Source organism: Wolffia australiana, chromosome 5 (assembly GCF_029677425.1).
Source record: "Wolffia australiana isolate 7733 chromosome 5, ASM2967742v1".
Taxonomy (NCBI): Eukaryota; Viridiplantae; Streptophyta; class Magnoliopsida; order Alismatales; family Araceae; genus Wolffia; species Wolffia australiana.
In genome coordinates, this window is record NC_135839.1 from 16,382,839 (window position 1) to 16,454,927 (window position 72,089).

Sequence of the window (72,089 nt, forward strand, 5' to 3'; positions counted from 1 at the left end):
GGAAGAACGCCCAAGTAAGAGTAATTAGGACCCCCTAATAGAAGCGTGAAACCCACTTACACGTCCACACATGGGCTCACACACACGCAACCATGTAGGTCCATACATCGGTCCAAACACGTGCGAACAAACAAGAACAAACACATACGCGACCGACATACATGGCCTATTAAACGAGGAAAATGCACGGAAAGATATGTCAAGCCTTTGTGGCCCGTTGACGAGGCTAGGTACTCCGAAGGCTGGGTATTGTGTGTGAGACCTTGCTTGACAAACAGTTTTGACGGGGTCTTTGAAGCTGGATTGTCCCCCATCATTCTCCCAGCGTGGGGAAAACTTGATAGTGTTGAGCTTGAGACCAACTGCATCGTGTTGAGGGAATAGCTCACAGAGGATGGGTCATTATAGCTCGTCTTCTGTATCCTTGAGTGCTGCATCAGAGGGGGGGGGGAGATCCTTCCATCAAATAAGGAACATATTTCTCATTTTTCCTTTCCCTGCAATGGTAATTATCTCCCCCAATACCTCCTCTACGATCTCATGTCTAAGTGATAAGCTCAAATTATGGGTAATTTTACTGGTTATTGTCTGGTTAATAGTGTGAGGATTGAGCTTATGCAACGACTTTTTACCTCACAGCCTTAGGGCAAGTAGGGTGTCGATCCATAGGGAGCAGATAAATCAATAGCAACTTCTTTCGATTCAATTTATATTATTAGATCTCTGTATTCAGATCGAACAATCAGTTAAAGTACTTTCAGCAAGATTTCTTAAGTTTCCTAAGAAGAAATGTGTATAATAATGTCAAGGTAGGAGTAATGAATTTCCTCTCAAGTTAGTTTGCAGGCACCAACATTTCACTATTGTTTTTCTTTTTACAGGTCTTCACCTATGTTTTTAGGCAAAAGAACAAGCACCTGGTGCGTGCCTGTGCGCGGTGTGGCTTGCGCACAGCAACTACTGTGCACGGTGATGGCTGGGTGCAGGCAGTGCCTGCGCGCGGGCAATGCCGTGCGCGGGCGTTGCCTGCGCGCAGCACTTGCTGCACGCGGGTTTTGCCTACGCGCGGCTACTCAGCTGTGCAGTGCCGCTGCCCGCAGCACCCTGTGCAGTTTGCACCGCACGTATGGGCGTGCCTCACGTGCGACTCTTGCTGCGCGCGTCACACCAGTATGAAGGCGTGCCTGCGTGCGGCGAGGGTTGCACACGGGCGCGGCTTGCGTGCGACATCTGCTGCACGCGTGTTGGCCTACGTGCGGCGAGGGTTGCACGCAGTTGAGCTGCGCGCGGTTGGGCTGCTCGCGACTTTGGCTGCGTGCGGCTGTGCTGCGCGCAGTCTTGCTGTGTGCAGTTGGGGCTGAAGGTTGAAGTGCGAATTGGACAGCTAGATCGATGGCGATTCAAGAGGAAAACAAAAGGAAATCGATTGAAAAATAAACAAACTCGAATTTGACAATGAACAATCTAGTTGGGAATAATGGAAACTCTGCTGAATACCCTTCTAGTTCCAACTGTAATTGTCTTATAAGGGAGAAGAAGACCACAATTGAAACTAGAACAATCACCCCACCTTGTGTCACACCATCGGCTAGATGGCGATCGTCTTACTCTAGCTATGCTTCAGCTTGCTTCTCTCCCTGCTCCAATGGTCATCAGCTCTTGGAGGGTGCAGAACTCTTCTCCTCCAAGCCCTAGCTTGTTCAGGTTGAAATTCTGGACCCCTAAAATGCACTCTCAAGAGGCTATTTATAGGTTTCACTCATTTATGCTTCTTGGAGATTTTTTAGGGCTTTTTCTTCCTTATAATTTTTCGTCAGCTCCTCTTGATCAAATGCAGTCCTCTTGATGCTTGATCCATATCTGAACTCATAAATCCCATAAGTGAGATCTAATCCACTTGATTCAGAGAATCAAGTGGGGTTAGTAAGTGGGAAAAATAATGTGCATGAAATATGACTATTTTGGATTAAATGTATGCAAATGTCACTTTGATGCTCAGAGATTCCTTAATTATTTATGACATATTGAGAGTCATCACTAAGTGGGGTGCAAACTAGGGAAGGTGCAAACTCACAAATGAATGTAGACTACTAGGGCCAGAAGGGAACGACTTTTTGGTGGAGAAAAGAGGCGACATTAGTTTGTATATCTCAAGGTTGTATTTCTTCCCAACATCCGGACTATCAAGAAAGGCTCAGCACTACGAGTGTGGAGCATCATAACGACCCTTGGAGAGTATCTCTTAGGCCTCAAACTATCCATAACCGAGTTGCCCTCACAGTAACTAACTAGGCGTCGAGTTCATACTTCTCATGTTTGAATGCAATGCATGCATGAATGTTATGACATGACTCTCTCACATGATGCGCAAATGCATCTCCATAATCTAAGAGCCTAAAATGCATGACTAAGAAGGTGAAGTCAGGAGGCTTACGTGGTATCTAGTCGTACATGGTATGGAACATAATCAACTTCATGACATAAATTGCTAGTTACAAGGTAGCGAACTCTGCCCAAGGAATAACCCATTCCCACAACATGAAATCTCTCGTATCACAAGAACATATTGAGTAATGTATGGGAGAGAAGTCTGCCTCAATCGATCTATCCATGGCAGGTGGGTAATCATAATAAGACCAACTCGTGTACCTCGGAGAAGCCACATCGACTTCTAAAAGTACCTCACGAATAAAACATCGCGATCGGAAAGGAAATACGAAGGTGCATCAAACCTCCTCTCATGAATGTGATTTGCATCCCTGGGGACTCGATGTTTATGCCTTAGCCCGAAAAGCAGGGCTATCATCATCTCAGCATGGGGTCAATAACGCGCAGAAACTTCTATAAGGATAGTGAATCGTCCAAAAACTCTCTCAGGATATAAACAGGAAGCATCGCCAAAAGTGGGCCTAAGTCTAGATTGGTACAAAGTCTAAGCTGCAACATCGCTAAGGGTAGAGGCTCTTCTGGAGGCTCTGTCGAGAATCGATCACTCAAGGTAACTAACTATTCAACTAGCTCTAGGACTACGGGAACCGTATACTATAGCGTCTATAGTGGCAAAGGCTCTTCCGGCTGCTCGTCCGGGAATCCATTACTAGACTTAGCAATGAGTTCAGCTAGCTCAAGCATATCGGGAGAGGTAAACTGAAGTTTTCCAAGTAGAGGAAACTCTTACGGACGGTCTTCCGGGAGATTGTAACATCTCGTAGCATTGAACTCTATTAGCTCCAAATCAATGAGTCAACTACTCTGAATGGTCTATTGTGGCAGAGTCTCTATGAGAATCTCTACTGGGAGGGCATCACTAGGTGTGGCATTGACCGCATCTATGTTTAGTTCGGTCATGAAACTAAACTGTAGCCTCCATAGTGGAGGAGGCCCTTCTGGTGGGTCTACCACGGAAGTAACACTATGGACAGTCTTGAGCTCATCTAGCTCAAGCACGAAAAGGACACGAGCAACTGGTGGGGACTCAATAGAAGTCGTGAACGTACGTGCATCTGGTGCATTACGAGTATTTCTCCTAGTCCTCTTAGTGGTACTGGCAAGGCGAGGTCCACAATGAGGCTCTGAAACATCATCGTAATACTTGTCGTGGGACAGTTGCTGATAGGAATCATCATACTTTGGACCGTAGTAGTCCTCATAGTTACGCGGGGGCTCATCATACTGAATGTCATACTCTGAAGTAGTATGAGAAGGCTGGTATGTGGTGGGGGGCGTATAAGTTGCTTGAAGTACATGTTGTGCTAGTGGAGCATATTATTCAAAGGGTGTCTACGGATCAAATGACACATATGGCACGGGCGCTGTAGATGGTGGTGAGGGTGCCAAGCTCTGGTAATACCCGCTGGTGGTGTAGAGTGTGCAGTCAATGCATAAGGCGCGGACAGCGCTAGTGGATCATTGTGCCCATAAGGAGCAGGCATCCCATGCGATGCATATGGAGTAGGCGCGGCCAGTGGATAGACATATAGCAACAGCATGTCAAGCGCAACGTAGGGTGTTGGCAGAGCATAGGGCATGATAAGCACGAAAGACGTATGTTGGGCAAAGGGCGAGAGTGGGGCACCATAGGTGTGCATCGCAGGAGATGCCTGTGGAGAGTAAGACATTGGAGGTGCATGGGGTTGTCCTTGCCCATGCGGATCAGGGGCAACATATGCGCTCGGTGGTGGGTATGGTCCACATGAAGTTGAGTACTAGACAAGAATCAACTTGCGATGTAGTCCCTCATGGTCGTAGGGTGGTCGTCTTGTCTGGTGTATGTCCTGTTGTTGACGACGGTCTTCTTGTGCTCGGGAAGGATGATCTGGATATCCATAGTAATCATCATGTGGGTGTTAGGGATCGGTCCATGTGGCGATCGTCAAGGTAGTGTATCATCCTGATGTCGACAGTGGTCATCATATTATGTAGGACAGTCGTCCTATGGACGATAGCAGTCATTTTGCTGTTAATAATAATCATCCTGAGGGAGATAATCCTAGAGGCGATCATCTTGCAGTAACAATCGTTTCGCGGTTGATAGTGATCGTCATAATGGTGATCATCTGCTTGGCGATCATCCTGATAGCGATCTTCCCAATAGCGATCATTCTGCTATCGATAGTGATCATCTTGATGCCAATCACCCTTGTAGCAATTGTCAGATGGTGATCATTACCGCCCTGATGGCTGATAAGCCAAAAATAGGGGTAAATTTTATGCAATTTTAAACCCTTGTCGTTTTCAATTTTAGCTTTTACAATAAAACTTATAAAACCTCACTTAAGATGCACAAAGATGAGTAGAGGTATCGTCCAAGGGAGGCTAGTAAGGAGTTCAATTCGATGATTTTTCGGTAATTAGGATTAATTTGATCTTCAATGAAGATCAAATCAACCTAATTAGACAAGGAATTTAGAGAGGGAGGTAGAAGAGATGAGAAGAGTAGAAGAAATAAGGGAGCTCTAAGTTGAATTAATTGATCCAAATTAAAGGATCAAGGAATTCAATTAGAGGGATTAAGAAGAGAAGTTTGATTTGGTTGGTTAGTTTTTGTAGGTTTGATAGTTCAGAACTAACTACACGATTAGATAATAATGAAAACAAAATAAATTTTAATACCCTAGAATTTAAAGTTTTTTAGTGTTTTCTTTTGAAATGAACTTGAATACCTAGTTAAATCTCTCAATTTCTCCTCTCAATCCTAACCAGGGCTTGTACATGCCGCTCAAGCCAAGCAATTTAGAGGCTCAGAACAGAATCAAGAAGAACAATCAAGAAATTGAACTAATTTCATCCAAAATGCACCAAAAATTCAAATACAATAAAGGGAAAGGTACCAAACAGGTTGATCCAGGCTAGGGCTCCTCTCTGTCTTACAGCTGTGATAGAGAACCATCAAGAATGAGCTCCCCCTCTCAAAATTTAGCTTTTATACTTAGGTTACATAGTGAAAATCACCATTTTACCCCCGTTCAGTAATTAATTTTTAACTATCAATGTAGCCTTGATCTGAATGATCCAACCATATAATAGAAAGAGGGGATTAAGATGAGCAAATCCATAAAAAAATGATCTCAATCGGACTTCAGGATCAAAAGTTATTAATAAATAAATTTAAACCAATTTTAACCATTGGATTTAAATCCATTTATTTTATTATTTTCTTTTGAGACACGCAATGACATGTCGATTGTTCCTTGGCAGACGACGCTTGGACTTCAAATGGTGGGTGGAATCTGCGCGTGCCACGTAACCCCCCTGTCGAAAATAAAATCAAAAAAAATATTTAGGAAAGTCAAGGTGGTACAAATAACCATGCACCTTCACATGCGTTTCTTGCAGCGCGGACGAATCCGCAAGCGCCACGTCACCGCACGTGCGTGCGCATTGTACGCGCCACGCGGGCGGTGAACTTACCTCCCGGAGCTGACCCTCATCAAGCGTCGTCGGATGCTAATCCGATAACAGTGATGAAGCCACGTCAGTCGCCCAAAAATTTCTCTAGCACTTTTGTAATAAAGCCCTCTTTATAAATTGGAGTTGCCCCCTGACCCCGCCCACAAGTAATCGTGTATATGTCCTCAGCGCACTCTCTCTCCTCTGGTTTCTCCTAAAAACATTAAAACAAATGTTAAATAATTGCAATAAAACCCTGGAACATTTTAAATGGCATCTTTACGCCTGGAACCACGACCGAGAGCTGTTTTGAGGGTATCATTGTAACAAAAATTTACGAAAGGCCCTTTGAAGTTCGAAAATTATCTTAGGACTCATTTCTTCCTTATAAATATATCTTATTTTCTTAATAAAAATGTATTTCTTCCTCAAATAAATCTCAGAAAAATCCAATAACATCCTTAAAAATTCTAGAAAATTCTAGAAAATTCACTAATTAATCCCCGTACTAATAAATCTGGAAATTAATTATTAAACTTTCCATCTTCATTAAAAAATAATTATTTTGAGCTCAAATAAATCCCTTAAATTTCATAGAAACCACAGGAAATTATGGAATAATCAGAAATCACTTGAAAACAGTATTTTTATGTAAATACATGATAAAAACCCCATTTTAAGCTCTTTAAATGCATAAAATTCTGCTAATAGCATGAAATAAAGACCAAATTTAGGGTGTTATCAATGGCCTTTGTCCTGGTAACGGTCATCCTAGAAGCGATCATGATTATCCTAATGGCGATCGTCCTGGTAATGATCATCTTGGTCGTGGTTGTAATCGTCCTGATGGCGATCGTCATGATAAGGATCATCTTGCTGATGATAAAAATCATCTCGATGTCAATAACGGTTGTCTTTGTGTCGTGGCAGGTATCTGGACTGAGGGAACGGAAAGATCGACGCACCTATCAGACTCGCTCCATTAACACGAACAATAATCGGCTTAGGAGAGTGTTACTAATGGGATGGACGCCAACAAGCCAACTCGATCTTTGACGTGTGGTAGAATTGCAAAAGCACGATTCCCTATCCTCCGGATAGGTGTACGGGTAGTTTTCGTCCAAATAAGAGCGCGAAAGATGAATGTAAAATTGATCTTCTATTGGGAGATCTTAAGTAATGGGTTCATTCTCCCATCCATGATCGATCATGTAGTCTCCTCGAACGAGGTTACAATTCCGACCCATTGTCTTAGCCAGATACTACGTATATGGTAGGGTTCCTATGATGACAAGATGATGAGTATGTGCATGAATGCATGTGCTATGAATTTTGAAAATATGAATGTGTGCAAAATGTGCAAAGATGAGATAGTTTTTTTTGTGGACCAATAGTGCTAAGCACAAATGTTAGCATAACCTAGCTCTGATACCAATTTGATGTAAGACGGCGGACGCTTGGATCAAACAGCTCGTGTTACACCACAGGGAGAGCGATGACAGTAATGTCATGCAGTGGAGACAACTAGTGTGGACGTAATGTGAGTGATGATGATGCAACGATGAAATCACTGAGAAGTACATATCTGGCGTCGAGGGACACCAATGACCATTAGGCTACGATAAGTGCCACCTGGGAATGCCACTAGGCTCTCTATGATCCAAACGCCGGGTTGAAGGCCGACAGTGCGAGCTCAACTACTGCCGCTTTTGTGCACGCCTTTGACGGTCTCAACCAAGGACGTACCAAATGAAGTCTTAATCCTTAGAACCTAAATCCTTTCTATCCCTAATTTAACTAGTGGCGAAGAAAATGTTTGGAGGCACTGAAAGAATTAATATAACACCGAGAGGGAATTGATGAGCGTACCAGGAACGGTAGGCCCGGGAGCAACAGTGGAAGGTGAGCAACACATAGGCACATCGGCTCATGTACATGTGGCTACGCAAGTAGGCACGGCGGCACAAGTAGGTGCGGCGGCTCAAGTAAGCATGACGGCGCAAGTAGGCGTGGCAGTGCAAGTAGCCGTAGTGGCGCAGGTAGGCGTAACAATGCAAGTAGGAGGCTATGCACAGAGAGAGGCGTGGCGACGATGAGTTTGGTGGTAATGGCCATGGCTATCATAGATGAAGATGGCCAAGCAATTTGCAGCCCGATTGTCTACTAGCCGCTGCGACGGACCGCTATAACGGTAGCTAGGGTTAGTACAGCCGTGGCGGGCTATGGCGACCACTAGGACTACTCAGGAGGCTGCAGTAGGCTGCTAGGGCTGCTAGGGTTGCAAAAATTGTGGGCTGTTGCGGTAATTGTGGGCAACTGCGGCGATCGGAGGTTGTTGCAAAGGCTGCGGCTGCGAGGACTTTGGCGGCTCTAGCGATCATAGGCTGCTGCGATGACTCCGACAGCCACGGGCTGCTGCGGTGGTTGTGGGCATCTATGGCGATCAGTTGTTGCTACGTCAGCTCCGGACAGCTTCATCTGCTACTGCTGCTGCGGCGATCACGAGCGATTGTGCCATATGCTAGTTTTCTATGGCTATTGCGGCGGTCGTTGGTTGTCATGACGACTATGGGGGGCATTGTTTGTCGCAGTGACCGTAGGGTGTTGTGGCCGCTGCAGCTGTCGCGGTGATTGCAAGCTACTATGCTGGCAGCTTGCGGCCACATGTTGTAGCTTGCGCTCGCGGGCTGTAGCTTGCGGCCGCGGGGCGGCGGCTGCGCCCGCTGTTGTGGCTGTGGCCGTGGCTGCTGGGCAGAAGGCCGGGGTGGCAGCGCAGCTAATATCGGGGGTGGCACGGCCGACCCCGAGGATGAGGATCGCGGAGGGATGGCCGTAGGAGATGGCATCCAGAGCTCCCACAAATGCGACGCGGCAGCGGTTTCTGCCGAATACGACATCATTGTCCAGCGAACTCTAGGGTTTTTTTCTTCCGCCTAACTTTGTAGTGGCATTTTCATAAATATGAAGAAAACAAAAAAAAACTAAAAAATAGTAAAACTCCTTTAAAATCACATTTTTTTCAATATTTCTTCTCTCTTCTCTTTCTATGGATTGGCCCCACCTTTTATAGGGGCAGATATGGGCCTCCCCCTTAGAAATAAAGGGAAGAACGCCAAAGTAAGAGTAATCAGGGCCCCCTAATAGAAGAGAGAAACCCACTAACACACCCACACATGAGCTCACACACACGCAAACGTGTAGGTCCATACAGCAATGCAAACTTGTGCAAGCAAACAAGAACAAACTCATACGCGACCGACATACATGGCCTACTAGACAAGGAAAATGCAAGGAAATATAACGTCAAACCTTTGTGGCCCATTGACGAGGCTTGGTTCTCCGAAGGTGGGGTATTGTGTGTGAGCCCCTCGGTCGACGAACAGTTTTGAATGTGTCTTCGAAGCTGGATGGTCCCCCATCATTTGTATTGATAGTGACATTGGTGTTGATCCAAATGCATTTGATATGTGATAACACCCTAAACTCGGTATTTATTTTAAGCAATTACCACCATTTTATGCACTTAAGGAGTTTAAAATGGGGTTGTTATCATATATTATATGTTAATTAATTTTTCCAAGTGAATTCTGCCTTTTCCCTAATTTTCTGTTAATTCATGAATTTTATGGAGTTCATTTTAGCTTTGAATAATTATGTTTAAATGAAAATGGCATTTTTAAAATTTTAATTCTATCTTAATGAATGAGGGGACAAATTACTGAATTTTCTATAATTTTCAGGATTTATTGGATTTTTGGGGATTTATTCGAGGAAGAAATGATATATTTATAAGGAGAATACGAGTTTTAAAGTAATTTCTAAACTTCAAGAGGTTTTTCTTAATGTTCTGTTGCAATTATGGTCATAAAAACAACTCTCGATCATGACGGGAGGCGCAAAGATACGATTAAAACAACTCCAGTGTTTAATTACAATGCATTAGTGTTTAATTACTTTTGGGCGTTGTCACACGAAGAATTAATTTTTTTAAAAGGATTTAAATGAAAAATATCAAAGAAGATTTTTGGTTTATCCACGTGGCCGAATCTCGGTCATCGGATTCTTTGCTCGAGGAATATACCTCTAGGAGATAAGCTCACCGCCTGCGTGGCGCATACAAAGTGCATGCACGGGCGGTGACGTGGCTTTGTCTGATTGGGTAACACTATGAAAACACACAACTAAGTGTGTTTTAAATGCACAATAAATGTTTTTTATCTTTTTGTTTTTTATTTCTGCCAGGGGGTACGTCACATTCAAGGAAGAAACCCAAAAATGGAAATTCAGATATTTCCAGCTAATCGGAGATTGACACGTCATTCCGTGTGCAGAAAAGAAATGATTAAATAAATGAATTTCAATCCAATGGCTATGATTGGTCAAAATTCATTTACATATCCACCGAGTTTATCCACTTTTTCAGAAATGATAGAACGAAAGATATCTTTGTACACGACTAAAAAACTATCCCATGAGGATTACCTGAGGGCAGGGTGCAGCCGGAGAGTCTCCGTAATGGATGCATGTAGGATAACTTTGCCAAGGAAAAGTAGGTCAAGAGCCCTGCAAGCCGAAGATAACCTTGTTTCAAGGTACGAAGTAATAAGTAGGGTAGGAAACTCTCAAGTACGGTTCTAAGGAAAGGAATTGATTAACCTATTCCGACCGTGGAGAACAGGCTATTCGACAGGGTGATTCTGAACTTGTAGAGGCTTCTAACGCTAGAAGACCACAGGAAGACATCCGGGACAAGAGCATGTCGTGAAAGAAGCACACTGGTTTGCTTCAACCGTGTCTCCGGGGCACAGTTGAATGTAGATATCATGAACGAACAGGATAGCAGGCCGAGAAACCTGGGCAACCACTCCCCTAATTTGCCGATCGCTAGCGCATCCAGGGCCCCGGCACATGATCGTGAAATATGATCAAGATGATTTTTTTAAAGATTTTGTGGTCTCAACCTCCTTGTTCTGTCTTTAAGATTGGATCATTCAGATCAAGCCTACATTGATGGATAAAAGTTAATTACTAAATGAGGGTAAAATGATAATTTTTACAATGTAACTATGTATAGAAGCCAAATTTTTAGAGGAGTCATTCTGGAGGTGGTTCTTTCACAGCTGCAAGACAGAGAGGAGCGTCATCCTAGATCAACCCTGTTTGGTACATTTTTCTTCATCGTATTTGAATTTTTAGTGTAATTTGGATTAATTGTTAGTAAATTTCTTCGTTGTTCTTGTCAATATTGGTTTGAACTTCTAAATTTCTAAGCTTGAGCAGAATGTACAAGCCCTTATTGGGATTGAGAAGAGATATTGTGAGATTTATCTAGCTATTCCAATTGCACCATAAAAAAGTACAAGGCCTTATTGGGATTGAGAAGAGAGATTGTGAGATTTATCTAGCTATTCCAATTGCACCATAAAAAATCAAAGTAAAGGGTTTTAATTTTTAGAAGATTAAATTGTCTTGTATGATCTAATAGTTAGTAAATTTTGAATTGCCAAATTCCCAAAACAAACCAACACCAAATCAAATTTCCTTCTTAATCCATCCGTTTGACTCCTTTGATCCTTTTAATTGGGTCAAATAATTTGATTTAGAGCCCCCTATTTCTTCTATTCTTCCCATCTCTTTTACCTCCCTTTATAAATTCTTCCTCTAATTAGGGTGATTTGATCTTCATTGAAGATCAAATTAACTCTAATTAAGGTCAAATTATTCTCTCAGGTCACAATTAAATTACTTTACTAGCTTCCCTTGGATGATACCTCTACTTATCACTATAGAACTTAAGTAGGGTTTTATAAAATTTATTCTATAAGCTAAAATTAACAACGACAAGGGATTAAAACATTTTGCAAAATTCACCCCTATTTTTGGCTTATCAGTATGATTCTAATTTATCTTTAATTATGTTACACATACGGATGGTAAAGTGACCTGGCTTTTAATTCAGATGTCACGGTAGCTTCAAAGCTGTAGGACGCCTGTGATGCTGCATCACATGGGATATACAATGAAGTCTGTGTTGCATTCTGCTGATGAATCTAACATTTTTCCGAACACGGAGAAACAATTTTTTTCAGAACTCTTTTCTTACTACAAATACATTGTTTGCAGCTTGTTTAACATATGATACTTTTTACTTTATATTTAAGTAGTAAACCCCATATTAACTAAGCCATATAGACCATGACAGGTGCCATGATGTCAGGTGATGAACCAACAACACAACATTGACACCTAGCACATTGGAGTATGCGACTACTCCTTCAACGCTTGGCGAAGAAACCACAAGACTCAACTGTGCATGTCATCTGTTCTAAATCTAAAGATGATGGTGATAGTAATGGAAGGCCTGGCATAAATTACTGAGATAACACTATCAATGCCCCTGAATTCTCACTGGAGAAAATTGAATTGATCGATGCCAGTTCGATATGAATCCTTGAAAGCGATCACTTCACTCCAATTGAGCCCATACTAGATCGACACATCCAAATGAGCCATGATCCATTTTCTGAGCCATGGGCTGACCACATCAATTGGACCTAGTACAATTTCACCCCAGCAATGATTAACCTTGTTGAGTTTCAGGTCGCCCATAACATCTATAAAAGGCAACATCCATCACCAAAAAGTGACGGCGGGGAAAACGGATGGCTTTTGGAATGAAAGCCTATGATGTTTGTTATGTTTAGTTGTTTGCATATCATCTTTACTTTTATAATGTACGTTTAGTTGACTTGCCCAACTTGACATCAATGTGGAACATTAATTTATCATTAATCCCATAACATAGCTTCATCAATGTACATACACTATCCATCAGTGTTCGTATTGTACGTCGGCCGTTATCAATTCTGTAATCAATTATCCGCAACAAGCAGTCTACGGTTTTCCAAAAATCATCTCAAACTCGATGATGGGGATCTTTACTTTTATAATGTACGTTTAGTTGACTTGCCCAACTTGACATCAACGTGGAACATTAATTTATCATTAATCCCATAACATAGCTTCATCAATGTACATACACTATCCATCAGTGTTCGTATTGTACGTCGGCCGTTATCAATTCTGTAATCAATTATCCGCAACAAGCAGTCTACGGCTTTCCAAAAATCATCTCAAACTCGATGATGGCTTTCATAATTCCCCATTTAGTATGATTTTCCAAAAACATTCCTCTATGATTATTTACGGTGGTCTCCTTACAAAAAAAAAAGAGTGTAAAAGTAGCAAAATATTACCAAACATTAGGAGTAAAAATAACTGAAAACAGGAAAACCACGTCAAAAATCCTCTGAAATGGCTGAAAAATATTGATGGATAACATTTTTTTCCAGATGTCCTCAATGAAAGAGGTGCACCTTGCTCTTATGGGCAACGATTGGTGAAACTTTAAACTCGAGGAAGTTATTGTGGATATTGGATGCAACATTGTAAAATGAATATCAACGAGACATATGCACCATGTTTGTAATCCGTTATTCATTTTGATATCGTAGTCAACATCGTACCGTTATCCTCTCAACGTTATCGACATCCGATATTGTTATCACTCTAACGATATCCGGAACCGTTATCCTTTCAGTAATTGATAACAATATATGTTATCGATATCTGATACCCACGTTGTTCGTGTTCTACATTTTTTTTTACGTATAGACAATGTGTTATCCAATTATGGATAATGCATATGGATATCATTAGTTACATCCTATGCGGGCCTCACCATCTTCGTTAGCAGCCATCACCGAATTGCAGGACTAAAAAAAGAACAAAAAAAGCCAAAATTTGGGCCCTTAATCTCTCTGCCTGATCTTTCTTAAGAGGTTTGGATGGTCAAGATTATGTGGTTTCACTTAAATATTGTCCCATTATGAAGTGGGATTCAGGACAGGTCAGATTGTAGCACCGTCATTTTTATATCTTATTTCCTTAAATATTGTCCCATTATGAAGTTTGGATGGTCACTACCCGTCAATTTGTGATTCATCCATGGATCTTTGCTGCCCAAACAGACTAAAACTCAAAAGCCTAATGCAGTAATTGTATCTCAAAAGATACAGCTTTATTGCTGCTAGATAAATTCCAAAACTTTAATAATTCTTATTTGAATCAAAACCTACTCCCATGTTCACAGCCTCTACATTTTGTCTCTGGTCACCAGGCCTACTATGGCCTGCTGTAGTGCTGCCTTGGCTTGCTGCTCCTTGCCCATTGTTGGGGCTCTACTTGTATTGCTGAGTTGATGATAAATTTTCAAATATAAATGAGAAATGATATAAACATAATTATGCCTAACTAGCCGTGATAGGTGTATGCTTGCATGTATCATATTGGACTGGTCTGTATGTTATCTTCAAATATATGAAATCATCTTAACCATATGATTTTATCCTAAATATCCCTTGAACATGTGGCATCTGAATATCATTTGTCTCATTAACTCTTTAAGACCATTTATCTCTGAACCTTACTTTGCTCAGAAAACACTTCCATGAGTTGTCTCATTACTTAGGGTTCCATGTTTTCACACTACACCATTAACCCATCAATTATCGAGGATAATGTGTAACATTGAACAATATCATAGGGATGATTTCCCTTCAGTGACTGTATAAAATTCCATATCAAGAAGAGTCTCATTCTCAAGAACATAAGCAAACTACTTAGACCTATTGACCATCTTAAAGCTATTGAACTTATCTTACAATTTTGTGCTCATCAAACAATATGCATCTAATAAGTCAAATGAATGACTATGTGCTATCTTTTCATGCGATAAGATCAGTAATGACATAGGGTATTCTAGGAAACATTCAATTCTTAAAATTGGCCTCCCTCCAAGGTTGGAAACCTTTATAGCCAAAAAATATATCGGAGAGGAAAATTGAAATTCTCTTGCCGTATTAGAATATTAACATCTTGTTCTATGAAATCGTGGTAGCACAATGAATCATCATACAATTGTTTAGCACCCATCTCTTGGGACTTGAAACAGACAGCAGTATCCCCATGCTCTGGGAATGTTGTGGATGCTCATCAACTCACTTCAGTTTGAGCAATACCCTCTTCACTAATGACACAATCTTTGAACACAAATTCCTCCCAAATAATAGATCCTGATTGTAGCTAAACAATGTGATTTTGATCCTAGAAGTACAACAGGAGGACTGTGTTAACGTGTGTGTATGACGATAGCCACTAGGACCATCGACAACATGTGTAAGAATTACAACCACTGTCAATGGTGATTTTCATCCCTGTTAACGAAGACTGTCATGGTTGTCATTCTCATCTCTGGTGGTTGTTTTAGTGGTTGTCAATGTTGACATCTGCTGTTGAGAGTTATTGTCCTCTCAACGAAAATTGTCCACCTCATCAACAACAGTATTTTTCCTCGTCCGCAGTTGTTGTCCTTTTCAATGGTTGTCATCGTCCTCGGCAAAATCTTGTCTTCATCAATGAAATTCTTAGTGGTTAGTCATCAAAAATGCTTTTGTTATTGTATGTCGTCGTCATAAGGCTGTTAAGTATAGAGTTCATAACTTTATATTTCAAAAAATAATATAATAAATACTCTATTTTATAAAAAAAATATCATTCAAGCTTATAATTTTTAGTTTACTCCTGGCACTTCCATCATCCAAATCGTCATCAGTCATATCATCTCTGATAGATGACTGATGATGAAGAACAAAAATGACACAGTCCAGTCTACAAAGAAGAAAATAAAAAAACAACATATTTTAATAAACAAAGTTCAACAAATTGGTCTCCCAAGGTGGAGAAAAAAGGAGAAATCACGCTCATAAAAGGGAGAGAGAGATCGAGAGAGAGGTTATCATGTATAGGTGCAGGCTTTCTTAGGGAGCTTGATTGGCGTTGACTTGCTGGGGTCAGCAGTGAAGAGACAGGAAATATGGCGATGGTGGGTCACCCTGACCAGCTTCCCCACCACGTACCCCCTTGACTGGATGTCAAAGTCAAGAAGCAGCGGCACCTTTGTGTTCGTCATGGGCAACATCAACCCAGCTCCCGCCCCGTACAGAGGCACCTTCACTCCCCGCACAACCGCATCCACCGTCCTGCGGCTCTTCCTCGGCTGGTAATACTTCTTCAGCTGCAATACACCACACCACGATTACACCACTTGACAGCTTTAACATCTTTCTTTATCATTACAGTTAATTATTTTACATTTGTTCTGTTCCAATGAAGAATCAACTTATATGCAACAAGAAATACCAACTTCAAGGAGCATATGGCTATAAATTAGAGTGTTGGACTTGCCTGGCCGGTGGCAATTGGAATCTCGGAGTAGATGATGTTAATAGGAGATGATGTGACGTGGATGCCAAATGAGGGTGCAGAGTTGTGGACGTTGATCTTCAAGGAACAGTTTAAGGTGATCATCTTGGTCGGGACTCCTGTGGCATCAGAGCCCACCCCAGCATACAAATCATCAATCGTGATGCTCTGCACCACAAAGAATAACACAGGCTAAACAATCAATAACTTATTCTTCTTTCTGAATATCTCATTTATAGCTATAACTAGGGAAGTCATAAACAAGATTACCACAAAAAAAAGGAATAGCCGCCTAATTTTGTTTCCAGATGACAAAGGAGATTAGAAAAAACTCCAACTTGACAGCTCAATGATATGAGGCTCTAGATGCCTTATGCATGCCCAAAGAACGGGGGCTGCCCATGTGAACTATTCTCGTTCCTGCTGATAGTCCTTTGCTTGTGATGGCACTGTTCTTTTTTCCTCTCTCATACTCTTCTTGTGTTAGGTTCTATCACTTTGGTATCAGAGCCAGGTGGCGCTGGACACAGTGCCACCCTCGTTTAGTTGGGAGATTAATCTGATTATGATCCACGACAAAGGTAAGGAGGTGCCAGCCAAAAAGGAACCCATGGACTGGATGCAGGTGGCTGACAAGCCCTCTAGCGGGGTTGAACTGCAGAAGGCTCACATCTCTCTGGTATCAGCAGTAGGCCTCGTGAGGCTCTGCACCTTGAAATTCCAGGGTTCTGTAAATGGATCTTGCTGGTAGATTGGGGCATGCACAATTTTATCTGTGACAACGTTTTCCAATACCTTGCATTTCTGGTGTGCCGAGCACGCCATTATACAACTAACCTGGGTGACCGGCACAGCATTTGTGGCACTCTTTTGTGAAGAAGGTGACCCTCACCACTCTCAAGGCCTGGAAATTTACTCAATACATCATGGTCATGCCGTTGAGGAGCTCATATGCCATCTTGGTGGGTGTATACTCTTGGCACACTCTCCTCAAACTATGTCAAGAGCTTGTGGCTCACACATTTAATTCTGATCTGTACCTGAAAGAGTTCATGATTCCCGACAAGAAGGCACACAGCATGCAAGATCATGATCAGAATTACGTCCTTGAACTGCACCAGGTGTTGGTGACAGATGCACCAGAGGACAACTCATAGCATCAGTGGATGGAACAGAGCTGCTCTGTCTCTTTACCTCCAAATTTGAGCCGGTCAAGGCACTACCTTCTTTACGCCAAGTCGAGCTCCAGATTCCTCTTTCTGTGTGCTCCCCACTGGTTAACACGCAGCCCTACCGTTGCTCTTACTTCCAGAAGAATGAGCTCAAGAAGCTGGTGGTTGAGCTGCTGGAAGCTGGACTCATTTGACCCTCGGATACCTCATATTCTAGACCTGCTCTGTTTTTAAAGCCAACCAGGAAGTGGCGATCAGTACAAACTAAAATGCTCTTAACTGATTGACTGTTACCAACAGTTACACGTTTCTAGTCATTGAGGCACTCTTTGAAGAATTCATCAGGATGACTGTTTGGGATATCACCAAACACATAGGATGGAAGATGACATCCCAGAAAATAGCCTTCAGAACACACAGTGGACACTATCAATGGCTCAGGCCTTTCAGCCTCATGAACATAGTAACAGTAGACCACCTTCCAGTGGCTGATGAACCAAAACTTAACTTCAAGCCCCTGCTTTACAATTCCCTGTTCGTTTTCTTCAATGATTGTCTTACCAATAGCAAATATTTCTTGATCCATGCAGGTCACCTAAAGCAGGTCTTCAGCATCTTTTGCCAGCACACCTGTGAATCAACAAAAGAATTGCCAGTTCATGCAATTGCATGCAGAATACCTGGCCCACTGGACCTCCAGGAAGGGAGGGGGATGGTCGAGGTCGACGACTCCAAGATCCACTCCATCCAGGACTGGTTGGCACCCTATAATGCACGGGATCGGCGTGCTCTCTTTGGGTTGGCAAGCAATGGCCCCATTTCATTCCCCTGCACTCAGCACAAGCATCACCCCTAACCACCCTCCTGAAGAAGGGCATGCTCCAATGGAGCAAAGCAGCCCAGCATTTGTTTGATACCCTTAAGCTAGCCTTTTCCACCACTCCTGGCCTTGTGCTACCGAACTTCATGGAACCCTTGGAAACGGAAATGATGCTATCTGCGTATGAGTTCAGCCAAACACTCAGTGGGGGGTTGGCAAACAGAAGTTGTCAACTGAAGTGTGGAGACAACCTTCTCAGATGCTTTCATGGGAAGGGGACCACAAGCCAAAGTTGTGGAGTTGAGGGCGACATTGAGTGAAGTGTTACTACTATACCTAGTATCATTCAACAATTCAAATGATGCCCTTCAGAGATGCTTACCAGAAGGATCTTTCCACCATCTAATGCGAGGATACTCCAGCATTTTGATACAATCCCTGTCGTATCTAGGTCTATTTTGTTATTCCAACCCAACAGGTGCATTTTAACCATTTTTCCCTTACGTAATTCCTTTAAAGAGGGCAGCCCTAACTTTAGGGGGACAACGAAAAAGTATCAATAGATGTGTTTGGCTCCCTGGTGCAGTCCATCCCACCACTATCTTCTCCCCGGCAATGTCCATTCCGTCGGTCTTCCTCCAAGGCGATGTCCATTCCGCCTCCCCCTCGTTGTGCTGAAGTGCACCCTGACATTCCCTGTCCCTGAGCCCACAACCATTCTGGCATCTTCTTCCTCCCTTCCTGTCCTCTCTCCAATATAAACTTGCGGGTCCATATCACATTTCCAATAGGACATGTTGACGCACTTCTGGTCGCCCAGGATGAGACACTGCAGTTGTAGAAAGAGCAACTCCAACAAGCCCAGACAGAGTGGAGGGATGTGACATTTGAAGAAGGAGATGTTGAAATTGCATCTGTAACAAATGGGATGGATGGTGGAGCGGGTGAATTAGAGGCTATGGAGAAGTGTCCCACAGGCTGGACTTATCAGCTAATCCAGTGTTCCACATCAAAATGATGCCACAAACGCACAGAGACACAGACACGGTGCAGTGGAGCCCAGCTTGCCCTGCCTATCAGAGAAGATGCCGTTGGGTGCTGGAGTTTTAAGACGTAGTCACCATCAGGCAGTCCAAGCAGGAATGGAGGTGCTGACTAAGTAGCCAGACCTTTTGGAGGCTGACAATTTGCGGGAGTGTGTGGCAGTCTGCACCAGACAGCTTCTGGAGAAGCTGCAGCAGAGCAAGGCAAAGGCAAATGAGAAAGGAATTGATACGACGCCTTATGAATGCTAGTGGGGTTTGTGGAAGTGCTTCATGCGGAAAGGAGGCCGCACGTGAGGGAGTAAGTGGCTAAAAGGAGAGTTAGAAAGTCAAGAAAGTGGCGCAGAGAGGAAGAGTTTTGGGAAGGTTTCAGCAATGAGCCAGAATGGATTTTTTGGTGGTCGTCTGTCTGGTTGGATCTTTGGTAGCATTGGCGCTCTCTTCACTTTCTCTCTCAACTAATGCTCGCCGTCCTGCAGAAAGGCTCTACCATAATATATAGCAAGGAATAAAAAAGATTAGCCCCTAATTTAATTTTCATAAAAGTCATGCCAGCCCAAAGCTCGAGAAGAAACTACTTGAAACGTTAAACTTATCATTAAGAATCAACCGACAAAAAAAAAGACAGAACTTTCAGCAAGAAACATAAGTAGAAGGGTCAATTTCTCTCAGAAGTTCATCATCTAAAGTAAAAATGAATGATCAGTACCTGAACGATGATATCAGGCTTGTACGGGCGGCTGGCGCCCCAGATGATGAGACAGAAAACGGTGAAAAGCAGGACAAAACTAAAGAAGGCGAGTACGATCTGGCAACGGCGAGAGAGGCCCTTATCGTTATCAATATCATCATAGGAGCCTTCTTCCTCGATCACGTTACACTCGGGCCAACCCTTGTCGTTCCTCTTTCTGTGGGCCTTCCGACCTGAAGAAGACCGAAAAGCACCGGAGAATCGGCTCGCCGAAGAAGCTCTGGAGTGTCGTCCGTAGGAAGGGTGAGACGGCGATTCCATCGGACTGTTGAAGACAGGGGTGGCGTGCATGGATGAAGACTTGTCTCCATCGTGAGAATCCCTGGAAGGGCTCTGCACGTAGTATGCAGGCCTTTTGGGAGACCGGGGAGGAGAAGAAGGGGCCAAGCTGGTGACATCCGAGTCCGATTTGTTATGCATTCTTCTTGTTCAAGTTATCTCGAGGGAGATCCGGCGTGAAGATGAGTCTCGAGCTTAAAAATCGCCCTACTTCGCCGCCGAAGAGTAAAATCCGGGACTAAGGACTCATCACTGACCTCCGGAATTCCAATTAATTCTTTCAGATCTGAATCTGGAGAGATCAAATAACATCTATAAGAAAATTGCGGGAGGAAACTATTTACATCATAAGTAACCGGATTGAATTCTTGCAAATCAAAACGCTGCAATTACAGAATCAGCATTCGAGGAAATCAAGAGGAATTCAACAGAATTATAGAACAAATGGCTCGGGATAATGTCTCGAAGACGAAAAACACTGAAAGAAGGATCTACCGACGGGCTTCGAGCGTCAGATCTAGATCTCCATCGCGCGAGAGAAGCCACCAGCAAGAAGAGGCAGTTCGCCGCTACCGCCAGTCCACGAAGAAGGGCAGCTAATAAGGGAAAATGAACCGCGAACTACCGCAACGATGATCTGGACTCTCCCCACCGACACCCCGCGTGTGACTCGCACGTGCCAGGGACCAATACCCTCCTCAAATCCTATTTTCCACGCCGAAAATTCAAGTAAATAACATTTCTTCTCTTTTTTTTTTCTCCCCTCGTCGAGTGAGACGTCGGACCTAAAGTAAGACTTCTCGCGCCACCCGGGCGTGAGCTGTTGCTCTGATTTTGACTGGACATGTAGGAGAGAGAGAGAGTATAAATAAGCGTAGACGGCCCAATCGAGAATTTTTTTTACGGGAGTGCAATTGGGGATGAGGACGATGGAGATGGCGCGTGGGGCCTTCAAGATCTGGCGGAGCGCGATCGTTCTAGCTGGATCGGACGCGAATCAAGAGTTGAGAGTAGACGTGGTTGTTCTGTTCTTTCTGTGCGAATTGGAGCGAATTGTGCATTCTGTTCGGATTTCTGAACAGAACAAACTCGGAAGCGAACAGAGCTTCGCACACACCCGTGTGCGGTTCGCATTGCGCGAATTGTGCGAATCTTTTGTAAAGGATTTTATAAAAATTACATTCGACTCTTCCCTCATTGCCTCTCCCATTCTCCCTCATACTCTAGTTCTCTCCATCTCTCTTGACGACGGAGCTTTCTCCGTTCTCTCTACTCTCTAGTCTCGCCTCTCTATTCTCTGCTCTCTGCTCACTCCATCACGGAGCTTCGCAACATTTTAAGGGTATCCTCGCCCTTTCTCTGTTCTCCGCAATTTCAAGGTGCCGTTCTTCCCCGACGTCGAGTGTTTTGGATTTAACTTTGCTCGGCGATTTATTTTAGCATGGGACAAGGGTAAAAGCCTCTGCTATGTTGTGCCAACGAACGTAATCGCTTCGTTTCCCTTTCTTGGTAGATTCATCTTTCAAGACTATACTTTTTTAGTATGGTTGAATTTGGAGTGCCCGATGCGTCACAATGTTGACCCAGTGCACGAAATTTATTACTCTCTTCCGTTGCATTTGTATGGTGCAGAAAAATGCGTAAAACTATAACTTTAGACATCAAAGTTAGTTTCGATGGCATGGCATCAATCTTCTTCTTCCATGCTGAAATTAACCCATTGAAGCAGGTCCCTGCAATCGTTGATGGTCGTTTCAAACTATCCGAGAGGTACATTTTGCACTATGAATCCCAGAAGCTGTCAGGTTTAGGCGTATGCGTGGATCTGACCCCTCATCCTTTTATCACCGTAGATATTTTTTTGTTCCGATAGAGCATATCAGTTCTCTTTGCCGTTCGTTGCAAAAATAAATGAATCCACAATATTTTCCACTTTAAAAACTAGACAGAATGTATTATTGCAGGCTGATAGTTTTGGAAGAATCTTGCATTTCTATCATTGTTTTCAACCTAAGTTCTCCTCCTCTTTTTCACAGTCATTCTATTCTGAGATATATTGCGTTCCCGTTCCTTGGGATTCCTGATCACCGGTGAGATGATCATTGTAACTTTTTTCCCTGCGCTTTTTGGTGTCGGACGTCGTCTCAACGGCGTCCGACCGTCACCGAGGGTAAGATCTCTGTGTCGTATCACTAACTAGTCGGTTCACGTCTGCGACGTCAACCGACAGATATGCGGAGAACAGGAATGTATATATGACGATAACGAGAATGATGGTCCTAATCTGGTACGTGCAATGCGCCGACAAGCTATGAAGTGCCAACCCGGAGCGGGGACGGAGTCGCCAAGCAGGGTCGAATCAGCCTTCCAAGTCGTCCGAGGTGGGTCGAGGGCGCGCACGCCGTCGAATGGGATAGCTCCCACTGGAGTGCTCGCACGCGTCGGGCGTCCCGACTCGTACCGAACAGGTAAGACGCTCGTCTTGTTTTCATCGTTCTCTCAACCTGTCTCACGCTCACCTATCTAACCCGAGCGCGGTGGAGGCAATACGAAAGAATACTGAAGGAAATAAATGACGTAAAGAAGCTAGGGTTGCAGGGTACCTTCGACGCGCGGCGTCGAGTGACTCAAATTGGAGAATCCACGGTAGGAGCCGGCGGTGCTGTTGTACGTCCGATCTCGAGAGCACTGGGCAGGGAGAGCCGGCGGGTGTAGCGCCAACGAGCAGTACCGGAAGGACGCTATACGACGGGCGCAGCCGGAGAGGACAACGGGAGGGCCGGCGCTGGAGATCGGTCGAGGGACGGCTGGGGCGGATCCTGGCCGAGTAGGGAGACGTTCCTAGAACCACCTTGGTAGCTGGAAGGAGGGGGGGCCAGAACCGACCGTGGGGACCTAACGCAGTCGCGGTGGCTCGGGAGGGCTGGACGGCGGCCGGAGGGACTCGGAGCAGCCAAGGCTCACCAGAGCATAGAGTGGCGCCAGCCAACGGTGGCCGGGGAGGCCCAGAGTCCTCTAGGGCGGCCGAGCTGGCGGCGCGCGCGGCGGCGCGGCAGCACGCGGCGAGCTGGTACGGTGGCCGGTGGGGCTCGGAGCCGCGACGACTCACCAGGGCGTAGGGAGACACCGGACGACGGTGGTCGGGAGACCCGGAGGCCTCTGGGGTGGCCGAGCTGGCGGCGCGCGCTGCGGCGCAGCGCAGCACGCCGCAGGCTGCGCGCGCAGCGACCTGGTGCAGCGGCGCGCTGCGAATGGCGGCGGCGTGGGACTCGGCACCGGCTGCGGCGTGGGCGAACGCGGCGGCGGTCTGCAGGGCCACCCTCTTCTCCCTTCCCTTTCTCTCCTTCCTCCTCCTTCTCTTCCTCCTTCTTCTTCCTCCTTCTTTCTTTTCTTCTTCTCCACGACCTGACGCTTGTTTCTTTCAACGTGAATTTCTCAATTAGGTCAAGCGTGAGGGGAAGCGCCCACCTCTTCCCCTTATATATGGGTGAAGATGGGCCCTTCCTTAAGTCCAAAAAAACAACAAAACAAAAACAAAAAAAGGAAAGGAAATAAGGAAAGGAAATAAGGAAGACAGGCTTGTCAGGCCCAACATAGAAAAGGGGGGGGGGAAGAGTTCCTCATATGGGCCCTTCCCCCGCTACACGACAACACGATAAAAGCGAAAAGCTATAGAATAAAGTAACCGAAGGTGTCGGTGTGCTCTGGTGGTCGGCGTCCGCGTCATGCCGTATAACGGAATTCGGGATCCCGTGTTGCTGCGGCGGCTCGTCGTGGTGGCTGGATCCGTCTCGGTGGCGAGCTGGGTAGTGACGGCTCCTCGTGTGCTGGGTCGGTGACGTCCTGCTGCTCCTCTGCTGCTGGCTCGATGACGATCGGTGGCGACGCGCCATCACTTTTCCTTATATCATTGAGTTTGATGTCAAAAGTTTAACTAATAACATTATTTTCAGTTACTGACTTGTTGCAAAGAGTTTTATCGTTTATGATTGTACTTTCATTGTATTTTTTAAGATTGAAATATGTGAAATTTTATTTTGGAAAAATATTTATATTTTTGTATAAACCGACATTAGGACAAGAAGAAAAAATTCTAAATCGTGTCAGAATTTCCTCACCTTTTTGTAAGCGTCAAGTTTTTCAGCATCATCTAGTTCTTTTTCTGTGCCAAGCTTGAAGCAGCATCACCTCATCAGACTTTATCTTACTTGGGGTCGTGAGCTGCTCCTTAGCTTTCTCTACGTCCTCTGGTTGTGGCATCATCAGCTCTTCTCTAATGTCATTTGATTAGTTTGACAGTGAGGCTATCTCTGACTGGTCAGTGTCTTTGACTGCCAATCATTGCTCTTAGTGACCATCCTCTTCACTCTTCTCTCGGTTGTGCACATGCTCATGGTCTGTGTATTCTAAAAGCTGTCACAACACTTTGGATGTGATAAGAATCTAGTAGGTCTTATTAGGGAGAGGATGGGAAGGGAGGGAGAGGTTCCACAAAGAGTTGATCCGATCGCATAGCTCGACGTATACGCGACGTCCCCCCAGCATTCGGTACGGAGGTGTTGCATTGGTGGAAGACGACGGTTATCATATGATTTGCATTTTTTATATTCCAAATCTTGTGCTTCACTTATTGAATTTCTGACTACTTTTACCCCCAAAATAGGTCAGCTTTCTTACCCCGCATTACCACTGGTGGCGAAGGAATTCCTAGCAATTCAAGCAACGAGTACCGCATGTGAGCGTCTATTTTCAGAAGGTCGTCGAGTAGTCAACTACAGGCAATCGAGGCTCACGGCAGAGAGCGTTGAAGTCTTAATGATGTTGAAGTCATGGTACAGCAATGATGACCTGAGAGCAGATGAGGACGAAGACGGTGATGAAGATGATGCGCCATTTAACATTCGTGTGAACACACCGACAGGTTAGACTCTGTCCTTGATCCTTGACTGGTGTAGAGAACCCTATTATTTCTCCTTGCCTTGGTGAACAAAAATCATGATGATGTGATGCCAAATTATTTCATTTTTTTATCACACAGATTAGTGGTCCACCACACAATACCGGCAACAAAGATGGAAGAAGCCTGTGGTCTAAATGCGAGATTCCTCTCGTATTCCTATTGAAAACTAATATTCCATCCAATGTTGAGAGCACTCTATAATTACTTTGCCTTGGATGATTTTTCACCCAACTTTCTCGAAAATTTGGATCTATCTTTTTGGAATTTACGTGAGCCGTGACCCTCGTATATATCTTCCATTTTCTAGTAATACTTTTTTTCAGTTGCTCGGCGTCAATCTGGTTGAGAGCACCAATCTCACACAATGTCGCATTCTGGTACTTATGATGTGACCACAAAGACCTGTGGTCCGAATGGGTCCATTCGGCACGAGGAATACCTGCATGATGCAAACGCTGGGTTGAAGATAGCCTTAGAACTATGCAGTAAGCTAACATTCATTCTTAAACTTTATTGTTTAGTAGTTGTCTCCCGGCGAGCTGTCTTCCCCCTACTCCGTCCAAACCAAGTTTACTTCAATTGATTTTGAAGTCTCAAAATCATTTGACAGGGATTATTTTGTCGCAAATAGTTTGGATTTTTCATTCAGATATTTAATTGTTCTATTCTGAAATGCATTTCTCTTTCTGCCACCAGAGACGACGAAGGTCAAACATCCAAAGATTACATATGCTGACCTTTATCAGGTGAGGACTTCAACGAATTCTCCTCAGCTTTCACATTTGAAATGCCGCTCTTGGAAGAGTTATTCATTAACTCATACAAACTTTTTATTCGATTTGAGCTGCTTATATATCTTCATCATTAAGTTGTTTCAATACGGCTCCTTATAGTTAAGAGATGACTTCTAGCATCTTCTTTTTATACCCTCATTGCAAAGTGGTATCTGATTTTTTTATCAAATCAAAATTCAATGGCTACATTAGCTTGCTGGAGTTGCTACTGTCGATATTACTAGAGGCCCCACTATTGACTTTGCTCTTGGCAGAAGGGTGAGAAACACTTTTGTCCTTCAACTGGCCAGCTATCCAGGTGACAGCTGGATTCTATCCTGATGCTCTTCTTTTATTTTTTCTTACAAGATTCATCAGTCTGCCCTAGGGAAGGATGCCTCCCCAATGCTAAGAAAGGTTCTCCTCCCAAGCTTGGACGATTAATATTGGCAAACAAGGATATCATTGAAATATTAGACATTAAACTTCAATTATGGGCAGGCGTTTTGAATTTGAGGGATATATTTTACTGGATAGGGCTGTCGGACAAGGACATCGTGGCACTCTCCAGCGGTCATACTCTGGTGAGTGGTGGGCCCTGCTCATGTGTTTACCCCATCTTCATGTTCTTATTGTGGAGTCAACAGGAAAGGGCGCATCTAGAGAGATCTGGCTTTGAGAGCCGGTGGACGAGGGTGCCTTTGAAGTTTGACAATTCCTACTTCGTGTAAGAGCAATGATCAATTTGGTTGACTTTTTTGTTACTGCCAAGCCAATTCAAAAATAATATTTGAAAACACTTGCCAAGCTGCTGATAAAATGAAACTTTGGTTTTATTATCAGACTGTTATAGGTTCGTGGAAAGCGGTATGAGCTCTTGATGAACTGCAGCCTTCCAGAGATCATTTTAAAGGGAAGTAAATAGTTTTTAAACTTAATTAGTTCTACCTATGCATGTATTTCTCTCTCTGCTTATTTTAATCTCTCTCGCTCTATGTCTATGTCTCTATCCCCATCATAATCTCCATCTCTACTCCCCTAATCTACCACATGCCAGCAATCCATGCGTGCCAATCTTTATCTATCTGTCTCTATCACCATCCATTCCCATCTCTTTGTATCTCTATTTATGTTCTGTCACACGGCAGCATATTAATGAGCGTGTTCTGCTTTAAAACCCACATCTCCATGTCATCTCTATCTCCATCTCTCTTGATGTTCATCCTCATCTCTCTCTCTCTCTCTCTCTCTCTCTCTATTCTGCATGACATCTTTAGCAACTGTTATTTAAATCAATGGATGCAGGAGCACATGATGCACCTCTGGCAGAAGGAGATACTCCATGTAAGATCAAGCAAGCAAGAACTCACTTTTACCTTCTCATGAGACAACTAAGAAACGGATCTTCCAAGTAATTCCATCCGGATACATGGAAGATAGATGGGTAGATACATTATTCAAAATCTGAGAAGATGATGATGATGTGTAGATCAAATTCATGAAGGGTATCTCTCTCTATGTGTAAGAACAAGCAAGTGAGAACACTCGTTTACCTTCTCATGTTACAACAAAGAAACACAGTTTCCAAGGCGTGCAATCAGGATATAGAATGCATTGGCAAGATTATCTTTGGTGATATCAGATTAAGTGGACATAGATATTTGTTTTTGAACATATCTTTGACCACAAATCTGTCAGCGGCGGACTGTTGCAAAGTGGAGCAATTGAAGAGATAGAGAATAAAAATTGCAAAAATTAAGAACAAATACCTAAATATATTATTATTGAAATCTAATCATTCCACCCTCTAACTAAATTCTAGAAAAATATCGAAGTACAAAATTTTTCATATAAGTCATTTTAATGAAACTAATTCTCAAAAATCTATTAAACTCATTAATTCCTTTACTTTTAGTACCGAATGAATTCAGTTAAGCCACCAAAGGAATTCAAAAGAATTACCAAAATGAATTCAGTATAATCCCCTCTTCTAAATAAATTACCAAATGAATTCATTAAAATAATCCAAAATTTTTTCTTAAATCTAAGTTACAACAATGGCATAAACCCCTAACATATCAGGTACCATTAAACTATAAATGCCATTATCACTAGATTCAATGACTGTTAGATTTGTACTAATAGAATTTCTACTGAAGATGGTGTATTGTGAATTAGTATAATATATACTAAATTAGAGTATTTTTAGTATGATATACTTTCGTAGATGCATAACATTATTTTGCAACTTTGTGCAATTTACAAACAATTATATGCAATTTTTGACTCTATATGTGAATTATGTTCCTTCGTGCAAATTTTGTTCGTTTTGTGCAAATTTGTTCATTTGTGTGAATTTGTTCGATTGTGCGAATTTGTTCATTAGTGCGAATTTGTTATGTTTGTACGAATTGTTCTATTTGTGAGAATTTGTGCGATTTGTGTGAATCTGTGAGAATTGTGCAAATTTGTGCGAACTGTACAAATTGTTCGAACATCTGTTCTAATTTTCACACATAAAAAGAACAACACAACGAACACACCCCTGTGCAGTTTATCTGTGCGAATTTTTTTTTCGTTTTAAATGAACAGAACAGAACGACCATGTCTAGTTGAGAGTATAGTTCCGGATCATCCAAGAAGCCAAGAAGTGGACAATGGACGGGACGGGACGAAGATTGTCCTATTTGACGTCCGTAATCAGTGCTGAGATGGGGATGAGACAGTTTTTTGCTCTAGGATGAAAAAATGTCCTATCCACATCCCGACTTTGCTAGTTTTGTCCCATCTGGAAAAAAACTGTCCCGTCCCTCGTCCTGGATCGAAAAAAATCATGTTTTAAATTTTATTATAGTTTTCTAAGTTTTTAGGAAAATATGGTGGAGGGAGAGCGTAGGAACATATGTAAAATTCCCTTTGGGCAGTGTCAGTTTACGCGCACAAAAAAATAGGGACGTTGTTGCAAAATGTTACGGAATTGATTAAGCAATGCCATGTGGCAAGATCTCCATGGTTGGAAGAAAATCCGACAGAGTTTTGTCCATCCCTTATCGTTCATCTTCCGAGACATCTGGACGGGATAGTTTTTTTGTCCAACGATAGGAAAACCGTCCCGTCTGTTTGTCCTAGGATGAATTTCCGTCCTGGTTTTTGTCTAGTCTCATAGTTGGAATGTTTTTTGTCCTTGGATGAAAAAACCATCTGTCCGCCTCCCTGCACTATAGTTGAGAGCATATGCAGCGCCAAAATGCCGGGCGAGACAAGGTGAGATGCTTTAGATTGGGATGTGTTTGTCTGATTTAGGGTTTAAGGGTTTGGAATTCGCCGATCCCTTCTGAGGTTTCCTGAATTGATGGGGAATATGTCGTTGATGTAAAGATGGTTCAGCAAACTCCTCATATGATGTAGAGGCGAGCAGATTGTCAAGATTGGGTGAATCGGTGGCATCGGTGATGGAATGGAAAGGGATGGAACAGGATGCGACTTGATCTAGGCAGAACGGATGGAGCACGATTTTCAGGAAAGAGTGAATGAGTGATATTGATGACTGGAGGGGAAGGTATGGAACGGAACGGAGCGCAACAGCTGGAGGACGTTTGTTAAGATAAAAATTGTAGGAAGAGATAGTGGAAAGTGGTATGATGAGGTTCTTCACACAACACTCGCAAAAACAATATTTCAACCCTTTAATTTTAATGTTTGTTCCTAGCCCTACCTGATACTATAGACAGATAGATCTGACTACATGAGTATAATGGTGGAAATATGTGTGTCATATAAGCCAATCACAAATTCTACATCTGGCTTAATAATCACTTGTATGATATACATCTAAAATAATGCACATGGGATGCTTATAATTGAAGTCCATTGATAAATAATATGAATAAGTGAATTGTGATCATAGTATAATATAGTGATCATGTATTCAAACATGTGGCCAAGATATTTCTACCTAAAGGATATTTCAGAAGGACATTGAAATCTCGAACTAAAATGATATTGTCTATTCTCACTCATTTAATGAGTATGGCCACTCATTTAGTGTGGAAACATCATGTGAAAACAATGAGAGCTCTTTTAGAAAAGAATTCATAAAATGGATCATAAGAATCCATGAATGGTATTATATCTAGCATGAATTGAGTTGATTTCTTGGATAGTTGTATAACTGGTCCTTCTCCCTAAGATGCCAGATATGCTTTTTAAATGGACTTTTGCGTTTTTATTATGACTAAAGAGTCTTTAATCAAGGGATTCCAAATCATCCTCGCTCAGATGAAGCAAAATATCTACATAGTTGATTGTGTGGTCAAGATGGGATTACACACCCTGGTATAAGAGGAAATTGAATTATGGACAATTATCCTTGGCCCATTTATTGAAAATATCAGAGAAGGTATTCTCCGAAGACACAGCGGCCAAACTGGGCCTTGGTCTTACGCCCACACCTGGATCCATACAGCGTCTCGTGGATCGATGCCTCGACCCTACCCGTACAGTCCCATTGCCACGTATCGCTGAAGATGAGCACGTATGACGAGCATGTGCTGTGCGGCATCCTTCCTCTGAAGATCGGTAGCAGTATATTGGGACAACCATGGTTATACCACTACGACGTCCAACTTTCGGGAAGATCGAATACATGCTCCTTTATGTATGGAGGTCACCGATTGATTTGGTATCCAGCGGTATGAGCACCGACATAGTCAGGACCGATCACCCTGATCCCGGCCGCCCAGCCAAAGACCCCTTTGATCACTAACGGGTGTATATTCTGACGAGAGCTTCACTAGGAGCGCGATGACCTACCTGTATGTCTTCCTCTCAACCGAAGTGTTCTTATAGTGGAAGCACCTGATACGCTATGAGCACCCGAGGTGCCTGACGTGCCCGAGTTGACATAACTCATGTTTGAGTTGGGGGACGTTTTCCCTGAAGAGATCCCTAACGAGCTCCCACCCATGCGAAGTATTCAGCATGCCATCAACCTACTACTTGGAGCTTCGCTCCCAAATTTGGCACACTACCGGAAGGACCCAATAAAGTACGAGGAATCATATCGACAGGGCAAGGAGCTCTTGACCAAAGGCCTTATCCGAGAGTGTCTTAGCCCGTGCGTCATTCCAGCATTACTCGCGCCAAAGAAGGACGACACCTGGCGCATGTATTGCGACTCATGTCCCATCAACAAGATTATGGTGAAATACTATTTTCACATACCACGTGTGCAGGACTTATTCGATCAAATGGCCGGAGCGACTATATTCTCGAAGATCGACTTGCGTAGCGGATACCATCAGGTTCGCATCCGACTAGGGGACGAGTGGAAAATGGCCTTCAAGATTAAGGATGGCTTGTTCGAGTGGAACGTCATGCCGTTTGGGCTATCCAATGGCCCGAGCAAGTTCCAACGATTGATGAACAAAGTCTTACGTTCGTTCATCGGCAGATTCATTGTCATTTACTTTGACAACATCCTCATCTTTAGTGGCTCTCGCAATGACCACCTACAACACCTTCGAGAGGTGTGCACGGCATTACAACACGAGAAACTCTTCGCCCACCCGAAGAAGTGCAGCTTCTTCTTGACCGAGGTCTCCTTCCTCGGCTTTATCATATCTGCTCACATAGTCTCGGCTGATCTGACCAAGATCAAAGCCATCACGTCATGGCCACAACCCAAGCAGATTTCATGGGTTTAGCAACCTTCTATAGGAGATTCGTCCCCAGATTCAGTGGCATCACCGCCCCCATCACAGATCTCATCGGACTCGACAAGTTCAAGTGGGCGAAGGCGGCCGACAAGGCCTTTGAAGAAGTCAAGCGACACATGACTGAGGCTCCCGTGTTAGGATTACCTGACTTCAACAAAGTCTTCGAAGTCGCCTACGATGCCTAGGGCGTAGGAATCGACAGCGTCCTCAGCCAAGACGGACATCTAGAAGAGTATTTTAGTGAGAAACTCAAAGATACAAGGCGTCGGTACAACAACTATGACCGTGAGTTCTATGCCCTAATGTAGTCACTACGCCATTGGCACCACTATCTCTTACCTAAGGAGTTCGTCCTTTTCTCCAATCATAGCATGCTACGACACTTGCACGATCAGCGGAAGGTCAGCGACCGGCGCGCTCGTTGGATCGCACATCTCCAAGATTACACGTTCATCATCTGGCACAAGAAGGGAAATGATCATGCAGTCGCTGATGCTCTTAGCCGAAGACCAGCTGTCCGTACCATGATGAAGACTCACGTTTTGGGGTTCGAACAACTCCCGCAGGACTATGCCGACTGTCCCGACTTTGGGAAGATTTCCTGCGCCATTCGTGATGGACCAAGAGCTAAGTACCGAGATTACTATTTCTCCAAAGGTTACCTCTTCTATGAGAAGAGGCTTTGTGTACCCCGCACCTCTGATAAGCCGAAAATAGGGGTGAAAATTACGCAAATTTTTAGCCCTTGTCGTTGTGAATTTTTGGCTTATGCAATAAAATTTATAAAACTCTACTTAATATGTATAGTGATAAGTATGAGTGTCGTCCAAGGGAGGCAAGTAGGAATTTCAATTTGATTTTATTTTTGGTGTTTTAGATCCTAATTAGAATGAATTTGATCTTCAATGAGGATTAAGTCACCCTAATTAGCGATGGTGGAACTCATTTCAATAACAAAGTCTTTAAAGAGTTGTTAAAATGATATGGAGTTCATCATCGGCTTACCACTCCGTATCATCCTCAAGCCAATGGCCAAGTGGAAGTCTCCAATAGAGAAATAAAAAAAATCTTGAAGAAAATTATTAACCCTAATGGAAAGGATTGGTCGAGCAAATTGCCGGATGCGTTATGGGCATATCGGACGGCATATAAAACCCCGTTAGGAATGTCGCCATTCAGGTTGGTGTTTGGAAAAGCTTGTCATCTCCCTTTAGAAATCGAACATCGTGCTTTATGGGCTATCAAGAAACTTAACGTATCGTTAGATGATGCAGCTGACCATCGCTTATTGCAGCTGCATGAGTTGGAGGAGTTAGTGAACGGCATACGAAAATTCACGCATCTACAAAGCCAAGATGAAAGCATTCCATGATCAACACATACACAGGAAGGTTTTTGCCCATGGCCAAAAAGGATGGTTGTATAATTCTCGACTTGAACTGTTTCCAGGAAAGCTTAAATCAAGATGGGATGGACCTTATGTAGTATGTCAACATTTCGACAATGGGTCTGTTCTCGTTCGAGATCCAACACATGGAGCTGAATTCAAGGTCAATGGGCAGCGTTTGAAACCCTTCCTTGAACACGAGCCGCACCCCCCTAATGAAGACATTTCTTTAGAAGCGGCGACATCACCCTCTACTTAAGAGCATCAATAAGATTTATTTTCTTTTCATTACGTTTTAGGATTCATTTTTTCTTTGCATTATTTTCTTTTACTATTATAGCTCCTCACTTTTGTTGCATCTCTTGTGGTAACTTTGACCAGGTTGCGGGAGTATGTAATTCAGCAAATCCGAGTTATCGCCAGGATCTCTTGTTCACAATGCTAAAGGGCCCCATATCCTCCATATCACTGTTTGCCCCTCTAACCTCAATTTTATTCTTCATGATTTTAGTAGCTTTGCATTGAGGACAATGCAGGTTTTAATGGGGGGGAGATAGTTCATTTTTAGGTGACAAACTATGGTTCATGCATTTAATTTTACAGAATTCTACATGAATTGAACCTGTTTTTTTTTAACAATCTTTAGCATGCACAGTCATGAATTAATTTTCTTTCATCCAATGGTTTGGGAACAAGTGTGGAGAAGTTAGGCTCCTAGAGCGGATAGAGAACATGTTGAGGTGCAACACAAGTGATTTTGGGCGATGTGGATTCAATTTCAAATTGGGGAGGGTGTCTAGTAGGTGATTAGATGATGGAAAGTCAAGGGTAGAAGCTCTATGCTTCAAAGGGGAGTGACGAGTGAACTGAGAGCCCCCATTCCATCAACTCTAATAGCCGATCCCACTTATGCATTTCGTCTCCCCATTAGCCTACTTTCATTCCAAAATAGTGAGCAGCCATTCTCCGAGTCCTATGCACGGAATCCACAACTTCATTCACCTTATTGTTCCACACACTTCACGCCATATCCATCACAACTTGACTCCACCACCTTGCTTCCGCTACCGAGGATATGCTTATCTCCCAAGTACGTCTATCTCACTTTCCACGGTATCACTACGATACTGCCTCTTTGTATCTTTTCTGTCAATAATTCGCTCTGCATCATCTAAATCTCGTTCTTCTATCTCTTCTCCATAGACCAATGTGATTGTTATGACACTCATGCTGGTTGTGATAAAATATTTAAAAAACCATTCAAGTCATGGAAAGTGTTTCATTTGTTGTTATCCTCTTTGTTTGATATACAAAAAAAAAAAAAGAGTTCGAAAAAAAAATAAAAAAAGAAAAAAAAGACAAGAGGAATGAGAAGAAGACAAAGAGAAAGGAGGGGTTTGACTTGCACCATTTCTGGTTTTGACTTTCAATTCAGGGCAAGATGGTCTTTATTCTCTATATCATCACATTGGTCTCATCTCTTCTATCTCCCTCACTTCCTCTAAAAATCTTGGGAGTAGGTTATCCAAGGTAGCACAACACCCGTTGGACCATAAATCTCTCATTGTTCATGCTCACCCTAATTCTTTCACAAAGTCTCATTCTCCCCCATCACAACTCTATCATATACTCTTCGCATTGTGTTCAATATTCTGTGCTCAATAGGAGGAGGAAATGGCTTCTTCTATTCTTAGGAAAGAGAAAAGGCTAATGGAGAGGCAAGTACTAGGTGGCCGTCACCCCGGGAGAGAGTGATCTTGCTCGCTAGAGATGTGAGACCAGCTGCACATGAGTGGAGAGAGTTTACCTGAGGAGTATAGCGTTATACCTAGAAACAAGTACACTCCCTTCTCATCCACTTAGGCATCCAAGACAAGGAGAAAGAAACCCCACATTCCTGAAAAGGTCGAACCTCAAAATGTCATTTAGTGTTTTAGTTCGGCTTGTGATTGATACACTTAACACTTCCCACACTTGTTGTCTGACCTACAGGATGAAAGAGATGATAATTCAGCAAAGTACTTTGATGTTGCTAAGGGACTAGCAATGTCTAAGTAGGGGGGTATATAATAACACCCTAATTTCGGTCTTTATTTCATGTTATTAGCATTATTTATGCATTTAAAAGGCTTAAATTTGGGTTGTTATCATATATTTACACAAAAATAATGCTTCCAAGTAATTTCTGATTTTTTCCTAATTTTCTGTTAATTATATGAATTTTTAAGGATTTATTGAAGCTCGAAATATTTATTTTTGGATCAAAATGGCACAATAAAAAGTTTATTTCGACATTTATCAACATGGGAATTAATCAGGGAATTTTCTAGAATTTTCTAGAATTTTTTACGAATTTTTAGGAATTTTGTGAGATTTATTTCAAGAAGAAATGCATTTATTCTATGAAAAAAGGGCATATTTATAGGAGAAAAATGTATTTATGCAATTTCTAGACTTTTCGGGCCTTTTGCAACATTTAATGCAAAAAGACCCTGAAAACAGCTCTCGGTCGCCACGGCAGGCGTAAAGATCCTATTTAAAATCATTCAGGGTTTTATTGCAATTTTTAATATATATTTTTAATGTTTTAGGAGAAATCGGAGGAGAGAGAGTGCGCCGAGTATATACGCAATTACTTTTGGGCGGCGTCCAAAAGCAATTCCAGGCTTTTTAAGGACTTTTCTGCAAAAAGGAGGATTCAAAATGCGGCAGCCAATGAGAGAGCGACACATCATTGCGTGTTTAAAAACGAAACTAATAAATAAATCAATTTTAAATCCAATGGATTAAATTGGTTTAAAATTGATTTATTAATAACTTTTGCTCCTGAAGTCCACTTGAGATGATTTTTTTATGGATTTGTTCGTCTTGATCCCCTCTTTCGATCTGTATGGTTAGATCATTCAGATCTAGCCTACATTGATAGATAAATATTAGGTACTAAAACGGGGGTAAAATGGTGATTTTTACCCTATAACCTAAGTATAAAAGCTGAATTTTGAGAGGGGGAGCTCATTCTGGATGGTGCTCTATCACAGCTGCAAGACAGGGAGGAGCTCTAGCTTGGATCAAGTTATCTGGTACTTTTTTTCCTTGATTGTATTTGAACTTTTATGCATTTTGAATAAATTAGGTTAAGTTGTTTGTTTCTTCATCTCTATTTTGATCTGAACTTCTAAATCGCTTGGCTTGAGCGGCATGTACAAGCCCTGATTAGGATTGAGAGGAGAAATTGAGGGATTTACCTTGGCATTCAATTGCATTCCAAAAGAAAACTCTAAAAAATTTAGTTTTAATTCTTAGGAGATTAAGATTTCCCTTTTATTTCTGATTTAGCAAATTCTCAAAACCAACCAAAACTTAAATCAAAAATTTCTTCCAACCTCTCTAATTGAATTCTTTGATCCATCAAACTGGATCAATTAATTCAATCTAGAGCCCACATTTCATCTTTTCATCTCATCTCTTCTACCCCCCTCTCTAAATTCTCACCTAATTAGGGTGACTTGATCCTCATTGAAGATCAAATTCACTCTAATTAGGATCTAAAACACCAAAAATAAAATCAAATTGAAATTCCTACTTGCCTCCCTTGGACGACACTCATACTTATCACAATACATATTAAGTAGAGTTTTATAAATTTTATTGCATAAGCCAAAAATTCACAACGACAAGGGCTAAAAATTTGCGTAATTTTCACCCCTATTTTCGGCTTATCAATTGGCGCCGCTGCCGGGGAGGCAACACTTAGGAATTCAACATATTTTTATTTGCAAACACAGTGGTGAATTGTTGCTCACGAGTTTGTTAAGTCTCTTTATTATTGATTTTGATTTAAGATGGTATTTGGTTTTTAACGACTAACGAGTGTTGTGTTTGAATTAGTGGTTTTGTATGAAGCTTCGGTCTGGATTTGAATCAGGGAGCAGTGACAGAAATCCCCCTGTAGTAGATTCCACCACACCCGAGTCGTCTTTCACCGAACCCACATTAGTAGAGGAGATATTGATTAGACCCGTACCAATGGACCCAATAGGTAATGGAACAGGAAACCCTGAGGTAGTTAACGATGGACGAAGGAGGATTAGAGAGTATTCCACACCAGCAGAAACCCCCATCTTAACCAGGATATCTGCCCCGATTGGAGAAGATGTGATGTTTAGAATCGATCCACACCAATTTCAGCTATTACCGTCCTTTTTGGGGAAGGCAAACGAAGAGCCCTATGACTTCTTAGAAAAATTTTACGAAGCATGTGATAGTTGCACTTACCCCAGAATTTCAAAGGAAGTTGTGAGAATGAAACTATTCCCTCATGCCCTTAAGGATAGAGCCAAGGATTGGTTTAGAACATTGGGAACAAATTTTGAATCATGGAATGATATGGAGAAGAGCTTCTTAAAAAGATATTATACAGTGGCTAGGATAAATTCTTTCAGAAGAGAAATTAGAAATTTTTAGCAGGGAAATGATACATTTAGCGAAGCATGGGAGAGATTGATGGGGCTCATTAGGAAGTGCCCCCACCATGGCATTCAAAAATGGGAGTTAGTGCAAATTTTCTATGAAGGCTTAAATGATGTGGAGAAAGGCAGAGTTGATATCTCGAGTGGAGGAGCAATAGCTGACATGTATGAAGATGAAGCTATGGCACTACTACAAAAAATGTCCGATAATTTAGCCTATCACCAAGATGCCTCCGATCATGTTAGGGTTACCCCTCGGAAAGGTGGACTGTTGGATGTTAGAGGGGTTGAACCCCAGATTACTATGGATAGAATTGAAAAACAGATAGGTGTAATGATGGGAAAAGCCATGGAAAAGATGAATGAAAAAATAATCTCACTATGGCAAGGTCAGAATAGCGGAAGAGCACCCAACCAAATAAATCGATGTGAAATGTGCTCAAGTGATAGCCACACCGGAGAAGAATGCCCTATGATATCAGAAGTGAATGCTATAGGCAGGCAAGAAGGGAGCAATGTCCAATGGGGAACTAGAGGAAACTTAGGAGGACAGGGATGGAACAACAACAACCGACCACCCCAACTACAGTTCCAATCCAAGGCGAACAATCCCCAACACCAACAACATTATCAACCTTACCGAAATTTTTCAGTTCCCACTAATGCGACTCTCACCAAGGTCATTGAGGAGCTGCAAGAAGACAAGAAGAGGATGCTCAAGCTTTTTGAAGAAATGGAGGAGAGGCATCGGAGGGAGATGGAGAAGCTCAAGGCGGAGATCTGCCTTCACAGCGGTCAACAATTTGCGCACGGGGGAGCACCGCAAGGTACGTGTGAAGACCCTATGAAGATGGGCGCCAAATCAGGTAAACTCCCTACTCAGGCCTGTATTAATCCTAGCAATTTACTTTATGTTGATGACATGTGTAGTGTTCATGACATGCATGCATTGACTGAACAACAAGAAATAGGAGAGCTGAGTGCTATATCAAAACTTAGGAGTGGGAAAGAGTTGGCTGATCCATTTGCAGCTATGAGAAACGAAATGAAGTGGAGGATAAGTTAGAGGAAGTAGAAAAGGATGAGGATGAAGGGGTAGAGGAAAATCTGGAAAAGGAACCCAACCCCAAAACATATTGCCCACCTATCCCTTTCCCTAGTGCCTTACAAGCGAAGAAAGAAAAATCGAAAGACAGCCCACTTCTTGAGTATTTGAAAGAGGCTACGGTCGAAATTCCTGTTTTAGATGCGATCCAGTACATCCCTGATTATTCCAAATTTGTGAAAAACCTGTGTACACCTCCTAGGAAGCAAAAGAGGATTCAACTTTCTGAGAATATTAGTTCAATTTTTCTGCATGAATTACCTCAAAAGCGCAAGGATCCGGGAGCACCAGTGATCAAATGCAAAATTAGGGGGGAAGTATTCACCAAAGCTTTACTTGATTCAGGAGCAAGTGTGAATATCATGCCTAAGGCCCTACTTGAGACTTTTAAATTTGGTGAATTACAACCTGTAAATTTAGAATTGCAGTTAGCGGACGGATCAATTAGAAGACCGTGTGGACAGTTGGTGGATGTGGTGATGAAAGTAGAAAAGTGTTCATTTCCTGTCGATTTTATAGTAGTGGATGTAAAAATTTCAGGAAAAATTAGTCATGCACCGATTATTTTAGGACGGCCATTCCTAGCTACCGCAAGAGTGAACACATATTGGAATGCAGGAAAAATTAAATTGCGCATGGGAAAAGAAGAGGTTGAGTTACCAATCTCTCAATTGATGAAGTATCCCAATAGTAGCCAGGAAGACATTTATACATGTTCCCTAGATGATGAAAATGATGAATGTCATGCTATAGGGAAAGTAATCTATGAGGTGATGGCGGTGAATGAGAGTGCCTATGAGGGGAGAAGGGCGACCATGGTGAAATGAAGGGTGAAAACATGAATAACTACAGATCTACGCCCACTGAAGAATTAGAATTGAAACCTCTTCCTTCTCACCTTAAATATGTTTTTTTAGGTCCAAGAAAGACATATCCAGTAATTATCTCTTCAACCCTCACTTTAGAGCAGGAAGTTAACCTATTAGATGTCTTACGACAGCATAAGAGCGCTATTGGATGGACCATAAACGACATCAAGGGAATTAGTCCTGATATCTGTCAGCATAGAATTTTTATCGAGGAAGGATCCAAACCATCAGTTCAGCATCAACGTTGATTAAATCCTTATCTTTACGATGTGGTGTCGAAGGAGATTACCAAATGGCTGAAAGCAGGATTCATTTACCCAATTTGAGATAGTAAGTGGGTGAGTCCAATTCATGTGGTACCTAAAAAAACAGGGATTACTGTCCAAAAGAATCAGGATGGATAAGAGATCCAGACGAGGGTAGCATCGAGTTGGCGAGTATGCATAGATTACCGAAAGTTAAATCTAGGAACAAAAAAAGACCATTATCCTCTACCTTTCATTGATCAAATACTTGAAAAATTAGCTGGACAGAGTTTTTATTGTTTCTTGGATGGGTACTCAGGATATAATCAAATTAGCATTCATGAAAGTGACCAAGATAAAACTACGTTCACATGTCCTTTAGGAACATTTGCTTTTAGAAAAATGCCATTTGGACTTTGTAATGCACCAGCAACCTTTCAAAGGTGTACGAGTGCAATGTTTTTTGATTTAATTGGTACATGTCTTGAAGTTTTCATGGATGACTTTTCCGTGTTTGGTGAATCTTTTGGGTCTTGTTTGTCTAACTTGGATAAAGTGTTACAGATTTGTGAAGAAAACAAGTTAGTGCTCAGTTGGGAGAAATCCCATTTTATGGTGGATAGGGGGATCGTCTTAGGTCATCATATCAGCAAGGAGGGGCTGGCTGTGGACAAGGCAAAGATCGAGATCATCAAGGAGCTTCCACTTCCATCGACCCTAAAGCAACTTAGGGGTTTTTTGGGCCATGCCGACTTTTATCGTCGTTTTATTAAAGATTTTGCCAAAGTGGCTAAACCTGTCACTTTGCTTCTATCTAAAGACTAAGAACTTATTTTGAATGATGAATGCAATTTGGCTTTTAATTTGATTAAAGAAGCATTAGTTACGGCTCCCATCTTACAAGCTCCAAATTGGAGTGAACCCTTTGAGATTTTTTGTGATGCTTCAGATTATGCAGTGGGAGCTGTATTGGGACAACGCAAAGACAAGAAACCGACAGCTATTTATTATGCAAGTAAGACTCGACGCCGCTCAGGTAAATTACTCTACCACAGAGAAGGAATTACTTGCAATCGTCTTTGCTTTGGATAAATTTCGATCTTACCTAATAGGGAGTAAGATTATAATCTTTTTAGATCATGCTGCACTTAGACATTTGTTAAGTAAGAAAGAGACAAAACCTAGATTAATGAGATGGATCCTACTTATGCAAGAATTTGATATTGAAATTAAAGACAGGCGGGGAGTGGATAATGGTGCGGCTGATCACCTCTCCCGCCTATCAATGCCAGCCCTAACTCCCATCACAGATTCTTTTCCTGACGAGCATATTTTAGAAATTTCTACACGGAAATTGCCTTGGTATGCTCATATAGTAAACTACTTAGTAATCGGGCAATTGCCTCAAGGTTGGGATTATGATGATAGAAAAAAGTTTTTTAAGGATATCAAGTATTACTATTGGGATGAGCCTGAATTCTTTGATCCATCCAATTGGGGGGTAGAAGAGATGAGATGAAAAGAAGAAATGTGGGCTCTAGATTAAATTAATTGATCCAATTGGATGGATCAAAGAATCAATTAGAGAGGTTGGAAGAAATTTTTGATTTAAGTTTTGGTTGGTTTTGAGAATTTGCTAAATCAGAAATAAAAAGGGAAATCTTAATCTCCTAAGAATTAAAACTAAATGTTTTAGAGTTTTCTTTTGGAATGCAATTGAATGCCAAGGTAAATCCCTCAATTTCTCCTCTCAATCCTAATCAGGGCTTGTACATGCCGCTCAAGCCAAGCGATTTAGAAGTTCAGATCAGAATAGAGATGAAGAAACAAACAACTTAACCTAATTCATTCAAAATGCATAAAAGTTTAAATACAATCAAGGAAAAAAAGTACCAGATAACTTGATCCAAGCTAGAGCTCCTCCCTGTCTTGCAGCTGTGATAGAGCACCATCCAGAATGAGCTCCCCCTCTCAAAATTCAGCTTTTATACTTAGGTTATAGGGTAAAAATCACCATTTTACCCCCGTTTTAGTACTTAATATTTATCTATCAATGTAGGCTAGATCTGAATGATCTAACCATACAGATAGAAAGAGGGGATCAAGACGAACAAATCCATAAAAAAATCATCTCAATCGGACTTCAGGAGCAAAAGTTATTAATAAATCAATTTTAAACCAATTTAATCCATTGGATTTAAAATTGATTTATTTATTAGTTTCGTTTTTAAACACGCAATGATGTGTCGCTCTCTCATTGGCTGCCGCATTTTGAATCCTCCTTTTTGCAGAAAACTCCTTAAAAAGCCTGGAATTGCTTTTGGACGCCGCCCAAAAGTAATTGCGTATGTGCCCCTGGCGCACTCTCTCTCCTCCGATTTCTCCTAAAACATTAAAAATATATATTAAAAATTGCAATAAAACCCTGAATGATTTTAAATAGGATCTTTACGCCTGCCGTGGCGACCGAGAGCTGTTTTCAGGGTCTTTTTGCGACGAAATGTTGCAAAAAGGCCCCGAAAAGTCTAGAAATTGCATAAATACATTTTTCTCCTATAAATATGCCCTTTTTTCATAGAATAAATGCATTTCTTCTTGAAATAAATCTCACAAAATTCCTAAAAATTCGTAAAAAATTCTAGAAAATTCTAGAAAATTCCCTGATTAATTCCCATGTTGATAAATGTCGAAATAAACTTTTTATTGTGCCATTTTGATCCAAAAATAAATATTTCGAGCTTCAATAAATCCTTAAAAATTCATATAATTAACAGAAAATTAGGAAAAAATCAGAAATTACTTGGAAGCATTATTTTTGTGTAAATATATGATAACAACCCAAATTTAAGCCTTTTAAATGCATAAATCATGCTAATAACATGAAATAAAGACCGAAATTAGGGTGTTATCAACCTCACTACGGGATTTTCTTATTTGGGAGACGCACGCGTGCAGTCTGAGAGGGCACTTCGGTGTCAACAAGACCATCTTATCTTTGGAACACCAATATTAGTGGCCGTCCTTAAAGAGGGTAGTGGTGAAGATCATCTCGCCTGCTCCAAGGTTAAGATGACCAAGCAGAATGTGGGGCTTTATACCCCATTACCTGTGCCGATGCGCCCATAGGATGATGTCAGCATTGATTTCGTACTTGGGTTACCGAGGACCGTCAAATGACATGACTTCATCGCGGGAGTCATCGACAAATTCTCTAAGATGGCTCATTTTATACCATGTTCGAAGGCGTCTGATGCCTCGCGCGTAGCCCGCTTGTTCTCCGATGAGATCGTCCGCCTACATGGAGTACCACAGTCAATTGTGTCGGACCGTGACGTATGCTTCACTAGCTATTTTTGGAAAACCTTATGGGTCCTTATGGGAACAAAACTAAAATTCTCGACGGCCTACCATCTGCAGATGGACGAATAGACAGAGGTCGTGATTCGGAGTTTGGGAAATCTGCTTCGCTCTGTCGTGGGCGAAATAAGAAAATAACCTCACCACCTGGGATCGTGTCCTTTTCCGTAGAGAGTTCGCCTTCAACTCCTCTGTGAACCGCACCACCGGTTGCACTCTGTTCGAGATCGTATATGGCCAAGTACCTTGTAAACCCCTAGATCTCATTCTAGTAGAATTGTATTGTAGAGCATCCGAAGATGGCATTGCATTTGCATGACATATTAGGGACATGCATCATGACATTCATAATCGCATTGTCATGCAGAATGAGAAATACAAAGTTGCCACTGATGTGGATCCTAGGTCAGTTAGGTAAACTGAGGGTGATCTAGTCATGGTCAGGTTGAGGCCTGAGAGATATTCCCCTTGGGTCGCTACGAAGCTTCACGCTTGTAGTGCCGGACCTTTCCCAATACTCCTTGTGATCGGCGAGAACGCATACGTCCTATGCCACCCATTGTTGAACCTCACAGCCCCTCTAGCCTTCATAGTAATGTGAACGAGTGTCCCCATCTACCCCTTATCGTCTTGTCCCCAAAGAGGCATGAGCATGACGAGTCGGTACTAGAGGAGGTAATTAACACTGTAGGGGAGCAGATGGACCAGAGGTATCTTGTGCATTGGCAGGGTTGCCCGTCATCTGACGACGTGTGGATTTTAGAGGCGGATCTTCTTTGAGTACGGCCAAAGCTCGTCCAACCCCTCGATGACATCGTCAGCCCTCACTCGTTAGAGCCGAGTTCTTCCCTCCCCGGGAGGATGATGGAGGACCATGCCATCAAACGTGCCGTGACTCATCGTCTACCACATCGCGAAGCCCGAGCTGATGTGAAGAACCCGAGCTTTCACTACCAGGTTTGAAAACCACATCCACGTCGTGGTGTTTTCTCGTGTTCGTTCTGTTTACTATCCTACGGAGACCCCTCATGGTTTTACGGGGTCTGTTTTACGTCATTATTTTACTTCGTCATCATAGACTGCGGGGGAGGCCGCACCTGTGTGTACCATCTTCCACCCCCATGGAGTTTGTGTCATTGTTCACCATGTTTTGTCATACCTTTGAGGAAGGGAGAAGCCATGCAGGACTTCTTCCTCCCCTTGAAGGTCCCTTTATAGGGGGAAGCCCACTAAGCTCCCCCCCCTAAAGGAGGCCCATTAGGGCACTTTTCACACACACACCCCCCCCCTCCCGGGCTCTCTTCTCTTTTCACTATAAAGGGGAGGGGGAGGCCATCGTTCTCATCAGACTCAGTTTTTTTTGAAAGAGAAAAAAAGAAGAATGTCATTTTTTTGTTTTCAGCAATATCTCGTAGGGTTTTAGGGTTCCAGTTTCTTCACCGTCAAGGCAGCCTGCTGCTGGCCCTCCTCCATCAAGGAGGGAAGGAGAGCCACCGATGAACACTGAGCAGTCGGGAAAAGCCCCTATCACCAGGTTCCCGCCACTTACCCGGTTGTTGCACTTGCCTCTAGTTCGAGGTTGATTCTGAAGGAGGTAATCTTGAAGGAATCTGTTACAAGAACAGTTTGTTTTTGTTGTTGTTTCTGTTTCAAGATAGGTTTTCTGTTTCTGAATGGATGGCTGAGATAATCACAGGTATGTGACTCTAACTGAATGGTAGTTAAGTGTCCTACCAAGGTGGTAGCCCCCTGAGTTGTATAAATACCTGTGTGGATCAAAGATGAAATACAGCAACAAGTGTTTTCCTTTCTTTTTCTGTGTGAGTGAGAAGGGGCTCTTGTGTTGTCATCTGGAGTTCTATCCAACAGATTTGTGGTCGTTCAACGTCTGTTTTCCCTACGTCGGCCGCCGCGATAGATACCGACAGTAGAACTCTGGCTCTTGTGGGTCGCTGCTGCTGTATCGGCCCCACCGCAGCTCCAACTTACCACTATTTTCCCCGGGGGACACTGCCGTCCACTATCGCCCACTGGCCGCAGAGCAACGTTGGTTGACTCACGAAAAAGGAGCTCCGCTGACTGACAGGCAGCGTTGCGTAAGCGGCTTGGGTCCCCCTGATCGGATCGTCGCAGGCCGTCCTAGTCACCGCGACGTCCTCATCTCGGCAGCGCACCTCTCCTGGAGACGCTGCTTCCTCATCCGCTCTGATACCACCCCTGCGGCAGCGTTCTTGACGTCGTCCACGTCTGGCTGGAGAACCCCGCCCTGGTGAGGAGCTAACTCTCTCGATCGCGGATCATCTAGGACTTCATAGCCTTCGCTCTGACCGCTTGTCCAACCGATCAACTTGTGGCGTGAACGCAAAGCTATAGCACACCGAGTGCTCACGATAACCCTCCATGAGGTGTTGCTAACCAAACGTCCCTTGTTCACTGACCGAAAACCTGACGGAGAACGCCAGTTTGCCCTCTCTGACGGAGCCTGCCAGCGTGAACATCAGCAGGCGTCCAGACTCTCCTGTTTGACGTCAGCAGAGTCTTAAGACAGTGGCCCTCTCGGTTCCTTCTCAACGATCGTGCCTCACTGCTCAAGCATCAGGTCATCGCCCACCTCGCCCAGGTTACTCTCCTCACTCCTTCCCCGATTTTCACAGCATCATTATCTTCTTTAGTGTCGATCTATGACTGCTCCTCTGCCGTGAGAGACCCTTGACGACTATATAGGAATAGCCACCATTTCGTGATAGAATATTCCTTGACGGTAACAGATTAGTTAGCTATCGGCGATGGTACAGACGCCACCAGACGATGACATGTCTTCCACTCCGTCGGTCATCGAACTAGTTCCTTGTGTCGTCTCCTTCTGATGGAGGACCATCCTGCCGACGACGACCTGATGACGATGATGACATCAGCCTGACGACCGACGACGACTCGCCAGCAGCCACGTCGGACAGCTCGTGCCGACGTCTGCAACCCGGGGTTTAAGTACTCCGGGTAGGTTCGAACAATTTATGCTTTTTCTATGTGTATTTTCTTTGCATTTCGAATTATGGATTGGGCCAGTATCGTAGGGCCCATCCTCGTCTTTATTTTCATTTTAAGATTGTATTTTGATTTTGTAAGGAGAGGTCGAACCACGTCTCATGACAGTTCAACCTCTCCCCACGTCTCCTTGGCACCCCTCCTCCCTATATAAGGGGAGGGCATGCCCAAGGGATTACTTGGAAGTTTTTGAATTGAAATTGTTTCAAGAATCTTCCCCCTATCGTAGTCGTAGCGTAGGGGGTTTGGCTAGCCCCACCTCTTCGTCGAGACCACTCCGAGGAGTAGAGCCCACGTCCTGTCCGTCGAGATCACTCCGGGCGTGACGTGTTCAGCCGTACCGTCGATATCACTCCGGTACGTTAAAGATTTTCAAGAAGCTGTTGAAATCAAGAATCGAGAGAGCACCCATCGAGATCACTCTGGGCGTCCTCGAAGGTTCGCGACGACTACGGCGCCGCGCTGCATTCGGGAAATCATCTCCAACGAGGAGAACCACCCGCGACCCACCAAGAACTCACCACGCCAGGTTCTTGGCTCTACCCATCCACCACCCTCGCTTCTTGATCATCTAACCCCATTTCTTGATCTTTCCCGCCGATTCTTGAACGCCACCCATTCTCATCCCCCATTTTCTTGAAATTCTTGATCGCCCAACCGCTTCCCCTACCCTTTCTTGATCGCCCTTTCCCCTTCCCCTACCCTTCTTGATCGCCCAACCACCTCTTCTTGCCTTTCTTGATCGCCCTCCCCCCTACCCCTGCCTTTCTTGATCGCCCACCCTCCTTTCCCCTTCGTTTCTTGATTCCCAACTGCCTCCTCTTGCCTCTCTTGATCGCCCACCCTCTTTTCCCCATCGTTTCTTGATTCCCAACCGCCTCCTCTTGCCTTTCTTGATCGCCCACCCTCCTTTCCCCATCGTTTCTTGAATCTTCCTCTTCACCCTCATCGTTCTTGACCATCTTCCACCACTTTCCATCGTTTCTTGAATCTTCCTCTTCACCCTCATCGTTCTTGACCATCTTCCACCACTTTCCACCGTTTCTTGAATCTTCCTCTTCACCCTCATCGTTCTTGACCATCTTCCACCACTTTCCATCGTTTCTTGAATCTTCCTCTTCACCCTCATCGTTCTTGACCATCTTCCACCACTTTCCATCGTTTCTTGAATCTTCCTCTTCACCCTCATCGTTCTTGACCATTCCCCACCATCTTCCATCGTTCTTGACCATAACCACCCCATTCTTGCATCACCCTTTGGCTTCCCCCCCCCTTTCTTGATTCGACCGCCACTTCTCCCATTGCCGCCCCGCCCCGAACCCCGATTCCCGACCACCCCGCATCACCGCCCGCGTCGGGGACCCGCTCTGTGCCGCGACCCCACGCCGCGCCGTGGACCCATTCCGCGCCGCGACTCCCACACCGCGCCGCGGCTTCGCCAGCGCCGCGGACTCGCGCCCAGCCGTGATCCGACAGTGCGCTGCGAGTTCGCGCCCCGCCGCGGGTCCGCCAATCGCCACGATTCTGCCGCACTGTGGCTCCACGCCACGCCGAGGCCGCCCGCGTCATCAACCCCCTGCGCGCCGTTCTGCCCTGTACCGTGGCTCTGCGCCACCGCCACTGCGCCGATTGCGACGGTGCCGCGCCCGTCACTTGCGCCAAGCCACGTTGATCCCTCCCGGCATTCCGGCCTACGACAAGACGAATCCGTCCCCGGAACGCTATCTCTACGCCCGTCTTCGATACGCCGTGGACAACATATTTTAAGGTCAGCTCGTCTCCTCTCCCTCCTTAACCAGTATTATTACCTGTTCCAGTGCCGTCCTCCGCTGTCGCATCCTCTGCCGCCACTCATCACTCGACGACGGATTAGGAACAGCCACTGTTGTGGGAGCAGGACTTTCTTGAGGTAAACGGTCTGTCACTTGATCTTTAAATTCCGAACTTATCAGGGCCGTTAGACACCCCTCTCGTCTAGACGTCTAGTGGTCTTGAGGGTCATTGGGAGTCTGACTTTCGGATCAATCTATTTGGTGATCGTCATCATCCATCGCGTTATCTCCTTGTGTCTTAACTGCTCGATCATAAAATCTCATTGTGTTTGCATCATATCATCATTATTCCTGTGACGCGAAACACGCAGCTCGATCCCGGCCGTCGGCGTATCGCATCACCTTCCCCACGTCCCATGTCAGTGGCCACTGCGTTTTCTCGTTCTATTTCCCTCCATTAAATTATCTTACACTTCTCATTAATTAGCATTCCGCTCGTCGTAGTTACCCTAGTGGTGCAACGAGACGACCTGAGCATGTCGTGTTACATCAGGTGCTTTCTACTATGGGCGTAGAGTCATCTGGACTATCTCTTTGGAGATAATATGTAATTGAGCATATTGGATGTGTTAAAAGATGGATAGTACATGGGAAATATAAGTAAAACACTCAATAACAGAACACAATATTTGCTGTTAACTTGACGTTAGGAATATGGTGCATTAATTGTTTCTATGAGCGTCGATTTCTCTCTTTTATGATCACTGGCGGTGGCATTTGTGACATTGCCATCGTCGCAAATACTGGTTTGCCCGAGCTGACCTGTTGCGGAGTACTCGCCAAGACAAGTTTGACTTTTCATCAATAGTGATACCTTTGGCCGAACATGTGTTTTATGGCCATAATGACTTGTCGGTGTCATCCGCATGGCTTCACCAAACACAGAAATAACAAATAAATCAGAATATATTGGGTGTCAAAGGTTTGACAAGCTGTGAGGAGACAACAGCTTGGGGCAAGGAGGGTCGTCAAATAACGCTCACAATTCGTCGAATTCTGTAAGGTCTCCTTTTGAGTGAATATTCCCACCACAAAAGATATTATCTTCCCCTCCTGCATCTATAAAAGTATAAAAGATGATGAGACATATAGTGATGTACATGATGATGAAAATGATGACGAGACAAAGAAGAGTAAGAGGACCATATACACACCGGCCATGGACGGGACCAACACATCATGGCCCCAGCTCTGAGGAATGATGTCTTCCAAGTCTTCACTTACACAAAAAAGGTGAAGATGAGTGTAAGAGGATGATGTAAAAGAAGAAGACTAAGAGGGTGATTAAAACACCTTCTTCCATTAGCACGGCCTCGAGCAACTTCCAATCCATAAAATCATCTTCGGATACTACATCTTGCAAAATAAAAAACAAGATGATGGGTGTAATGATGCCCATTATGATGCAAATAATGATGAAACAAAAAGAATCAATGCTAAGAGAGTGAATGAAGTGCGCACTGGTCACTAATCGAGTCGGGATGTTTTCGGGGCCATTTCTATAGGTGCAGGGTCCCACAGTCACTTCCTCTAGGGGCTGCGCAGGTGTCAAGTTGACCGTCTCAGGGACTAGAGCGGTCTTAGTGGTTGGCAGGGGGCTTTGGACAGAAGGGAGCTCCATCTCTGGATTGGGGGGGTTTTGAGGAATGACGTTATCGACATTCAAGGCGTGGCTCGGGCCTGGTTCATGGCGCGCGCCCAAGCTGAGCGTTGGCTGCACTAATTCTGAAGGGTAGCTCACAGGCGGCCGGTCCACTACCAGGCTCACAATGGTTGTTAAATCTAGGTCCCCCATCAAAAATTCTATGATCTGAGGCAACAATCGTTGTCGATAGACCTCTAGAGTGTCCGTGTTGTTCCGGAAGACCTTGCAGGAGATAAAGGAACCGTTGGCGCCATATAGAGGCACCTTGATCTTGCGCCCCGACCCACCTTGGGTAAGTAAAATCAAAATTTTTAAACCACTCTCCGCCTAAAACCTCACGCTCAGCATCAGATAGAGAGATCTAGAAAGACATCAAAACAGATCGAGAGAGAGAGGAAAAGGGAGAGAGAGACTCAAAAAAAGAAAGAAACCGAGAGAAAGAGGGAAAATAAGACATGGAGGGAGTCAAAGACAGAGACAAAGAGAGTAAGTAAACTGAGAGAGAAAGAGAAAAAGAAAAGAGATATAAGGAGAGATATTGCCTAAGAGAGAGAGAGCAATGAGACTGAGAGAGAAAGAGAGATACAAAGAGTGAGAAATTGCGAGAGAGCGAGAGAAAGGGAGACCGAGAGAGATAGAGAGAAAGAGAGCGAGAGAAAAAATAACAGAGAGAGAGGGAGAAAGACAGACTGAGAGAGAGAAAAAGAGAGAAAGATTGACCTTGAGAGAGAGACTAAGAGATCGAGAGAGAAAGGATAGACTGGAAGACGGAGGGATGTAAGCTTGAACACAACCGCCTCTTGAGCTCACGATTGCTCCTCCTTGAATGAAACTCCCACCAAGTTTAATGAGCCATCGTATCAAACCAAGAGGAAAAAAAACACACACAATTCTAAAAACCATAATGTTCACATTTTGCCAAACACCTTGCCTCTTTTATAGAGCAACACAAAGTCGAGAAGGAAGAGAAGTTAGTTATAACTAACTACACAGGTGGCAGGTCCTCTGGGGTCACATGACTGCTCGGTTCGCCACTTTCCACTTGTATTGCTGACTGATCTTGTAAACACTAGCTAACACGTGAAGGAAAAACCAAAAAATTATAGTAAACAGAAAGGTCCACACACCTAGGACTGGATTCATTCCATCATGGGAGAGGGAGACCGGGAGATAAAACAATAGAGAAAAAGATTGATAGAGAGACAGGGAGAAAGGGAGACCAAGAGAGAACAAAAAGGGAGCGAGATGGAGTAACACAGATGAAAGAAGGAAACAGAGAAAGAGCAAAGAGAGAGAGATTGAAAGAGACAAGAGACAAACAATGAGAGCGAGATGGAGGAACATAGACCGAACAAAAGAAACCAAGAAATAGCGGAGAGAGAGAGAGAGAGAGAGGGAGACAGAGAGAGAGAGAGAGACGGGGGAAGACAAAGAGAGAGAGAGGGAAAGAGAGAGAGACTGAGAGAGAAATAAAGAGAGCGAGATGGGCAACACAAACCAAAAGAAAGACACAAAGCAAAAGAGAAGAGAGAGAGAGAGAGACTGAGAGAGAAAAAAAGAGAGCAAGATGGAGCTACACATACCAAAAGAAAGAATCAGAGAAAGAGCGAAAGAGAGAGAGGGATAGAGAGAGACTGAGAGAGGAAAAAAGGAGTGCGAGATGGAGCAACGAAGCCTAGCTGACTCGATGTGGACCTATTGAGATGAGACTATGTAATGCGATGCAAGCCTCGCTGACAGTACGTGCAGGCCTGGACTCGTGGAGTTCGCCGGGCTCCGTGCTCTGGTGTCGACGGCTGATGATGGTGATAGTGACCTCCTGACCCTCGTCGGAGTGACGAAGGAATCTACGGTGCCGAAAGGATTAAATCCATCGGTGCTCTCATGTAACGAATGGGCTCGGTCCATAGCTAGGGAAGATGCTCGCGAGATGCTCTCGTGTCCGTTTACTCTCTCACCAACTCTAACCCGAGCGCGGTGGAGTGCGTCGACAGATATACGACAAAAGATAATTAACGGGCAAGCTAGCGTAGCGAGGTACCTCATGGCGCATCGTCCCGTAGTCGTGCGCAATCGATGCAGAGTATCGCAGGGCGGGGTCGGTGGGGCTAAGCCGGTGGCGACTCAGCGTTGCTCGACAGGCGGCATGGCGCGGCTCAAGAGCGGTGGTGCAGGAGCAGAGTCGGCAGGGGAGAGGCTCGGAGCATGAGCGGCGCTCAGGGCGATGCAAGGTCTACAGCCCACGATGCAGCGCGACGCGATAGCTCTCGTGGCAGCGAGGAGTGGAAGCCCTGGGGCGACGGCCTTCGAGGCATTGCGGGATGACGGCGCTCGGGCGGCGGCCCTCGGGCGTCGTGGGATGGTGGCGCTCGGGCGACGACCCTCAGCATCAGTGGATGGCGGTGCTCGGGTGGTAACCTTCGGGCGTCACGGGACGGCGATGCTCAGGCGGCGGCCCTCAAGCATGGCTGGACGGCGGTGCTCGGGCGGCGGCCCCCGGGCATCGCTAGACGACGGTGCTCGAGTGACGGCCCTCAGGCGTCGCTAGATGGCGGCGTTCAAGTGGAGGCCCTCGGGCATCATTGGGCGGCGGCGCTCGGGAGTTGTTGGACGGTAGTGCTCGGGCGGCGGCCCTCGGGGGTCGCTGGACGGCTGGGCTCGGGCAGAGGCCCCTGGGCGTCGCTGGACGACGGCAATTGGGCGGCGGCCCTCGGGCGTCGCTAGATGGCGGCGCTCAAGCGGAGGCCCCCGGGCGTCGCAGGACAGCGACGCTCAGGCGGCGGCCCTCGGGCGTCGCTGGACGGCAGCGCTCGGGTAGTGGCCCTCAGGCGTTTCTAGATGCTGGTGCTCGGGCGGCGGCCCTCGGGCGTCGCTGGATGGCAGCGCTCGGGCAGTGGCCCTCAGGCGTTTCTAGATGCTGGCGCTCGGGCGACGACCCTCGAGCATCGCTGGACGGTGGCGCTCGAGCGGCGACCCTCGGGCACTGTGGGACGGCAGCCTAGGGCTCCAGCGGCGGAGCGGCGGCCGCCATGGGTTCCAACGGGGCTCTGCCATTGGAATGGGAACCTGACGGAACGTGCTCAGCGGGACGGGATGGGCGACAACTGTTGGCCCCGTTCCCTTTCCACCCTCTCTCTCTCTCTCTTTCTCATTTTTTTTATTCCTTTCTTTCCTCTTCCTCTTACAAGAGGACGGGACGGGGTCCTTCCTTTTCAGAAAATTCAAAAAACTTCCCTTCTTTGGGCGGCCTCTCCTTCCCTTATGTAGGGAGGGTGATGGGCCCTAAGGAGGGAACAAAAGAGGGAACTCATTAGGAAAGGGGCTCCCTCTTAAGACCACTAATACAGAGTTCTTTAAACAAAACAAAGGGAAGAAAAGGAAGAGGGTTTGAAGGGGTAAAGAAGAAATGAAAAGGGCCTTTATAAGGACAATGGCCCTAGAAAATCAAATCTATCTAGATACCTATCGCCCTTGCCTTGGCGGGCCGATCTGCTAGGGCTTGAGCCAGCAGGTGTCGCTGACGATGGCGGGGTCATTGGCGTCGTCTTTGATGGAGCGGGGTCTTGTTCTCCATCAAACACAGACTGAAAGAAAGAATCAGAGAAAGAGCGAAGAGAGAGAGAGAGACACGACGACAAAGAGGGAAGGAGAGACCGAGAGAGAGATCAGGAAAGAGAAACATGATAGAGGGAGAGAGATCCCGCAAATGAGAGACGAAGAGAATGAATGCATGAGAGAGAGAACCCAAGATGATTGTCAAAATGTCTCGTACACTCCAAAACCCGTGGAGACGATGGAAGGTAGGATATCTCCTTGTGTCTCAAAGTTTACATAAATAATATTAAATGTGTTATACTTTGGGTCTACTTGCGGGAGACGGATGGATTTGCTCAATAAACACATTAGCGCCAGTCTTTGACCAACTCTAACAGTCCAAGACTTGCCTAAGAGAAAACATTACTATAGTAGAAGGTGTGGGCGTGGATTGCAGAGAAAGACAGTGCTGGAAGAAGTGGCGAATCAGAGAGAGACTCAAAGAAGATGATAGAATATAGAGGAAGAGAGGGAGATTATATTACTACCACAAAAGCCAGCAAATGAAGAGCGAGTCATCGGGGATCCAACGACCAGAGGCGTTAGTGGAAACTTTTTGAAGCTATTTTTGGCGCCTGTCATGGAGAACGAACGACTCGGATCAAGATCTGACCGATCTGATATGGTCAGTCTAGAGTTGTAAGACAAATCACTGGCCATCATCTGTCCTTGTAGAAGCCGGCTTCCATCTTCATCGGGAGCCAAGGATGGATGACTGAAGGAATTACTTTCCGTTATCCGTCATTAGTCATCAATCATCCATCACTAGGATGAGTGATGACAGAAATGAGGGAGAGAGAGAGAGAACATGAGAGAGAGGGACATAAGAGAGAGAGCAAGAGAGAGGGGAGCATAAAAGAGAGAAATAGAGCGAGAGAGGGAACATAACAGAGAGAAATAGAGATGAGAGAGTCGGAAAATTAGAGAGAGAAATAGAGTTGAGAGAGTCAGAAAATGAGAGGTACAAATAGAGCGAGATAGAGGAAACATAAGGGAGAGAAATAGAGCGAGAGAGAGGTTGTGGTCGCCTCTTTCAGTTACACGTCAGACAACCTCACCGATGACATCCGACATCATCTCGATATCATAGCCAGGTTGTGGTTGCCCACAGTACGTCTCTGAATTTCATGGTTTCATAAACACATCTAGGAGCCCCCGAGGAATAGCTATGGCCATCGAGATGCAATCTAGCAAAAGAATGCAACCAGGAGGTTCGACCTCCCCGCATTGAACCGTCTCGTTGCCAACTGAGAGAGGCCGCCCAATGCACCACTCGGAGCACCATGCTCCAACTCCCAACGATGGTGCGTCACCACCATGTGCAGAACCTGGACAGACCACACCTACCAATAGGGGTGCCGCCGGATCGTCCGGTACACGCGGACACACTTGTGCCCGTCGTGGACGAGCTTGATCCCAGTGTATATCTTCACAGTCACTAGGAGCCTCGTCTCTCAATGAAAATGGGGAAAGGGCAATGACGAGTTGTCGCTCGCACGGGAAGGATCTCCTGAGCGAGCCTGCACACTGGGCTCCTGTCGCACGAGGCCATGGAGCTGGACACTCTCGAGGAAGGCCACACCCGTCTCCTCATTCTCGGGAATATCTGACCAAAGAGCGAGAGGTTCACCTTCGCCTCTTGGCATCCGTCGTCGAACGCATAGAGCAGTTATTGGCCCGACTCGCGGTACTAGTGGTACTCGCCATCGTGCCAGCATCCGTGGCCCAAGAGAGAGATTGCAACCCGCCTTGGGTTGCACAACCATTGGAGCAACCGAAGCACGTATAACAAAGACTTCTACTTGAAGGATGATCGATGGCAGGACAAGCTATAGAGACGCAGATGCCCTGATTGCTACCCTGCGGGCATCCCTCAGGATGCCCTTTACCGAGAGCGACTAAACCCCCAAGGTGATTACGATAGTGGGTTCATGGTTGACCCACCAACCCACCAAGATGACTACCCCCCCCCCCCCTATGGCCGACGATACGAGGAACCCAATGAGGTTCCTCATCATCCACTTCGCATGATCCCCGATATTCGCCTGCCTTATAATGGTCAACCGCGACGTTGGGATGACCATGAACACTAAGTGAGAAAAATAGAGCGAGATAGAGGGAACATAAGAAAGAGAAATAGAGCGAGGTAGAGGGAATAAGAGAGAGAAATAGAGCGAGAGAGAGAAAACACTAGAGAGAGTGTGTGTGAGAGAGAGATTCCTGATGTCAAGACGAGGGGGAAGGCTTAGGTGGAGGGGAAGCGATAGAAGGAGGGTTCCCACTGATCATTGGAGTATACTACACAACAAAAGGGACCCACTGGTCGGATGGCCAACAGTAGCTCAATAGAAGGGGGGGCACATCGCAACCCTAGATGAAGCAAGCAGGAACCGACATCGCAAGCCGGTGGATCAAACATGTCCCTCTACGGGGTTGAGAGACCTCTCTCAACAATTAAAGAGGGAGTTTGAGCTCCTAATTCTGCATCTTCTTCGTTGGAGCTCATGAAGGTGCTCTTGAAGATGACCCAAGAGCTCATGGAGGTGCTCAGAAGAACCTCACCAACTTTAAGGACTCTAAAGAAGATCACGAAGGATCAGGGCATCATCAAATCTCTCCAAGAAAGAGGAGATGAATGAGGGAATCCATTAACTGAAGCTTGGCGGTGGCGACCTGATGAAGCGAACAGTCCCACATCATCAACGACGTTGTCCTAGCTCACACCATCGTCACTGACAGCTGCTGGTTTGAGCCCATCTTGACCGGCACACCAAGGCCAAGGCTTAGACATGCCCATGCTCGTAAGTTTCAATATGTTTCGGGACATATCAACCCACAAGGCCCTTCCGTTCGACCCCCTCCTTCTATTTTTGTATGTGTTTTTTCCTTTTGTTTTGGTTCTTTTTAAGGGGGCCCCTTTGTCTAATAGTCCCCCTTGTTGGACCTCTTTCAAGGGGCCCATTACCATCCCCATATAAGGGATGGAGTGGGCACCCTAATCCCTTGGTCTAGGTCAAAAGTCAAAGTCGTATTTTGAAAAAGGGGACCCACCACTCCACATGAGAGGGAGAGAAGAAAGAGAAAGGAGAGGAGAGGGAAGAAACCACCGCCACTGACCGCTGCACTGCCGCCATCGCCTGCACCCCTGCCCGACACGGTCACCCGCCTCATCGCCCAATGCCATCACCAGCCCCATAACCCCTTGCTGCTAGCCGCTGGTGCCTGTTGCTTTGTTTAGCAACGCCGCTACTGCCTAGTCAGCCAGACAGTAGAGCTTCGCCCGCTGCCGCCATCGCCAGCTGCCCTTGCCGAGCTGAGCCACCTTCGCGTCACCGTCTATGCTGCTGAGCTGTGCCATGATTGCCCATCATCGCACCGTTCATGCTCGCCGTTGCGCCACCTCTGACCACATTGTCACCATCGCGCGCCGCCGACCGCCAAAAATGCCTGCCACTACAGTCGCCGCCCAGCCGCACCACCTCCGTTGTCAATGCCACATCCACGAGCAGCCGCCACCGCACCCACGTCCCAGACATTGTCGCACTACTGCCACCGCGTAGCACACCGCCGTGCCTCGCGCCATTACCGTCGCGCCCCGTTATTGCCGCCGCCCCCCCCCCCCCTCTCTTGTCCAGCGTCACGTGTCCTGAGTTGTGACTTTGCCACCACTGGAGCGACGCAGTGCCCATCTCCGACACAGCTCCATCGAATATGCCTGCCGGGCTCCTACGCTGACAAGTATTTTAGACTTAGAGATTTACTCGAAGAGGTACCTCGCTCCCCTAGCCCACAAAGTTAATTTATTTTCTGTCGTATTCTTTTCGGCTGCACTCCACCGCACTCTAGTTTGAATAGGTGAGAGGATAAACTGCCATGAGAGATTTACTCGAGCGATTCCTTAGGTACGGGCCAAGCCTGTCCATTACGTGTGGGTGCCAACGGACTTAGTCTGCACGATGCCGTAGTCGCCATCATCACTCTGACAAGGGTCAAGAGGACATCGCCATCATCACCGGTCTCTCACCTTGGAACTTGGAGCTTGGCAAAACCCCACAAGTCGAGGCCTGTGCGTACTCTCGCCTAGGACATTGCATCACATAGTTACATCTCTAGAGCTTATTACGCATTGAACAATGTCACCGACGACATCCGACATTACATCCGGCACAACCCCTCTCATTCTTCGAATCAAGGCATTCGGTGAGTCCTCATTGACATAGAGTGATTCCCGCTCATATCATCTTTATGATTATGAAAAAAATTATAGTAACTGTTGTAGGAATTAGCAAGTTTGTTTGATCAAAATCCATTCACCGATTTAGCTTTGGAATTTCATCGAACACCTCGTGTGTTTGATAATTCATCTTTGATTAATATGATATTTGTTTTTATAAACCTTATAAACAGGTAAATATCGACATTTACATATCAATTGACTCACTCCCGACCTCTTTCTGGCATTCTGTCGAACACCTCTCAGCTGTCGACAGAGTCAGCCGTATATCTCATCAAGTTTATAAATAAAAAACATATAGAAAAATATTATATATATCATAAGTCAATCTGTATTGCGCATTCTGTCAAACACCAGTCGGGTGTTCAACGGAACTGCCCCCTTACTTTAACTTTTATATACAAAAGCAGCTACAAATCATATAAAAATATTTATCTATTTTTTTATCTCCTTTCTGGCATTTTGGTCGAATTCCTCTTGGCTATTCGACCAAATCACCCCTTTAACTGTCCATATGAATCCTAAAAATATATCAAGATAGTATAAAAGTATATAAATACATATATAACTATCTTGTAACTTCTAGACCCATATTAAGTATATAAATGCATATATTTTTACTAGAAAGTAAAAATATGTTTTGTACTAGACCCATATATAACTACTAACTTAGTAATAACAATATTCATCCTTAAAGTTCACATTAATATCTTTGCTTTCTCTCAACTTTCTTATTATCTCTTATACTATAACCTCTCATTCCTCTTCTCATTCAAATATTAATCTAGTATGATATTCTCATATAGCTTACTAATAATTAAGTAACTCTTAGCCTTTATCGTTAAAATCTACTGATATTCTCGTATAGCTTACTAATAATTAAGTAATACTTAGCCTTTATCCGTAAAATCTACTGATATTCTTACATAGCTTACTAATAATTAAGTAACTTTAGTTTTGTAGTAAACATTGTACATTTTGTTGGTATAAAAAAAAGAAAGATCAATCAGTTTGTCTTGAACAGTTCCTGTATGAACTTGATATCCAAAAATACAAAAATGCAATTTTTTATTTTAAATCTATTGAATAAACTGATGGGTTGAGTTAAAATTTTCAAATATCTAGATAAATAATATTGGGATAATCCCTAATCCTTTTATCAGTGCGCACTCTTTCTAGAGCTTCAATTTGATTGTGCCTAATCAATGGTCTATTACACAAATTCCAAAGTCATGTGAATGTGGGATGTATATGGTAATAAATGATATTCTGAAATAATTATTTAACGTTTCAAAAACTTTCCTCAGCCTTGAAAACTGAGGTTTTAAAAGAATGGGTTTAACATATGATTCCCATCCTTGGATATACATCATCACATCAGAAATCAGTAAATAAAAATGTCCTTTTATACTTGATTTATGTATAGGTTCACACATGCATTATTCAGCATCTGGGGTTAAAAAAAGAAAATCTTGATTTCTTTTATTAATTCCATTTTGTTATGTTTTGTTTCAAGTGCTTAGTGTCAAGTGGAATTTTCTCAAATCTTATTGTAGTTTTATTTTAAAGAAAAAACATACATCAATTAAGTGGTTATTTATAGATGTAGGTGGGAGAAAAAAAATCCCAAGCCGTAGACTGGAGCAGAGGAGGTAATCCAAGCTACGACCTGTACCTGAAAACAGGTCCGATACACCAGAAAATGAAGACATTGGAATACTGTGATATTTAAGAAATAAAGAGAATACAAATAAATCATGGAGCCCAAGTTCTTTAAATCTGAGATCCAAGCATTAATTTTGAAATAAATTCTACATGATTTTATGCTTTGAAGAGAGATAGTTGAGCTTGAAACAAGGGCTCCACCTTGCAAATGAATCTATGAGAGGTTAAGGCCTCAATAGTTTCCAAGTTCAATCTCACTTACCATAAAATTATAGAATTAATTTAGATTAAAAGCATATTATATTTATAGGTTAAATTTTCTTTTTCCTTTTTTTGGTTTCAAAATTTCAAGCGATCAAATCGTTCCATTGCTGTTTAGTTATTTTTTCTTGTTTCAATGCTTTTCTAAAGGTAACCCAAGTCTTACCCCCTAAAAATTTAAAAAATTTTGAAAATCTCCCTGTGTTTGATCTTGGACTCACCATGATAAAAAATTTAATTTCCAGGGTTATTTTGAGATTCAAAATTTAATGACTGGATAAAACATTAGACTATGATGACAATGATATTGATTGGATCCATCATGATAATTTTTCCTAGAGATGACATGCTAAAAAAAAAGTTCAAAATTAATTTTCCTTCCCTTTAACATAGCAGTGACCCAATTTTTTGAAAAATCACTTGCTCTTTTTTTCTCTTGTTCAATTTTTAGATCTCCTTACTGTTTGTGTATGATACATGCAATAGAGATATGGATACAAATAATGAAACTAATACAAAAACTATAAATATTTCTTATCATATTAGATGAACGAATGAATACTCACTGAGCAAGAATTTGACATGTCTGTTTTATTTGCAACTCTCCTCTGTGTAACTTAAAAAATAAAGACAAAATTCTGTATGTTCATGAGGTTGTCAACTTTTTATTCCTTTCTCATAAAACTACTCATATTCCCTTCGTTTTATATGAAAACTTGATAATCAATAATGAGATATGGTGATTTAAAATTTTCAAGGTCCTTTTGTGTGACCAGTGGGATTTTGGTGTGATGTCCGGTCCGGTTCAAATTTTGATCCACGCATTAGACAACCACCAGAAAAATCATACTCCACACAGAACATATGCCTGTGCTGTGCGGAAATGCTGTTCTGTCCACTTTTGAAGAAATTTATTTGCTCGCTTCCTCTCAATTGTCTCTCTCTCTCTCTTTTGCACTCGTTCTTCTCTCCCTCTCTCTTGCCCAATCGATGATTATCTCTTCTCTTCTCTCTCTCTCAACCATTATTTCCTATCTCGCATGATGTCTCGTTCTTCTCTCTTTAACTCACTCTCTTCTCTTCCACCCTCTCTCTGGTCACTCTCTACTCACTTGCTTTTATCTCCCTCACTCTCTACATTGATTATGTTTATCTATATCTTACTCTATTTTCTCCCCTAGCTTTATCTCGCTCCCTCCCTCCCTCTTCCTCCCCCTTCTTCTCTCTTCCCTTCTTATAGCTTTCTTCCTCTCTCGCTTCCTTCTCTCTTCTCTCTATAGCTTTCTCCCATTCTCGCTCTCCTCTCTCTCTTCTCCCAATAGCTATCACCCTCTCTCTCTCTTCTACCAATAGCTTTCTCCCTTTCTCGCCATCCTCTCTCTTCTCCTTATAGCTTTCACCCCCTGTATTACTCCATCTCTTCTTCAAATGGCTTTCTCCACGCAAGATAGATCTAGTACTTACAGGATTTTACCTTCATCATCAAACACAAGAAGGTAAATGACAACGTCGTTGCTGATGCACTCAGCTGACGAGCGCACGTGCTTAACATCATGAAGGTGAAGATTCTAGGTTTTGAGCAGTTTCGAGAGGGATACTCTAGCTACCGTGATTTTAGGCCTATCATCATAGAGATCCAGCAAGGACCGTCCCGCGAGTTTAGGGACTACATCATCACTATCGGTTACCTGTTCTTCCAAAACAGGTTGTGCATGTCACACACATCACTTCATGATTTCCTAACTTGGGAATGTCACATTGGAGTTAGTGGCCACTATGGTCGCGACAAGACAATAGCCACCATAGAATATCAATTCTACTGGCAGTGTCTGAATCTTCATCTTCACCACTTCCGTGCCTTCTTCATCTAGGCATTTATTCTTTATCCATTCTTTCAGAACGTGTTTATCCGCTCCTAAAGTTGCACCTCCATGACCCCTTAGCTGGTAGCTTGTTTCTTTATTTCAGAACCTGAGAATACTGGCACCAGCATTGTTGGCCCTTTCGAGGTTCTAAAAGAAATAATAATCATAAAACATAATAATACAAATGCTTTCTCTAAGAGGCAGGTTGAGGAACTCTTACTGGATCCCCTCCCACTATTGATTAGCATCACCTTCTCGTCTTTGAGCTTTAGCTTAAAAATAAGTAAAATAATCCTGCGCTCTACTTGACCTGCTTGGTCAATGCATATATGCGGCACTTGAAGCGCGACGCTGGCAACATCGTCGCCAAGTGCTTCATATATGCATTGGCCAAACAGGTCAAGAAGAGTGCAGAATTGTACACCTTGCTACCAGTGCCCAAGCATCCATGGGACGATGTCAGCATGGGCTTCGTCCTAGGGTTACCCTGGACTACACGACGACACGACTCCATCATGGTCGTCATTGATAGTTTTTCGAAGATGGCGCACTTCGTGCTTTGCGCGAAGGCCTCCGACGCTACACAGGTTGCATAATTCTTCTACTGAGAGATTTTGCGCCTGCACGGCTTGCCCACTTTGATCGTCTCCGACCAAGATGTTCACTTCACAAGTTACTTCTAGAAGACCTTGTGGAGTCTCCTTAGGACAAAACTTAAGTTCTCGATGCCTTACCACCCTCAAACTGATGGTCAGACAGAGGTAGTCAATCGGTGCTTAGGTTACCTACTCTGATCCCTAGTAGATGAGCACCTTAAGACATGGGACTTAATAATTCCCCGCGTCGAGTTCGCTTATTACTCCTCGGTGAATCAAACCACCAGGTTGTGTCCTTTTGAGGTCGCTTATGGCGAGGCTCCTCGTTGAACCCTCGACTTAGCACTTGTAGATCCTCGTGTTAGAGTATTTGAGAACGGTTTTGAATTCGTCCAACATGTTTCTTCGTTGCATAAGCATATTCATGATAGAATCACGAGTCATAATCCATTGTACAAGGAGGCTGCCGACATGAATCGCCGACCTTGAGTGTTCGACATGGGAGACTGCGTGATGGAAAGACTTAGACTGGAGAGATATTCTCCCGGGACGGCTACCAAGCTAAATTCGCGTTGTGGTGACCCATTCTCGATCCTTTGAAGAGTGGGTGTTAATGCCTACGTCGTCAAAATCCCTCCTACATGCGGGAGCAGCTCCACGTTTAATGTGGCAAACTTGGCTCTATACCAAGCCTCCTCTCCCTCCTCCGACCAAACCTTTCTAGACCCCTTCAGTGTGAGTGACTTTGCCACGTCCACTCTCCCCATCATTTCACCCGATTGGCACAAGTTAATCGGTTGTATACTGCAGGAGGTAATTAACTATGTAGGGGATGAGGTATCATGGAGGTTTTTGGTGCGTTGGAAATGACGTACAGGTGTGGATGACTCGTGGATCACAGAGGATGAGTTACGACATCTGCGGTTGGATCTCCTTCAGCTGTTTTCATTCGCCACCACCAACTCGTCGGAGCCGAGTTCTTCCAACCTCGGAAGGATTGATGGAGCACACCAATCCGCTGTTTCCGCAATGCAACACATTCCTTCCACGAAAACGTTCAAATGTTCTGCCTGCCATCGAGGTTTATTATCCCAATTGTATGCAGCTCCACACATTGTTGCGGCTGATTCTCTGCATGCGCCTTGACCTGTTGCGCATGATGTCGCTGGTGCTAGCACCGTTGCCTACCTATCTGTGTACACAACCAGTGAACACTGCTCAGTATATGGTGGACCACTGCTATCAATACCGTTGAGTATCTAGGTCGCATTCCGTCCCCTCGAGCATTACATTTTGTGCTCTGTCGAGCTGATTCATCCTGATGAGTCGCATCAGTCGAGCCAAGGACGACAATTCCTAGCGTCGTGCCACTGCTCCTCTCACTCACTGCACGACTCAGCTCCCTGACACCTTGCTCTAGTATTGTGCCTGCTGTTGAGCCCCTCTGCGCTACTTCTCTCCAGATCCTCACCATATCAACCCGCACTGGCACTCACATGACCTAAAAATCATGACGATGGTTGATTCCACCAATGAGGTACGCCGTCCCCTTGCTCGTCAGTTACATAACTTTCAACACTATATTTTTGGCTGCACTCCACCCCGTTCGAGTCAGATTAGGTGAGAGAATTCATCGAGAAAACTACGAATTGAGTGAATTATTTGGTGTGCGTCAAGCCCGACCATAACATGCAAGCGCCAACAAAATTAATTATGTTGGACCCCGTAGTCACCATCATCGCTCTGATGAGGGTCAGAAGTGTTGGGTTCTGGTGGCCTTGAGATGGATGAGCAACACAAAATGATGCGCAGCGGAAAACGTAATAGCGAATCGAACGACATCAACAAAACCATTAAAACGGCGTACCTTTACACGAATCCGATTCGTGATTTCTTCGATCCCAGAGCGAGACGAGTCGAGTTGCTCAAGTGTGCAGCCACTAGACGTATCCACGCAATCCTCGGCACGTCAGATCTCCTCCTTCTCATAGACGAGCCCCATTCGATCTCCGTCGGCGTCGTTACGTCATCCCGATCACATCAGGGGTGGAGAGGGGGTGTGGGGAGAGTGGAGAAGAAGGGGAAGGCCCCTGAACAATTCTGGCATGGGTGAATTTTGTTCAAGGCCTTCTCCTTTTTATACTAAGTGGGTATTTTTCATAAAAACCCCCAAAACTTAAGTATATCTTCCAACGTCCAAAAGACCATTTGCGTGTGACCCTCTAGGCCCATGTATCAGTCTAGTTAACGACTCCAGCAGCCCAATAACCTTTATTAGCCTTCCAAATTAATCAACTATATCATCATATAGATTAATTAACGTCGGATTGATTTAACCCAATCGATAGGTCGTGTCTCCGACACGTGGGGTGCCAAGCTACACCTCGTGTCCTAGAAGATACAAAGGAGTGTGTATCGACTCACTCATGGAACCTGTTCATCATCGGTTATCGTTTATGTATAATCCCTCATCCACTTGACGCTCCTTGGACGACTTAGGATATGGTCAACTGTCGAACCCTAATCGATCATCCGAGTTAGTACTGATGCATTCGGAAATCATCGGGGAACTCTTCTCTGATATTTCACTGCCTTGGCCAAGGACTTCATCGTATCATCTTCCTTGAGCTGTCACCTCTTATACCGAGGGTGGACGATCCCATCTTGACCACTCAATCGCCTTCGTGTACTTCTTGATGCACCTGAACTAAGACCGTTTAGAATCCCATGATTAGAGACTCGTTGGCCATAGCCAAAGTACAACCGTCCGTCCACAAGACATCTTTGGTGTCTCAAGTCTAAGGACCACTTACACAACCGTGACGTGAATCAACCTGATTGACAGTTCGGTATAATACCTTTCAGGGATTCGTATGGATCAATTCAGTGAACTCTTTCCACTAAAGAGCACCCACTATCTATGCTTAGTGTTGGCACACTAATGGCTACTGGACCGGCCATACTCATCATATGAGTGAGGTTAGATAGTGCTATTCTATCCGGATACTTCGATGTCCTTCTCGTGTATCCTTTGAATAGGAATGTTTAGAACACATGCTTAAAGACGAGTGATCTCCGTATTACGATCTCATCATAATTCACTAAGTCCGATCATGTATTCATGGACTTCATTATACGCATCACACGTGCACTATAATGAATATGTTCTATTATTGAATATGGAACGAGATGTGGATTGTGTGATTGGCTTGTCGGCCACATATATTTCCATCAAGAAGGTCACCATCACCGCCATCAACCATCCACCCGAATCTCGGAGTCGGGCCTGCACCTACATCCCCCTAAGATTCACATCATCACGTAGTTACATCTCCTTGTGAAATTTCTCATCGTAGGACGCCATTGATGACATCTGACATCAGAAAGGCTAGTATTTTGATGAATGTTTTCCTTTTTGGAGGTGGTAGAAGCCCCTCTGATCTTAGAAATGAAAAGAAATGTTATTCAGCATGCCCATTATCAGTCGAATTCAAAAAGTGTCCAGGCAGCAGGTATGTAAAGATAATTACCCCCGATGGTGATGATATGTTCATGTATAGACCAACTTACTTGTACATCGTTGGAGCTAGAAAAAATGATGAAAATTAGAAATGCCTGTCCAAATATAGTAGGATGACTCATTATGCCTCATATTACTCATCCATAAAGAAAAACAAGAAATATTTTTGTTTAAAATTGTTAAAATTTGAATCAGATTAATTGCATTTCAATATTTTATCCCACCTCTAGTAAACTTTTTTCTTCATCCATAAATTTTTAATGTAACTAAATAAGTGCCCTTTAAGAAATAATTTATGAAACATGAAGAGAATGTTTAAAATATGATTGCGTAAAAGTATCTCCAATAAAGATCCTTCAGACATTCTTGAATTCTATAGAAATATATTAATTTTACTGAGAGGATTATACCTTAAGGAAGCATTAAATTCATTCGATCTAAGTCTTCCAAGGGGCTACTTTGACATTTCTCATCCAACCTGATAATTCGCAGAGTTCTTGTAATTCACATGACTATTAATCAAAATTTTCCCATATCAGGTTCATTAATTCATTTATAGTTATCAGTGATATTAAAAAATTCACAATAAGAATATAATTTAATAAGTATTAACAAGAAAAAAATTTAAAAGCATCAATTGCATGCTGTGGAGCCTTTTTGGTTAGTTCTTTTAGTTCTCACTCATTTGAGATAGAGATTTTTGGAACAGTATTCAAATCATTTCAGTTAGCTCTTCTATATATATATGTTTTAAGAGGACAAATTTTAAAAATGTGAATTGGGTTTTTTCTAAGAGTTTAAATTTATATATCAAGACATGAACAAAGTTGTGGCTTTATCCCTATGATCTAATGGAAAGGTTCTCAGTTTCAAAACCTCATAGTAATATTACTGAATAGAAGTTTTAATAACTCATTGTAAATTATTTAAAGTTTTGAATCATATGATGATCTGAGAATTAGGAACATCTCGAATTATATGATGATGAATTTTAATTTAGTACTTTTATAAAAGTGGCATTTATTTTAGTGAGAGGTTGCTACCTTAAGGAAGCATTGAATTCATTAGATCTAAGTCTTCCAAGGGGTTAGTTTGATATTTCTCATCAAACCTGATCATTCTCAGAATTTTTGTAATTTAGATGATTATTACTTGAAATTTTCCTATATCAGGTTCATTAAATTCTTTATAATTATAAGTGATTTTCAAATCTTCATTATAAGAATATAATTTGAAAAGTATCAACAAAAATAAGGAGTACAAAATAGATGTGTATGAAAATATATATTCTGTTGCTTCACCAAAATCCGTTGGTAAATAAACTCTTAAAGTACGGGGAGAAAATTAGCAAGTGAAGAGATTAGAACATCTCCAATGTTAACCCTTCACTATAAATAGCCCCACTTTAGGGGGAAAATCCGGTGGTTAATCTATCATTTGCAAATAAATTAATTACTAGAATTTATACACAACAATAAGTATTTAAGATATGATTAGATAATGCTGAACAAGGGTCGACTCTTTAGAGAATGGTGATTAGGAAAATCCTTATTTTTATACACTGACTATGGGTTGAGAAATGTGAATGGATGAAAAGAATAATGAGTATATATATGTTATAATTAATGTATATTACTGTTTTTTAAGGAATATGGTACATGAGGGTTGATGAGAAATAACACATGAAATACATATGTATGGATAGATGGGTGATAAGCCAGAATTTGGGCTAAATAGGTTATTTTAACGCTCTGATTTATGCAACAATATTAATAATTGTTTTTCTTACATAGTATAGGTTAAGTGAGAGCTGAATCCACAAGGAGCAAGTAATGAGATAGTAAATTGAAATACGAATATATTTTAAAATAATTTTTTTAGGTGATTTAATATTTATCTGGATTTTTTAAGAATGTTCTAAAAATAAAATTAACCAACTGAAGCAAAACTAGTCAAAACTATTTTAAATAAATGACATAAATATTTATGTTGTTTCTAATAAGTTCTAATAATTTATTATGATTTTAAGATATTTTTGGTATTTTAAGGTCAATAAATATGTTTTAATGACAAAGAACCTTAGGCTCCCCTTTTTGCAAGGAAACTCAAGGGTTGCAGCGCATTGCCACATTGTAGATTTTGGTAAAAAAAGGGTAGTGGATGAAAATTTATGTAAATTTTGCTTTTTTTTTTGGTATTTTTTGATGTTATGGAAAGCTTGAAGCCTAAGATATGCTTTAAAAAGTTTCCTAGAGAAAATAGTGATAAAATTCAAATCAAGTATTCAAGAGATCACAGTAACCTTTCTATCACTTCCCCAAAGGGCGAAGTGGTACTCTATATCCAAGAACCTTGATAACCCTCTTGTAGAAAAAAAAATGGAGCAAAGAAATCTGATGCACTGGACCTCCAACAACAAGTAGGGAACATAAATTCAAGATGAGATACAAAGAGATGGAAAAAAAGATTAAATACAAGTGCCCTAACTCTGGCAGCCATCGGGTTTAATTCAAAAGGATTGGAGGGCTAGGATTACCTAATCCATCCTGGATCCATGTTCCCTCCTTCCTGTATTTGAAAAAAGGGCTTTTAAATTCAAATATATTGGGTTAGTTCTACAATTATTGCCTTTAGTTGTCCCAGTTCTTAGACAAGTTTTCATCAGCTTCTTGAATTAGTTTTTTGTGTATTGGGCATCTTCTTATTATCTAGTAGATGTCTTGGGTTTCTCATTTTCCTTCCATTTGTATCCTAAATTCACTATTTTATTTACCTAAATTGTATTTTTTTTTAGTAAAACTTCAAGAAGGTGTGATAAATCGAATTGACTCCAAGGAGTCAAGTGAGGTTAGTCTCTAAAATCAATAAAATATATAAAAATATAGAGCTTAGGAGAATAAATCATAAATTTCTTATTTTATCTTTAAATGGTGAATAATGAAAGTACAAATCTGAAAATAAGTGATAAGACACTAATAGGCATGTCCTGAGGTACTACGGGCTTGGCTTCAGAAAGGCTTGCCATCTCCTAGTCGAGCTTGAGTATTCTGCATGCTAGGTGATCAAACGTCTCAATCGTTCCTTGGATGCCACATGATGAAAAAAACTTCTCATTCTTCAAGAACACCAAGAGATGCACATTGAGGTAAACAAAAACATAGAAATCTACAAAGCCATGAATAAGGCCTTTCATGATGAGTACATCAATAGGAAAACTTTTAATGTCAATGATAAGGTCTGACTCTGTTAAACTTTTTCCAAGAAATTTGTGCTCCAGGTGGAATGGGCCATTTATTTTCAGAGAGGTCAACAAAAATGGTGTTCGTACTCATTTCATGCCCTCAAATCGACCAAGTTTCAAAGTTAATGGCCATCCATTGAAACCTTATATTGGAACCAAAATGTCTTACCCCGCTGCATGTAGTCACCATGGATCTATTGGAGGCATTTGAAAATGAAGTCATACTCCTTTCTAGGCAGATCTAGTTGACTGATGAGAGCAAGTTCCATCTCGCTGAATATGTAAAACATAACACTTCTTGAGAGGAAAACCTAGTACCCTCATTTTCTTTTTTCCATATTCCATTTTTGTTTAGCTGTAGAATAAAAAAGTAGGAGAGAAACCGGAGGATCAATGTTGCGCATTAAAGAATTGATGGGGACCATCTAGCTTTGAACACCCAGTCTCAACAAGCTCGAGGAGCAAGGGCTGAAGTGAAAGATCTGGCCTTCAAATATTCGGCCTAGTCAACATGCCCTGAAAGTTGATGTTATTTCTGCTCATCATTGGTTGACTTCCTTTTTTCATTTCTAGGTCTTGTATGGGGGCCAAGGGGTGTTTGTGTCCTTGAACTTGGGTAATTGGACCTACATGTGGGTATAGATCCGGATCATCCCGGACGCGGACAAAGGATGGGACGGGACGAATTTTGTCCCGTCCTAAGTCCGATGTTAGCTCGGGAATGAAGGACGGGACGGTTATTCTTCCACTAACAAAAAAACCATCCCGTCCAATAATCTCGAGACGGTTTTTCATCCCGTCCATTCCTCCCAAGATGAATTTTCATTCTGAAATTCTTAATCAGATGCCTTCCTTGGCGTTAACTTTCTGCTCACCGAGCAAGAAAATTTTGAATCAGATGCCTTCCTTGGCGTTAATTTTAACCGCCTAAATTGCATATTTTAAAAGGTAGAATGAATCAAATAAATCTGTTAAATTTGGATCAGCATATGAGAAGATACAACAGTATGAATTTGGAAGAAAATCCAGTTTTGAATCTGTGTTTTTAATGTTTTCTTCCTATTTTCGTTCTTGTACCAAGTATTATGAAAAGAAAAAAGGAAATTTTTTTCGTAACACGTGGCAGGTGTCATCGCAAATAATAAAAAAGAAGACTTAAAAACTGGATCAGCCAATCAGAAGGTAGAGCAATGCGATTTTGGAAGAAAAACCAATTTCAAAATATATTTTTATGATTGTTTTCTGATTTTATTTATTTTCATATTTTATTTTCTTTGAAATTTTGATAACTTCTAACGTAAGGAAAACGGAAGATTTTATGACAACATTTGGCATGTGCCACATGGCGATTGGCCACATATGTGGCACTCACGTGTCCCCCCCGATGAGATGTAGAGTCTGTTATGCGGGGTTTATGTGCAAGTCAAGAGGCACCTAGGTGGCGCGAGTATGGCACCTACATGGTTACGGGTGGTGCAACTGTGTGGCATGTGACGTTGCAAGGACACATGTTTGAATTATTTCCGAATATATTCACTTAAAGCGCCTTTTCTGTCAGATATTTTCTCTTACTTGTTTCAATATCATCCTAATATTCTGTGATTTTTCAGGTGACGTGGCATCATCTAAGCACTGAGATAATGACGCAATTAATAACCATTGGAATACGTGGACCAAATCTGTCGGATTGCCTTTAGAGTGAAGGAAATGTGGCATCAGGTGATTGAGCATTACATATCTAAAGCAGTGATTTGATCTGGGTGCATGAAGCATGGTTTGATCTGGGTGCTCTTCTCAAATCAGATGATGGAGGAAGATTGATGCAAAGGATTTATGCAAAGCCAAATGCACGCACACAAATAGGCTGATTTATTATTTGGGGTTCAGTCACATTTTGGGTGCTTTCTTATTTCTTTGAGGATTCCTAAGGCTTCTTCATAAAACTTGGTTGCAGGATCTCGAGGAAACATGGAGATTAAGCACAAGCGGCATGTGAAAAGACAAAATTTTATAACAGCTTAAATGTGGCTTCCCAGTAAGAAATTGCTAATGAGGGAAGCTATTAAGGAAATTCAAAAAGTGATCCACTTGACCAATTTAGCCCTAATTAGAGTGATGGTGCATGTCAGTGCACTCCATTGGAAATGTCTTCGGAGCCGCCATCATCGTCATCGACGGCCCCACCAGTTCGCATCCAGCCCAGCCGACACGCCAAGGCAAAGGTGAAGACACCTGGGTTTCAAACCCCAGGTGAAAGCACATTCGCACATTCGATGTTTTGATTTTTGGCAGCCCGTGCTTGTTCTGTTTGGTGTTTTATCACAATTTGTGTGTTCATCTTCGTCGAGTCCGTGTTTGTTGTGTCATGTCATGTCCGTATCATTGTGTGTCGCATCATTCGTGTTGTTTAATTTTCAGTGTTTTTATTTTTGTTTTAAAGGGGGTCCTTATGTATATGGACGCTCCTTATTGCCCCCCCCCCCAAGGGTCCCATCTTGGCCCCCTATATAAGGGAGAAGTGGACGCCCTAGTAGGGCAGACCAGGTTTATTCATTTTGAAAGATGTGTTATCAATTGGTCTCACGCAAGAAGAAGAGAGGAAGGAGTGGAAGAAGGAGAAGAACAAGAAAGGAAGGAGAGGAAGGTGCACAAGACTGTCATTTCCCACCTTGGTTGCTCCACCTAAACCTCCGCTCGTCGTAGCTGATTCGCACGCGACTTTCTTTGAAGAAAATTCCAGCCCGTGAACACACGCAGCACCACCCTCCCATGCACCATGACAGGTTGCCTGCGCACGGCCTCGTGCAACCTCGTATCCACGATCTCCAGCAATTGTGCAAGCCGAGCTGCCGCCTCCTCCTGCGTCACCGCCAAGCACCACGCTCGCTCACGTAATGTTGCCACACAACGTACTCTACGGCCTACGACTCCCCGTGCACCTCTGCTGGCCGCTCTCCAGCCCGTGAAGTCTCACGCGTGCATTGGCTATGGTGATTGAGTTGCTGCTCTCGACTTCAGGCAGAACGAACGACGCCCGTAGTCAACGTGCCTGACTCAACGTCTGACTGCCAGTCCACAATGCCAACCACCGCAACGCGACCCTATTGACCATGCAAATTGGTTGGGTGATAGCGTCCAGACCTGCCCGATCAAGTTGCCCAGAAAACTGCCATCAACCGGCGCTTGTGTCAACACCACCGCCGGTTGCTCGTGCTGAGCAGTTGGTTGCTGCATTTTCTAGAAGTCTACTGCACCACACATTGGGTGCCTTTGCCTCTGGCTAGGCCACCAAAATGCACAATCCCAGAAGCCATGTTGTTCACCTGGTTGCCTGCACACTCTGCCCCGCGGCCATTTGACTCGCCTGGTCATTGCTCATGCTGACCAATCCGCCACTCCCGCTGCCAATGCTCCTCACTGAAGAACGTTGCC

The 72,089-nt window shown here is 43.5% G+C and overlaps 2 protein-coding genes, 2 long non-coding RNA genes and 1 other non-coding gene across 8 annotated transcripts; 2 read left to right on the forward strand and 3 right to left on the reverse strand.

Annotated features, from left to right (window-relative positions):
* Window positions 1–15,633: 15,633 nt before the first annotated feature.
* Window positions 15,634–20,921, reverse strand: LOC144703519 (uncharacterized). 2 transcript variants are annotated; one of them, XM_078575695.1, is made up of 4 exons: window positions 20,773–20,921; window positions 19,957–20,569; window positions 16,195–16,380; window positions 15,634–16,024 (listed from the first exon to the last, which is right to left on the reverse strand). In XM_078575695.1, the coding sequence occupies exons 2-4, from the start codon at window positions 20,416–20,418 to the stop codon at window positions 15,746–15,748; spliced, it is 927 nt and encodes a 308-aa protein (XP_078431821.1). In that variant the 5' UTR covers window positions 20,419–20,569; window positions 20,773–20,921; the 3' UTR covers window positions 15,634–15,745. The 2 variants fall into 2 exon arrangements, with proteins under 2 accessions (XP_078431821.1, XP_078431823.1); XM_078575697.1 differs by having other exon boundaries at window positions 20,777–20,893.
* Window positions 17,752–19,950, reverse strand: LOC144703520 (uncharacterized). Its single transcript, XR_013581546.1, has 2 exons — window positions 18,456–19,950; window positions 17,752–18,381 (listed from the first exon to the last, which is right to left on the reverse strand). It is a non-coding gene; the product is annotated as an uncharacterized LOC144703520 (long non-coding RNA).
* A 32-nt stretch (window positions 20,922–20,953) lies between the features above and the next one.
* LOC144703521 (uncharacterized) lies at window positions 20,954–23,141 on the forward strand. 3 transcript variants are annotated; one of them, XR_013581548.1, is made up of 3 exons: window positions 20,954–22,367; window positions 22,508–22,745; window positions 22,876–23,141. It is a non-coding gene; the product is annotated as an uncharacterized LOC144703521 (long non-coding RNA). The 3 variants fall into 3 exon arrangements; XR_013581549.1 differs by having other exon boundaries at window positions 20,954–21,729; window positions 22,007–22,745; XR_013581547.1 differs by having other exon boundaries at window positions 20,954–21,656; window positions 22,007–22,745.
* A 2,460-nt stretch (window positions 23,142–25,601) lies between these two features.
* Window positions 25,602–27,432, forward strand: LOC144703416 (putative L-ascorbate peroxidase 4, peroxisomal). Its single transcript, XM_078575588.1, has 7 exons — window positions 25,602–25,722; window positions 25,934–25,983; window positions 26,224–26,287; window positions 26,377–26,427; window positions 26,512–26,594; window positions 26,658–26,737; window positions 26,854–27,432. The coding sequence occupies exons 1-7, from the start codon at window positions 25,602–25,604 to the stop codon at window positions 26,861–26,863; spliced, it is 459 nt and encodes a 152-aa protein (XP_078431714.1). The 3' UTR covers window positions 26,864–27,432.
* Window positions 27,433–37,546: 10,114 nt separating this feature from the next.
* On the reverse strand, window positions 37,547–37,652 carry LOC144704016 (small nucleolar RNA R71). The gene has a single exon (XR_013581709.1). It is a non-coding gene; the product is annotated as a small nucleolar RNA R71 (small nucleolar RNA).
* Between the last annotated feature and the right edge of the window lie 34,437 nt (window positions 37,653–72,089).

Bases quoted from the DNA above. Each gene is read 5' to 3' on its own strand.
- LOC144703519 (XM_078575695.1), bottom strand. From the start codon at position 20,418: ATGCATAACAAATCGGACTCGGATGTCACCAGCTTGGCCCCTTCTTCT. The intron at 16,381-19,956 runs GTACTGATCATT...TTTGTGGTGCAG, and splicing joins AGCCTGATATCATCGTTCAG to AGCATCACGATTGATGATTT. The intron at 16,025-16,194 runs GCAAGTCCAACA...GGTGTATTGCAG, and splicing joins TTCCAATTGCCACCGGCCAG to CTGAAGAAGTATTACCAGCC.
- LOC144703416 (XM_078575588.1), top strand. From the start codon at position 25,602: ATGTCGCATTCTGGTACTTATGATGTGACCACAAAGACCTGTGGTCCG. The intron at 25,984-26,223 runs GTGAGGACTTCA...TGGCTACATTAG, and splicing joins CATATGCTGACCTTTATCAG to CTTGCTGGAGTTGCTACTGT. The intron at 26,595-26,657 runs GTGAGTGGTGGG...TGGAGTCAACAG, and splicing joins TCTCCAGCGGTCATACTCTG to GAAAGGGCGCATCTAGAGAG.